General features: G+C 37.8%; 3 protein-coding genes, 1 long non-coding RNA gene and 1 pseudogene across 6 annotated transcripts; 3 read left to right on the plus strand and 2 right to left on the minus strand.

The window, feature by feature from the left end:
- Window positions 1-10,127: 10,127 nt before the first annotated feature.
- Window positions 10,128-11,968, minus strand: LOC131006463 (uncharacterized). The gene is made up of 2 exons (XR_009095533.1): window positions 10,648-11,968; window positions 10,128-10,365 (listed from the first exon to the last, which is right to left on the minus strand). It is a non-coding gene; the product is annotated as an uncharacterized LOC131006463 (long non-coding RNA).
- Window positions 11,969-13,160: 1,192 nt separating this feature from the next.
- LOC131012158 (pleiotropic drug resistance protein 1-like) lies at window positions 13,161-19,937 on the plus strand (annotated as a pseudogene).
- A 251-nt stretch (window positions 19,938-20,188) lies between these two features.
- On the minus strand, window positions 20,189-24,740 carry LOC131006464 (protein AE7-like). Of its 2 annotated transcripts, XM_057933620.1 has the most exons (7): window positions 24,137-24,740; window positions 23,306-23,854; window positions 22,798-22,931; window positions 21,962-22,066; window positions 21,272-21,371; window positions 20,946-20,991; window positions 20,189-20,631 (listed from the first exon to the last, which is right to left on the minus strand). In XM_057933620.1, the coding sequence occupies exons 3-7, from the start codon at window positions 22,920-22,922 to the stop codon at window positions 20,531-20,533; spliced, it is 477 nt and encodes a 158-aa protein (XP_057789603.1). In that variant the 5' UTR covers window positions 22,923-22,931; window positions 23,306-23,854; window positions 24,137-24,740; the 3' UTR covers window positions 20,189-20,530. The 2 variants fall into 2 exon arrangements, with proteins under 2 accessions (XP_057789603.1, XP_057789604.1); XM_057933621.1 differs by having other exon boundaries at window positions 23,306-24,707.
- Window positions 24,741-31,442: 6,702 nt separating this feature from the next.
- LOC131006465 (SAC3 family protein C) lies at window positions 31,443-43,511 on the plus strand. Of its 2 annotated transcripts, none has more exons than XM_057933622.1 (9): window positions 31,443-31,870; window positions 31,962-32,062; window positions 32,933-33,154; window positions 34,771-34,986; window positions 35,094-35,179; window positions 35,302-35,398; window positions 36,283-36,375; window positions 37,287-37,441; window positions 42,997-43,511. In XM_057933622.1, the coding sequence occupies exons 1-9, from the start codon at window positions 31,606-31,608 to the stop codon at window positions 43,022-43,024; spliced, it is 1,263 nt and encodes a 420-aa protein (XP_057789605.1). In that variant the 5' UTR covers window positions 31,443-31,605; the 3' UTR covers window positions 43,025-43,511. The 2 variants fall into 2 exon arrangements, with proteins under 2 accessions (XP_057789605.1, XP_057789606.1); XM_057933623.1 differs by lacking the exon at window positions 42,997-43,511 and adding an exon at window positions 40,845-41,249 and having other exon boundaries at window positions 31,501-31,870.
- A 12,314-nt stretch (window positions 43,512-55,825) lies between these two features.
- Window positions 55,826-58,787, plus strand: LOC131012254 (uncharacterized). The gene is made up of 4 exons (XM_057940194.1): window positions 55,826-55,863; window positions 56,829-57,051; window positions 57,570-57,615; window positions 58,537-58,787. The coding sequence occupies exons 1-4, from the start codon at window positions 55,826-55,828 to the stop codon at window positions 58,785-58,787; spliced, it is 558 nt and encodes a 185-aa protein (XP_057796177.1).
- The last annotated feature ends 13,302 nt before the right edge of the window (window positions 58,788-72,089 follow it).

Here is a 72,089-nt window from a genome sequence, read left to right on the forward strand (position 1 = left end):
AAATTCCCACTGTTCCTCAGTCATTGTGCGCCTCACAGACTCCCACCAGAAGTCGGCTTCGTCTACCAGTTGGTAGGCTACGCAAGTTACTTTGTCTTCGTCATCGCAACGGATGTAGCTGAAAATTCGCTCCACTGCACTAACCCATTTCTCGACGTCCGTGGGATCGCCCAGACCATCAAACATTGGAGGCTTTTCTTTACGAAACGTTTCCTCAGCAGTACGCTCTGGTGCTACTTGAGGGATAGGCTGTTCAGGGATGAATCCCCTGCCGCGTCCGCGACCACGTCCTCGTCCCCTACCACGTCCTCTTGGCGCATCTTCCATTCTGATTTACGGACGATATCAACACAAAAGTGAGACTCATTCCGCATGCATACATACATCTATACATGCATAGATATACACAAGGTATATCGCTTCTATAGTGTAACCCTGTGAAAGGTTAACTCTATGTGGAAACTGATCTAACTTAGTGGAATACTCAAGTGAATCCTTAATCTCATCTCATTGTTTCTACGTTATAACATATCTATGTTTAACGTCTCTATCTTACCAGTCCTTACTCAAATCGATCAAGCGGAGCTATCACGACTAACATTCCCAAGGTATTCTTGGGTAGTACTCAAACAGTTGGTAAGAGGACCCATCATTCTGATCGTATAGGCAGTGAACCTAAAACGATAACATAAACTTTCATTCATTCATTCATTTGTTTCTTTTGAAACCTTTAAAACACGTGGACCATAAATGTCCCATTGCTTAAAAACTTTGCTTTTGCCGGAAAGATTCAAGGAATCTAACTCGACCATTCATCATTAGTTCGTTAAGGGCTCGATAGTCCCAAACACGACATTAGCTCATCTTATCGTTAAGGGTTCGGGTTGTTCCAAACACGATACTTACTTATCTTATCGTTAAGGGCTCGAGTTGTCCCAAACACGATATTAGCTCATCTTATCGTTAAGGGCTCGGGTTGTCCCAAACACGATACTTACTTGGTTATATGAGTCGGAGACTCAAAATAACAATACGAAAGTGATTAGCAATTCATAACTTATAGCATATGGAAAGCGGTAAGCAATTCACATAACATCATTTATTTAAAGCGTGCATTTCTTGAAAACTCTCAAACATTTAATATCTTTGAAACTTTTAAATCAAACCCTTTTGTTGCGGCAGTGTGACGGCGAGCTGAGGTTCAACAACTTTCTTAGAAGTCTAGAGGCACTAATCTAGACTCAACATTAGAAGCTTTTGGTTATCAGAAACATGAAAGAAAACTTATGCTCTGATACCACTCTGTCACACCCCAATTCTTGAAACAACAACTATAACTGGGGTACGACTCATCATTTAAAATGAACAAGGGAAAAACCTTGTGGAATCCGAATAAAAGGGATAACAATCGGGCTTAGCCCCTTTTGATGAAGAAAGACAGGTATTCAAGTGATACGAATCAATCAACAAACATAATAACTTCAGGATCACAAGTTTAGTTTCATACTTCAGATAACCAAAATTTAGAGAATGAAATACTTGCAAATTAATAGTCTCGACTCAACAAAAGATGTCGTTTAGAGTCGTAGCATAAAGGTCTTAAGTTAAGGAAATAAAAAGACAGATACAGGCTAGTTCTACAGCGGAAGTCAAAACACGGAGTTGAACCCTAGCCTCAGCTCGCCCCGTCAGCACCAGCCATTAACCTGAAAAACATTTGAAAATATTTGGGCTAAGTACTAATGTACTTAGTGGGCTGCAACTTTTGAAACATTTCATAATCTTAAGAGCAGTTTATCCAATCATACTGACATGACATAGAAGGTTTTAAAGAGAAATAACTTCTAAGCATGTTAAAATAATTTCTTTCATTTGTGCGCACATGTCACACTCCCTTTCTGTTACTCGCTGTGATCTCGGACCTTTTAGCCACCGACGGATCCATTTTCCCCATTTACTTGAACTGAGGACGCAACCCAGACAAGTTTACTTTGACCTCGGGACGCTACCCAGACAGGCCCTTACTTTACATACTTCGGAACACATCCAGCAAGCACCCTTATAATGCCTCTTAGTTAGTGCCCGATGGAGATCAGCCCACCGAGTCAGCTAACGAGTGTGCACAATTCTCAAATAACGTGTTAGGCCATAAGAGAACCTCAATTGATTCGTTGTGGCGAGCCTTTAAACAGAGCAGAGTGCACATAAATATTTTATTGGATAAACAGTTTGCATTTTATTGAATAAACAATTTGCATTTCATTGAAACATTTAGAGCTTAATAACTAAATCATACATTTGGAAAATAAGCCCACCTGTTTAGGCAAAGCCTGTCGTTTAACCTTATCTCTGAATCGGAATAGCAGTGCTAATCCTCCTGATGTTCAAGGCCTACAAGAAATCTATTCTTAATAGGTCTCTTAAATCTAAACTCAAATTACGGTGAAGTGCTTAACATTCTATCATTCACTTAGCCGGGTTTTCAAAATTTAATGAATAAATAATTGAAAACAATTCTCTTGAGTTAAGAACACCAACAATATTCTTACTCGTCTTTCTTTTGTAATTGGAATTATAAATAACCAATTAAATCATGATGCAATGCATGACTCATTTCAAAACTCAAGCATATAAGTGTTTACTTAATATATGCACAAGCCCAAAATAATAATAAAGGCAGCCCACGGCAAGATTGTCGCCTCCACCCTTTCTTTGTTATGCTCTACTATATTCTGCTCTGCTCTCTAGCTCTGGTCTCTTAGCTCTGCTATCCCAGCTCTGGTCTCTCAGCTCTGGTCTCCAGCTCTGCTATCCCAGCTCTGGTCTCCAGCTCTGGCCTCCCAGCTCTGCTATCCAGCTCTGGTCTCCCAGCTCTGGCTTCCCAACTCTGCTATCTAGCTCTGGTCTCCCAACTCTGGCCTCCCAGCTCTGGTTTCCAGCTCTGCTATCCAGCTCTGGCCTCCCAGCTCTGCTATCCAGCTCTGGTCTCCCAGCTCTGGTCATTCAGCTCTGCTCTGCCCCTCTCTACTCTGCTCTGCCCCTCTCGCTCTGCTCTGCCCACTGGTACACCTCACACCGATCACCTCCTTGGCAACGGCGAAGCGCCGTCACCTCCCTCTGTTTATCCGGCGACCGCAGCAAGCCACGGCCGCTACCCTCACTAGGGCTGAGCAAAACCAAACCGGAACCGCCAAACCAAACCGAACCGAACCGAACCAAACTGGGCGGTTTGGTTTGGTTTTTGTAGTGAAAACGGTGCGGTTTGGTTTGAAAATTTTCAAACCGCCAGTTTTCGGTTCGATTTGGAAAAAATGGTGCGGTTTATAAACCGAACCGAATCGAAATTTTTAATATATTATTATAATATATTATATATTTTATAAATAATTAATATTAATAATATTAGAATTTTCAAACCCTATTCTCATTTTTAAATTCTAATCCAGCCCTAGCCGCCTCTGACCTTTCCCTCCATTGCAATTCAAGTTTCAATTTCTAGGGCTCCCTCCCACTTCCCGCCGGGCCGCCGCAGCACCACCGCCACCCCACCCCATTCTGGCAGAAGCCGACTACCATCCCCACCAACAATCGCCGACCCAAGATCCCTGTCGGCGCCGCCTCTTCGTCCAGTAGAGTTCCCCGCTACGCCCGCCCAGGTCCCAGCAGTCGCGACTCGCGAGACTCACGACGTCGCCCAACCGTCCCGCGATGCCGTCGCCTAGGCCTGACCGAGCCTCGCCGCCCCACGCCGTCGCCCAAGCCTGCCTCGCCGTCGGCCCGTCGTCCCTGCCTTGGAACGGTTTTAGGCCAAACCGAACCGAAAATTTATGGTTCGGTTTTTTCAAGTAAAACGGTTTGGTTCGGTTTGAAATTTTAGTTGGCGGTTTGGGTTCGGGTTGGTCAAAACGGTTCGGTTTCAACCCAACCCGCCCGAATGCTCACCCCTAACCATCACTCTCCTCTCCTCCAGATCTGACGGAAACGCAACCTACAGGCCACGCCTCCGCTGAGCCTTAGATCCCCAATTCAGTCACGATTCAACACCAGCCCTCTCCCTTAACTCCGACGACCGCACTGGATCCACGGCCGCCGCCCTCAACTCTCATCCACTCTCGACTGACCCACACAGCCAAAACTCCACAAAACAAACACGCTCAAGGCTCGACTTTAAAGCAACACAGTTCAAGACTCTTCATTTTTCTTTTCTTTTAAAAGTTATGCTGCTAAAATTATACATATACACAGATACATGAACATGAAGTTTGTAAATGTCATTTTGTTCGATCATGATATATGAACTGGACTTGGAATGAAATGGAGAAATCTCAAAGTTGAGAAGAACTTACCTACGGTTGTTGCGTTTCACCTCAGGGACGAAAAAGTTGAGAAGAATTTGGCTGAATTGTTGAAGAAGGGAAGATAGTTGGCTTCTTAAGGGAGTACAAAAGGTATATGAGACGTGGATGCACCCTCTCCACTCTTCCTTAATCACCATGATATTTTGCTAATTGAAATTAGCAAAATATCTAGAGAATTAGTCATTTGTTTGGGCTCAATGAATTTGGGCTCAAATGGGTTTGATTTGTGGGCTGAATGGGCTTTCACCAACAATACTAAATATATGTAGAATATTACTCATACTTAAATTAATATGCAATGCACAATAATTTGAATAAATAAATTTACAAATACTCCTTTTTGTAAATCATCTTTGTTGGAATTAAAACAAATTTTATTTTTCTCAATCCGGTGTGAATCATCTTAAATCTAAGTTCAACGGGGTATTACATCTCGTCCTCGAAAGACGCTATCTTGTTTTTGTGCATGTGATCATCTTGGAGTTTGATCAACATTTTAGTTCGCAAGTTTGGACTCAAAGGCAATTGCGGCGTGTCCTGGAGGCGGACCTAAGGTCTCACCGGAGGTGGACTAGGCCTAGGGTTGGGGGAGGCGACTGGTCTGGGGTGAGGGAGGCATCGCGACTTGTGTGATGCGAGAAGTAAATGATATATCAGAAATTAGGGTTAGGAAAATTAAAAAAATATTATATATATATATATATATATATATATTTGGTCGATTTTCTACCGACCAAATTCAGGAAAACCTAACTGATCAAAAACCGATTAGTTAGGCCTATTTTCGGTCGGCTCTGTTTTTGCACAGTCATATCCTCTGTCAAGAAGTTGGCATACCCCAATGTTGTGTGGTAGAACAATATCTTTTGACGACAACTCTCAAAATTGATCCATAGAACTTTGCTAGCTTGTCGGCAGCTGGAGTCGCCCTTGGGAGGTGCATCGATGCCGACATCACTCCATTCCTGGAGCTACCAGCTTCTCCAAAGTTGGTCCAATACATGCTGAACCTGAAGGCTCCAACAGTTGATCCATACATGGATTCAACAGTACCACTAGAAGTGGCACCCATAGTTAACCCAAATTAGGTCAATGTGGTTGAGTCGATGGTGGCAGACGTCGTGAATCCAATGATGGTAGTCATTATGGATCCGAGGTTGTAGCAATTGTGGAACTCATCGTGGCAGAGGTGTTGGTAGCAACGGTAGAAGAGTCGTTGGCAGGTGTAGTCGTCATCTCCAGTAGAGGTATTAGGTTTCGAAAATATAACTTCAATTTAAATGTTCAATGTCTCATCTGACAAGCACTATATCATCTTGCCACTATTGCAAATATATTGCTTGTGGGCATATTACAATGAAATAAGAAAGTAGAAGATGAGACAAACAACAAGCTAAACTAAATTGAACAGATTACAAAGTAAGGTAACCGTGGATGGAGTGCAGAAAGTCGAGTCGAGGAACCCCTCTATCTACAAGACGAGACGGTAGTACTCACGAACTAGAGTGTTGTTTCTAAATATGAAACGACTTTGTCTCATAGGTAGTAGCACCGTAGACCGACAAGCTCCGACGAACTAAAATGAGTCGTGAGCAGAGCTTCGACTATATGAAGTGAAGTGTGCAAGAAGTTCAGTTCGTTGGAATGCATGAGTGACTGTACTATGTATATGCATATATAGTTCAGTTATGAGGGGAGCTGGCAGGTGTTAGTACCCATTAGTACGTGCATGGAGCTTACTGACCAATACTGATAAACACTCATTTTACACAATATTTTGTTGATCTTATTTGCATATTTATTGAGATTATGCACTTGTGTGATATCTCTTGATTTGTTTTCATTACTAGGCAAAGATGTGTGGATATAATTTTATTAGTTTGGTTCAGTTTTTGAGTGTTTTGGAGCAACTAAAGTGTAATACCCCAAATTTTCATTAACAGGATTTTAGAATAATTATTGAGTTTAGAATCAAGTCGATTCGCACCCTGGAGAAAAAAAAAACTCCAATAAAGGATTTATTGAAAGTTTTAAAGCAAAAATCGAACTTTATGGTTTGCATAATTTCGATTATATTATATGAGTATGATTTAAGTTTTCATATGGATTATGTATATATCATTAGTTTTAAATGATGGATCTTCAAAATTTATTTATTTATTTTAGAGATGAGTTGCGCCTAATTGATTTTTAGGCTATTTAAAAGTATTCACGATCAGATTCTTCATAATACAATTTTGTTAGCCCATTATACAACTATCAAATTTCTGTTAGGGTGATTCTATTCGTAGCCTCCATTTTACTCCTCGTAGCCTCCAATCTAAAATAATAAAAATAAATATTTACGAATTTACTAATTCATCCTATAACTCATTGGCCATAGCCCCCAATTAATAAATTTACTAATCATCACACTGCTGCGGAAAGCCAACGCATCTCTGATCCTCAAAGACTCCGACATTATCCACTCCACCGGCAGACAGTTCACCCTCGGCTTCTTCACCCCCAACGCCACCACCTGCAGCCGTTACCTCGGCATCTGGTACTACCTCGGCCGCGACTACCCAGCTTGTTACGAGTTTGTTCTCGAATTTTGTGGTTAAGCTTGAAGGTGTTCTACTTCATAACTGGAGCACCTTTCGGAGAGCTCAGAAAATATTTGATCAGTCCACCGTTTTTTCCAGAATTCTTAGTAATTTTGGAATTTGCTAATGATGCTAACTCTGAACTCTCAAATGACATTTAATAAATCATAAATTGTAGATGACTTGATACTTGTTCTTGAAGTGAACTTTTTCCATTGCCCTTGGTTTTAGAGCAGCATTTAGGTCATTGAGTTAGAAATAAACATGTAAATTGATTTTGTGAAGATTGTGATAAAGCTGCATTGATCTCCTTGGTCAAGGTCTTGGAAGACTTATGTATTATTCCCGTACTGTACATTATTTCTTATTTCCTATGGCACATTTTTTTACTCTTTGTTTGGCTGCTGCAGTAATGAAAATGACATCACTAAGAGGCTAAAATACATCATCCAGGCTAATGCTAGTCTTCGCTCAGAAATGGTGGAAAAAGATTCTCAAAGCAACAGATTCATGGTATAATGTTGTTTTTGTCGTTTTTGTGATCTCTCTTTCGAGGAGTTGCTCATTTTGGCTTGTTTAAAAAAGTTAAAATATTTTCCTCCGGCAGCGGAATCATCATACTCCGATGGATTCGTTTCCGCCGACAATGAGGGTGACTTACAACCCCAACGGCGAAACAGGTCGAATTGAATTCATGGCAGGCCTATACGCCGTCGACATTCATCAGGTCTACATCTGAAAGGACGACGTCTGCATGTGGCGGAGCGAGCCGTGGAATGGCAGATTTTGACGATTACCGGAATGTATTCCAAGTACGTGGACAGGTTCAGCTTGGGAATGGAAGAAGACAGGAATTAAATCACTATGAATTTCCAACAAAGTTTTGTTTCTTGAAAGGATTCGTGGGAAGAAGATGTGATTTGTTTCGAGGAATTTCTTGAAAGGATTCGTGAAGAGAATATGCGACGCCTCATGGTTTCCTACCATAGCATCCTCATCGTCTCATGGATCCTGCGATAATTCGTGAAGTTTTGTAGCATAAATTCAACCATAAATGATAGAGTATTTAATTTGAGGGTCTATAGGGTATTTAATTTGGGGCTATGGGTTATAGGATAAATTAGTAAATTTATAAATACTTATTATTATTATTTTAGATTGGGGCTACGAGGAGTAAAATGGAGGCTATGAATAGAATCACCCTTTCTGTTATTTAACTTCCGAGATAAGTATTTCTTTTCACTCCAGCCCACTTACAAATCCTCTAGAGTTTTGTACAACCACTAGTGTATCACCCGTCGAAATTCGACGGGAAATTATTTTAATTTATTATTTTAAATTTATTTAATTTAAGGTAATATAGTTGAAAGTATATTAATTTGAATCATATTTCTCAATTAAATGTTAACATTTTGTTAGAATAATAAATATTCTTTTTATGTAGATTTTTATTTAATAGTAATATTTTGAAAAATGTATCGATATTGAAAATTTTATTTCATCTGAGCATCATCTCGTCTGAACCTTGTAGGTCATATCATAATCTAAATTTCGGAAGACGACAACTAACGTTTGAACATCAGACTTTTGAGTATCATCTCGTCTAGACCTTAAAATACAAAAAATGAATTTTTATGCGTCAAGTTTTTTTAACATCACTATCTGAAGCTTTAAAAATGAAAGTTGACTTGTGAGATTGTATGATTTGGAGCTTCTAACATCATAACTAACTTGTAAACATCATTTTGTATGGAACTTGAAAAAAATCTAGACAAACTTTTATGCATTATTAGTTCTAAATATTATAATTGGGTTCCAAGAATCATCTCGTTTGGTGTTTAAAAAATAAATTTAGCTTGTAAGTATCATCTCATTTAAACTTTGAATGACCACAATTAAGTTACAAGAATTATCTTGTGTGTAGCTTTAAAGATCATTATCATCTTTAGCTTGTAAGATCATAACTAACTTCTAAACATCATCTTGTATGCAGCTTGAAAAATCTTGACAATTTTTTGTGCATTATTTCATGTGGAGCTTGAAATATCATAATTGAGTTTCGAGCATCATTTCGTTTGAAATTTAAAAGAATAAAATGGACTCGTGAACATTAATTATCTTCAAATCTTGAGTTTCGAGCATCATTCCGTCTGAAAATTGAAAGAATAAAATTGACTCGTGAACATTATCTCGTTTGAAGTTTGAAAGACCATAACTAAGTTTTGAAAATCATCTCATGTGTAGCTTAAGAAAGTTGACGCGAGATTCAAATTGTATTAATTTATTTAGTAATTTAATTGATAGATTTTCATAAAAAATCTATGTTGATTCCAAATTTTATTTTTAAAATTTTATACAAAATATATTATTTTTTAATCAAATTAAATTGAAGAAATAATTTACTTTATCAAACCAATTTATTTTTTCAAATTAAATTAAATTAAATATATTATTATTATTATTATTATTATTATTATTATTATTATTATTATTATTATTATTATTATTATTGGACGAACATAAACAAATAAAGTTTGCAGAAATGAAGAATATATTTTTATTTCCTGTATAAATAAAATGTATGGATTTATTTTATAAAAAATAAAAATAAAATTTTAATTATTTTGATAGACATAAAATAAGATTTTGTTTTAATATAATCAGTTTATAGAATTTGTGCCTTATTATGCAAACATGTAAATCAATGAGCAGACCCGTTTATAATTTACATATACGTGCATGTCTCAATTCAAACTTAATTTAAAATTAATTTTATTGAAAATTAAGAATATAAAAATTATATATATATATATTCATACAAATTATATTGCAACATATACATATAATATGTACGCTATTGAGAAATATATAACAAATATACATCTAATCACTAACATTCAATTAAAATAATTTATCGTATATAGATTATAATTTTTTTTCTTATCAGACATGTAAATCTAATTTTTATCTAGAAAAAATAAATAATAAAATTTATTAATTTATATTATATGTAATGTTAATATTATTATATATATACATTTATTATTAATTATATTTATTATAATTAATGAATCTTTATATGGAATGTAATAGTTAATTAATTAATAAATGATGAAGATTATATATGGTAAATTTTGAAATGGTGAGATTTTAGATATGCCACATAGGTTAAGGCTTAATCCTATTATATAATAGATGTAATTCTTATAACCATTTAAGAATTTCCTTTTCAAGCAAACAAGCTACAGTTCATGAGTAAAAATTTATATGAATGGGGCACTTCCACGTCGCCCTATAAAACCACCATAGTCTATCCGAGTTCTTCGCCCCTCGGTCAGTAAGAAAATCTCCTCACACTTAGTACAGAGAACTTCTTACACTTAAAATTCTTCCTCAACCACTCTCCAGAATCATCTGCATTTCTGTTCAGAAACAACAACTCCAAAACTTAATCAACAGTTCATCTGCAACCCATTCTTAGCTATACTTTCGAGAAACCAAAATCTATTTTCACAAGAGGTAAACCAACTCACATATACACTCAAAAATCAGTCATTCATTTTATAAAGAAGACCAACACCGATGACATGTTCATATACAGAATCAACACTAACTACACTAACTAGGACTGCACAATTCACAGAGGATACGCACACATATTATATATACACACAATTATATGTCACAGAAATCAGCATGCATACCTTGTTATTTTCTGAAAAATGAGTTCCATAAAATGTTCTTCCTTCTACATTTAGAATTAGCACAAATTGGATTAAAGAAAAGAAAAGGAAGGTGTATCTATGCACTGTGTGTGTGTGTGGGCGTGAGTTCTGAGATGTTGTTGCTGTTGTGAGTCAGGACGGATTGGAGTCGAGGTAGAAAGGAGGGAGGACCGGAGGTGGTGGCGGGCTGGTAGCTCCTGTTGCCCGTCGATAGAGAGAGAGGAGAGGCGGCTGGACAGCGGAGCTGTTCGGCGGAGCGAGCAATGGCGGTCTCTGCCTTTGAGGTCGATCGGTGGTCCAGAGATGGGAGATCGACGACGGTGGTGGCCGATGGCTGCTGCTGTTCGTCTGTCAAGGAGAGGGGCGGAGGCGATCTCAGAGAGGATGAGGGAGGCGGTGATGGCGGTGGTCCGGCTGACCGTGGCTGTCGATCAGAAGAGCGAGAGGGGAAGGAGGCGGTGGTTCCGGCGGTAATCTCGCCGGAAATCGTAGGGGGGAGAAGCTAGGGTTTCTGATTTGGGGATTTTGGTGAGGGATGGTATGAGGGGGATGAACGAGAGAGTGAGAAAGATAGAGAGATTGATGAGTTGGGTTGGGCTCCAGTTATTGGGCCTCTAATTAAATAAAGTGGACTGCATTTTTATAACTTGGGCTATTGATTATATTTTTGGGCTGCGTTTTTGCACGAAGATGGCCTCTTATTAAATTACTAATTGGGCCATGAATTTACTTATTTATTAATTGATTTGTTTAAATTAATTAATTAGACTCTTAATTGAGTTTAATTAATTATTTAAATATGATTGCATATGCATATGTATTGGATGTAATTACTGAGATATGTGTTTTAAAGCATTAAAAGAATTTGCGTTATACATTTTACATAAAAGCAATTATGATTAAATTGAGTTTTAAAATAAAAGCTTGAGCAAGGGTATTATTGAAACCCTTAGCCAAGAAAAATGATTTTCAAGTTTTATGTTGAATTTTTGAAAACCCGGGTGTTGCGAATCTAGTTAGAAAATGATGACAAGTCATGAAGGTTAAACTTGATTTTAGGACTATGAGTTTAAGTTGAGAACTTATCTTGTAGGTCCTACAGAAGAGGATATTCAGGCTCTTGATCAGCTGAGTTAAATTGTTTGGATTGTCTCAAATCAGGTGAGGCTTTATTAACGAAATGTATGTTTGAGCTAATAAGCTCGTTTTTATGAAATGTTAAAGTTGATGGTTCATGATTAAAATATTTTTGCTCTTTATTGGTTATTGCTTATACTAGAACTTTGTTTGCTCCGCCAACGAGAACAGTGTTAGCTCTGCTAACCAGAATTGTGTACGTACACCAGAACCTGTTGTCTCGAGAGATTCGGTGACAACCAATTGTAGATAGCACGCCCAATAGATGGTCAGGAAAATATGAGCTCAGATTATTTTAGTATGCATGGAATGAGTAGTTTTAAAAACATTATGTGTTGTACTGTTTAAAGCATGAATTATCTTTTTCAGTAAATGATTTTTAAAATATTTTTAAATGGCTCAACCCACTGAGTACACTAGTACTTAGCCCTGCAATTGTTTTCAAAACCTTTTCCAGATTGAGCAGCTGGTGGTGACGTGCGAGACTGAGGAAGGGTTATTGCTACGGATTTTGAAGAAATGCTATGTTTACTTCCACTGAAATAAATTCACTTAGTGAATATTATCTGATGCCTAACTATGTTAATACTTTTATTCATATTTTTAATATGAATTTCACTCTCCATCACTTTCCTAGCGATTGTTTTCCGCATCTATTATATGCTTAGTATGAGACGTTGTCTTGGTCTCAGACCTTCGAACTTCCGATCTTCATAGGGAGAATAATTATGTTATAATGTCGTACTTGCTTTCATTTAAATACGGCATATCTTTCTATTAATGAGATGATGCCCAACCCTCAGGGCACATTACCCATTTTATTCAAGTAAAGCTTAGTAATCCCGTCACATAGTCCATTTCTTTTTCTCTTGGGAAATTAAGGCTGTTACATAATTTAAACACAATTTCTCTCAACTGCACGCCACGTCCACTCACATACCACTTACAACTGTTTTAATCCACACTTTAATAAAATATTGTCAATATTGTACGGACATGCGATCCGCATGAAAGATATCCTTTAACTTTTGAGTAATGCTAAACAGTCATATTGTGGCCATCCACAATTTATCTAAATATAAAAAAAATTCAATTTATTTAACTTATTTTTTAAAATAAAAATAAGATTCGGTTATTTTATCATATTCTCTACATTGTAGTTATTTTTTTTGCAATTTTTTAATAACTTTTTTATTTTTATTAAAAATAAATTTAAAATAAAAAATGCAAAAAAATTTTAAAAAATAAGTACAATGTAGAGAATATAATAAAATAACTAAATCCTATTTTTATTAAAAAAAATAAATTAAATAAATCAAAATTTTCCTTATTATAGTAGTTTGTGGGTGGCCACAATGTGGCTGCATAGATTTATTGTTAACTTTTCTACTCCCTCCCCCTCAAAAAAAAAAAAACAAAAACAAAAAAAAAACTTATCCATTTTACCATTTTTGATCCATTCTCAAAAAATTATTCATTTAAGTCATCAATATTAGTATTGCTTATTGACAAAATTTGTTGTTAATGGATCCTCACTCAATCAACTAATCATTTGAATATTGTAATACAAGTGAATATCTTATTTTATCCACGATGAGATAACGACACTCTCAATCATTTTATTAAAATTGGTGTCGTTCTCAGATGAATAAGCTTTTATTAACACACACTCTTAATATGATTCATATCTTATTTTTTTCTAAAATTTCAATCAGAAATTGAATAATAGAATTAGAAATGAAAATTTGGATGGGCAAGTTAGTGGGCATGTGACATATAACGGACATGGAATGAAAGAATTTGTGGCTCAACGAAGTGCTGCATACATAAGCCAACATGATGTTCATTTAGGAGAAATGACTGTGAGAGAGACTTTGGCCTTTTCAGCTAGATGTCAAGGTGTAGGAAGCAATCTTGGTTAGTATTCATCTTCCAATCTCTGTCGTCTTTGAATCTTATATTTGGAATTTCAATTTTCATTGTGCGAATTCTACAGAAATGCTGGCTGAGTTGTCAAGAAGAGAAAAGGAGGCAAATATAAGACCTGATCCTGACGTCGACATTTATATGAAAATAAGTTTTGTTTACTATTTTGCACAAAAGAAAACCTCAAAGTTAGTAACACACGCTCTTAATATGATTTTGCAGCCTATTTGAAAGGTGATATTTGTTATGTAATATGACAAGTAATGATACTTGTTTAACCATGTAGGCAGCTTATTTGAAAGGTCAAGAAGTAAGTATTGTGACAGATTATATTCTCAAGGTAAAAAGATGTGTAGCTTTGGTGTTTAGAAGCAATGCAGAATGATAAAGAGATGATCCATGGATATAAACTTAACTATATTTCCCAGATACTAGGATTGGACATCTGTGCCGATACTGCTATAGGAGATGACACGACTACTGGGATATCGGGTGGCCAAAAAAGCGTGTTACATTAGATAATTAACTAGTTTTATCTTGGTTATATATGGAACTGCCATTCAAGTTTGTTTATGAAGATTTAGTGAAAAAAATACACAGGTGAGATGTTAGTTGGGCCAGCAAAAGCTTTTTTCATGGATGAGATAACAACTGGATTGGACAGTTCTACAGCTTACCAAGTGGTGAATTGTATTAGAGAATCGGCTCATATTCTGAAAGGGACAGTTGTTATGTCGCTCCTCCAGCCAGAGCCGGAGATGTATGAACTGTTTGACGACATTATGCTGATATCCGAAGGCCAGATTGTTTATCAAGGGCCTCGTGAGCATGTCATCGACTTGTTCAGATCAATGGGGTTCAGATGTCCTGAGAGGAAGGGGGTGGCTGACTTCTTGCAAGAAGTAGGCATTAAAATATAATATTAAGCTGACTTCTTACATGAAATGACCTGAACGATTCAGCAAACTCCCTGGCTGTAACAAACCTGTAAAGCTTGTCTTTATCTGCCCAATACTGCCATTGGTCGAAGAGAGACCAATGGCAGTATTGGGCAGATAAAGACAAGCTTTACAGGTTTGTTACAGCCAGGGAGTTTGCTGAATCGTTCAGGTCATTTCATGTAGGGCAGAGGCTAATGGCTGACCTTGCAATCCCATTCGACAAGACTAAAAGCCATCCGGCTGCTTTGACGACTAAGCACAATGGCGTGAGCAGAAAGGAAATCCTGAAAGCTTGTGCCTCGAGAGAACTCTTATTGATGAAGAGGAACAACTTTGTGTATATATTCAAGCTCTTTCAGGTCAGTGTTTGCATATGCTATTTTTTTTTTGTACTCAGTCATGTTTTGATGATCTCTTGAACGGGGCGTCAGCTTAGTTTCATGGCTGTTGTGACAATGACGCTCTTCTTTCGTACAAAAATTAGCCGGGACAACCTCATATATGGGAGGAAATTTTCTAGCGTGTTATTCTTTCTTCTCTCTAATATCATGTTTGGTGGACTGGCTGAGTTGGTGATGGGAATTCTGAGGCTGCCAGTTTTCTATAGGCAAAGGAATTCATTCTTTTATCCTGCGTGGGCATATGCTCTACCTCAGTGGATATTCTCTATTCCTGTTAATGTTGTTGACATAGCTGTGTTTACTCTTCTCACATACTATGAAATCGGATTTGATCAAAATTTTGGAAGGTAAAAGTACTATTATCTTTCTCTTGGCCATAACGGTTTAATACATGAGTACTAATATAGGACATTTTTGCCTCAGATTTATCAAGTATTACTTGCTGCTTTTGATTCTAATGCAAGTCGCCACTTCATTGTTTCGCTTGATTGGAGCGGTTGGTAGGGATATGATTGTTGCTTTTCTATATAGTTACTTCATATTACTTCTGGTTTTATCGCTGTGTGGCTTTGTCCTGCCTCGAGGTATTGAATGTGTTATAGACTCTTCCTCATTTATATTAACTCTCAAGCTGTTACTCTTTTCTTACTTTGGGACTTTCACAAATTCTTAATTTGCAGGGAACATCAAGAATTGGTGGATATGGGGCTACTATATTTCACCATTGATGTATGCAGAAAATGCAATCATGGTGAATGAATTCACAAGTCATAGTTGGAGACATGTAAGTTTAAATATCGATTGTTATTATATTGGTTGTATGTCAAAGCTGAATCGGGTTCTTATTGCATCTCAAAGGTCTCCCTAGGCACAAACGTATCGCTTGGAATTGACGTTTTGAAGTCTCAAGGTTTCTTCCCCGGCTCGTATTGGTATTGGATAGGAGTAGGGGCATTGATAGGGATGGCCATTCTATTCAACTCTTGTTACATTCTGGCTCTGACTTATCTTAATCGTGAGTGCTATAAACTTTTGTGCGTTTGTAGAATGATCCCACAAGCAATTATTAATATGGTGTCATGTTTTTGCAGCTATGGGAAGGCCTCAAGCCATAATACCTGAAGATGAGAATGATGTTTTAAGTGGTGAGTGATGGTTTAAAGAAGATTATTGTGAAGTTTGATCTTGACTACTAAATCTTTGACACTCTTTTCTTACATGTGAAATGAAATCTTGAAGTTTCTGTTGAGAGAAAAGACGAAAGAAAGAAGAGAGAAGTGGTCTTACCCTTTGAACCCGACTCCATAGCATTTGATGATGTGAAGTACTCAGTTCACATGCCACAAGTAACTGAAATCTCAATACCGGAGATGTTGAGAAAGTGCACAAATTTAGCTTTTACAGACATGAAACACACACTCGATACAATTTTCTTAAAGACGAAAGAAATAATCATTATTCAAATGACTCGCAGGAAATGAAACATCAAGGTGCAAGCGAAGATAGATTGGTGCTCCTGAAGGGTGTATGCGGCGTGTTTAGGCCGGGCGTCCTCACTGCTCTAATGGGGGTTAGCGGGGCTGGAAAAACCACGCTTATGGATGTTCTGGCTGGTCGGAAAACAGGTGGATATATCCAATGAAATATTATTGTCTCTGGCTATCCAAAGAAGCAGGAAACCTTTGCTCGGATTTCAGGATACTGTGAACAAAACGACATCCATTCCTCGTGTGTCACAGTGTATGAGTCTCTTCTTTTCCCGGCTTGGCTGCGTTTGCCCCCTCAAGTTAATTCTGCAACCAGAAAGGTATGTCAATTACATGACATTTTTATTTTCCACTTAAGTTGACATCCAACTTCTTTTTCTGCTTGTGTTTAAGCTGTTTGTGGAAAATGTGATGGAGCTCGTGGAACTGACTCCGATAAGAGATGGACTAGTCGGGTTACCTGGAGTGAGCGGACTGTCAACCGAGCAGCGCAAGAGGCTAACCATAGCGGTTGAGCTGGTGGCGAATCCTTCTATCATATTCATGGACGAGCCGACTTCAGGGCTGGACGCGAGAATAGCTGCCATTGTGATGAGAACAGTGAGGAACACTGTAGAAACTGGGAGGACTGTCGTCTGCACCATCCATCAACCTAGTATAGACATCTTTGAAGCTTTTGATGAGGCAAGATAATTGTCATTTCTGCATTTCTAATTATGGTTTGTTGGCTCATTCTTCCTTGTGCAACTATTTTTAATGAAGCGAGGGGGGCAGGAGATATATGTAGGGCCAGTGGGTCGACGTTCTTGCAATTTGATCCGCTACTTTGAGGTGAGCCAGCTTAATTTGTACATATTCTTACCATGAAATTCTTGTTAGTACTAAATTTAAATTGTAAGAAAGCAGGGAATACAAGTAGGGCTGGTAAACCGGTCGGTTCGGTTATAACCGAACCGATTTACCGGTTAACCGGAACCGATTAAGAGGAATTCCTCTAACCAAAAACCGAACCGGTTTTTCGACCGGTTAACCGATTAACCTGTCCGGTTAACCGGATCGGTTAATCGGTTAACCGGTCAAAACCGATTAATGCATTGGTTCAAAATATAACACATGCCAAGGATTCGACATGCTCATTTTGTGAGGCAATTCTAAGAGACAGTGGATTCAGGACTGGACTGTTTACCTCCCCACACTTAATTGACGTGAGAGAAAGATTTCGTCTAGATGGGTTAGCATTTTAAAATGCTTATACATCATTTATGTTTTCCTTAATAAGTAAAGGTTGCTTTAGATCCACATTCCAGCAACTGGGTTAAAAGGAGGGTAGTGAATAGTGATACAGAGAAAGGGTTTAAAATTTTCCATAAGCTCTCAACTGTTTTTGACTTATTGAAATTGAAATGAAGGAAAAGATGTCATATTTCTTGTGATACATGTATCTAGAAATCATTTCCGTAAAACATCAGTCAACTAGCAATATACATAACTCTCTCCAAAATCAATTTTCTTCAAAGTGTTAAGGAGAATAGAATGAATACACATACTTACATTAGAGACTATTGCCGGACGAGCTGCTGCCTGCTGCTATTGCCGGAGGAAAAAACCGGCGGAGGAGGCGAGCCTGGCTGAGGAGGCGAGAGGCAGCGGAGAAAGGGAGAGGCAGAGGTGTCGTCGTGTTTCACTGCTGCTGCTGCCTAATGGTGTCGCGCTGCACTGCTGCTGGTGCCTGCTGGCGGAGAAAGGAGGGAGGCGCCGGTGCCGGTGGGAGGCGGGGAGAGGAGGCCGAAACGGGGAGGGGTGGAGGCTGTGAAAGTAGAAACGGCTGGAAAGTGGAATGGATGGAATAGGACTACAGAAGGCTTACCCTAATCAATGTGGCCGAGTTCTTTAATAAATTAATTAAATTAAAAAAAAAACCGGTTAATCGGTTTAACCGGTTAACCGATCGGTTAAACCGATTAACCGATTAACAGTGAGAGTACTAACCGATAACCGAACCGAATCGGGAAAAACCGGTTTTCGGTTAACCGAAAACCGGTTTTTTCGATTCGGTTACGATTTTAACCGAAAAACCGGCACCGAATTACCACCCCTAAATACAAGGAACTAAGAAGATCAGGGATGACCATAATCCAGCAACTTGGATGTTGGAAGTGTCATCTTCAGCGCAAGAGCAGGTTTTGGGGATCGATTTTTCTGAGCTTTACAAAAACTCAGAACTGTATAGGTGCAATAAAGCTCTCGTGAATGAGCTAAGCACGCCCCGCTTTGGAACCATGGACCTGTATTTTCAGACTAAGTATTCTCAGCCTTTCTTGACTCAGTGCATAGCGTGCTTATGGAAGCAACACTGGTCGTACTGGCGGAACCCTATTTACTCTGCTGTGAGAATGGTGTACACCACCTTCCTAGCCCTCATGTTCGGCTCGCTCTTCTGGAACCTCGGCTCCAAACGGTAAGCAAGCAGAGAATAGACCTTTTATGGATGAGTTGTTGATGAGTTTTGTTTTAATGTAGTGAATTACCATGAATCATCAGGGACTCCTTCCAAGATGTTTTAAACGCTACGGGGTCCATGTATAGTTATATTTTCTTTCTAGGGGTTTAGATTGCTACTTCTGTGCAGCCTGTGGTGGTTGTAGAACGGACAGTCTTCTACCACGAGAGGGCTGCTGGCTTGTATTCCGCCTTACCATATGCGTTCAGACAGGTGATTTAGTCTTGATCTGTATACTTATTTGGAACACTATGTAAATGTGTGTTTTCAATTTTGTAGATGATCATGGAGATTCCATACTGTTTTGGGCAAGCTGCCATATATGGAGTGATTGTGTATGCAATGGTTGGTTTCGAGTGGACAGCAGCTAAGTTCTTGTGGTTCATATACTTCATGTTCTTCACCCTGCTATACTTTGTCATCTACGGCATGATGGTCGTCGCCATGACTCCTAACCATCACATCGCCAACATTGTATCCTACACCTTCTACGGGTTTTGGAACGTCTTCTCCGGCTTCATAGTTTCTAGACTAGTAAGTAGTAGCGCAACAGTCTAATAATGACGACTTGGTTAAAGACACGAATGAAATATGTTGGTTTTGTTTTGTTTAACGATAGCTGACGCCGGTTTGGTGGAGATGGTACCACTGGGCGAACCCCGTAGCTTGGACCCTGTATGGTCTAGTTACGTCTCAGTTCGGAGATGTGACGGATCGGTTCGCCACGGGACAGTCCGTTGGAGAATCGATGAGAAGTTACTTCGGATTCAGGCATGATTTCATCGGTGTTGCAGCAGTTGTTGTTGCTGCCTTTGGGCTTGTGTTTGCTATTACTTTTACTTTTGCTATCAAGACATTCAATTTCCAAAGGAGATAGTTACTTACTTGTGCCTCAACTATAGATGAATGGACATGGATAGGCCTTGCTAAATCCCATATTTTTATAATATGTACAGATCAGGCTTATATTATTTGTATTTGACGAATGTATAGAGATCGAATTTTTAAACATGTATAACATTGTTATTTGTAATACTATATGTTTGATTTGGTTGAGCACCAACCATTTGTTGCTCTCACTGATTATTTTATCATGAAAGAAATCGAGTAAATAGAAATGGAAGGCAATTCAATACGAAAACACCACAATATTTGAAACTATCAAGGCATAAAACGCCCGCCTCATGCAAATACTGTCAAAACTGAATCTAACCCCCTAACTACAAAAGGGCCTAATTCATGTTATAAAATCAATACATTTGACATGTACAGAAGGAAAAAAAAATGACAGTTTTGTACCTAATTCATGTTATAAAATCAATACATTTGACATGTACAGAAGAAAAAAAATGACAGAATCTCCCAGATACAAATGAAGTATTGCAAAAGTTACTATACTGAGAGGATTACAAGTTTATAACGTGGCCTGTCTCTTCATCCATATGAGGGTGCAAGGCATTTATCGACTCTTTATCCATATGAGGGTGCAAGGCATTCATCAACCATATCAACGAGGTTGGGATTTTCCAATGCTGCTGCCACGCGTTCTTTGTCATTCAGCTGTTTGTTTACTGCAGACGAGTAAATGATATTTAGATTAAAACAATTTTGAACAAATAACAAGGTCTAATTACAGTTCACAGTAAACTAGTTTTGAATGTCAACAACTGAGTAAATGGCACAAAAGTAAGATTAGTCAAAGAAGGATATCAGAATTGCAGTTCGTGCTCCTTGGAGAGAAAAGTAATAGTACATCTAATCATTTTCACTTCTAAATTAGTTCTAGAAACAGCTTAGAACGATCAAATCAGAGTGTACCAACAGTATCAAGATGTGTGCGTGCGTGTGTGTGTGTGTGTGTGAGAGAGAGAGAGAGAGAGAGAACCTGCAGCTTCAGAGGCATGAGAACCAGGTGCTACTCTAATATCCACCTGGAAACATGAAAATTGAAACACTATAATTGCATGGATAGAATGGTCCGAAATCATGATGTTGATTAGCAAATCATAACTAAACATCAAAGTTCTAGAAGCTGAAATTACAATAAGTAGAACAAGAGCATCATTTAGTAAATGAAACTTTATCCCTTTATTTTCAAAACTACCAATATGAAATAACAGGCATACTCTGAATGGAAATTGCTCAAACTACTAATTTTCATCAGTTTAGATTCCAAAATAGGCTTCACCAGGTGATTTTTGGGATGCTCACCTTGTAACGTAGTGGCAAAGAGCGCATGAGTTTGACCCGCAAGCATAGGCCAATTACTGTCGCCATGCTGCAATGCTCTACAGTCGGAGTAAATGTGACCCTGAAGCAGATCATTTCTAGTAAGTTGACATAAACTAGACATAGTCAACTGAATGAATACACACACAGGGCGAACTGCTAGTTTTCGGATACAAGATATCCATTCTAGTCATTATGGTTGTATTTGCCCAAATGACACATCGGAGAGAATCAAGGTTGGACTTGTTGGAATTTTTCAGACTAGAAATTTGAACCATAGACTATAGACTCCTTACTTGGGATTCATGAACGATTCTGCAATTTGAATTTCAAATTGTGTTTTCCTAATGTCAACATGCAACTTGAAGCAGAACTAAACAATTGATTTTTCAATTAAAAATGATTTCTCAATTTCAATTATAAGACATATAAGTATATGTAAACCCCATAACATAAATACAGATATCTATTATTTAGATTCGTAAGGAGTTATCATAGAATTATCCTACTTCATTTTATGCATGAATAGAGGCAGTCAATCAAAGACAGATTGATCTGAAATCTGTTTCAAATCCAATATAATACCTATGGAACATAAGAAATGTATTGACTTTTTACAAATCCAATTTTCTTCTTACGAATCGATCCAACCACAACTTTTTATTTTTATACCTTACGTAGCTACGCTTGTCATCGACCTCAATTGCATCTTCCGTTATGACTTTCAACTCTTCCAGCGAATAAGGGTGCTCTGGATCTTTTACATCTCTGATATGCTGTAATAACATTAAGGATACAAAAACCAAAAGGGTTCCCAAAAAACCCATTTATTGTTGTGTAAAACATAATAAGGATTTTCATAACTAAGACTACTCAATAGATACTTCTCACATATTTGAAAACATCCAAATACAGGAAAACCCTTTTAGTGATTTTCCCTCACTCCTTAGAGCATGTGTTTTTGCTTCATACATAGCTTGTTGGCAGATGACACTACCAAACCAAACATGAAACAGAAATACACATGGTAATGGAGTAAATTTAGCCTATGTCGGGAATCGATAAATGAAGGTTACGGCTCTCATCAACATACCCCCACCAAGGGATAGATTATCTGGCATAAGAAAGGAAAGAGATTATTGTAAATTTATACATGTGGTGTCAGTTCCCCATCTAATTTATAGTATTTTTTTGTTTTAAACATACCTAATAAGTATCAACCAACACATCATCTTCTCATGGGATACAGAGCTTTTCCCTTTCAACAAGAAAAACTTAATAAAGAAAAAAATAATTAAATCATTGTCTATCAAAGCAATAACCTTGTGGAGCTCTATGGAATGCAAATGGAGAGGATATTAAACAGGCAGCATACAGAAGTCTAAGCAAAGCTTTTGCCACCACCCATATGAATATGCAATGGAAAAGACCATGATGCCTGATGGTTGAAAAAACAACAGAAAGCATTTTACCATGAAAAACACTGATCTAACACATGCCAAAGGATATCAAAAATTTCAAGCTGGTCAATCGTCTCAATTGCATATTCATCCACATCACCTGGTGCACTTCGCGTTCGACGTTCCTTTTTTTCATACACAACAGGGTTTGCATTTATTAATCCGGAGACCATATTGCTAACCTGAATCACAGTTAAATTAGGTAAGGAATAAACAGTACAGAAATAACTTAATAGACCTAACATAACCCTTGAACAGGATACAAATTCTCCCAATAACAATCTGTTTTTAACTGCATCATTCAACCGAAAAATTAATCACCATGTTCGACCACACATGTTGATTCCTTACAACAGTTTAGGCTTAACTAAAGTCTCTAGTCATCATGAAAACAATATAAAGAAGCAAACTACGAAAATAATTCTAAAACAATCAAAACATTGAATAATTAGGGTTTACCATTTGATCGCCAATTACATCCTATACGCATTGATTTTTATTTATTTATTTAAAAAAAAACGAAGCAAAATATAGGAGTCCAGGACTCGATTATTACCGTACGGAAGATTGAACAGTGGCCGTTCGGTTTCTTGTGTAAAGAAACGAATATGCGAGGTTCGCGAACCTTTCAGTTATTCAAGGTTTCACCGAGGACAGGGGAGAGGGCGGTTGGTGGTGGGATGGATGAGGATACAGAGGTGGCGGCGGGGTGCCGGACTTATAGGCTGTGAAACGGCGAGGCCGCAAAAGGAGACGGAGGCCGCTGCGTGGTGGTGTTTCGTGAGAAAGGATGAATAAATTAGTCAATACAAATATCTTATTTAAGTATTTCTTTTCACTCCAGCCCACTTACAAATCCTCTAGAGTTTTGTACAACCATGTAATTCTTACAACCATTTAAGAATTTCCTTTTCAAGCAAGCAAGCTACAGTTCATGAGTAAAAATTTATATGAATGGGGCACTTCCACGTCGCCCTATAAAACCACCATAGTCTATCCGAGTTCTTCGCCCCTCGGTCAGTAAGAAAATCTCCTCACACTTAGTACAGAGAACTTCTTACACTTAAAATTCTTCCTCAACCACTCTCCAGAATCATCTGCATTTCTGTTCAGAAACAACAACTCCAAAACTTAATCAACAGTTCATCTGCAACCCATTCTTAGCTATACTTTCGAGAAACCAAAATCTATTTTCACAAGAGGTAAACCAACTCACATATACACTCAAAAATCAGTCATTCATTTTATAAAGAAGACCAACACCGATGACATGTTCATATACAGAATCAACACTAACTACACTAACTAGGACTGCACAATTCACAGAGGATACGCACACATATTATATATACACACAATTATATGTCACAGAAATCAGCATGCATACCTTGTTATTTTCTGAAAAATGAGTTCCATAAAATGTTCTTCCTTCTACATTTAGAATTAGCACAAATTGGATTAAAGAAAAGAAAAGGAAGGTGTATCTATGCACTGTGTGTGTGTGTGGGCGTGAGTTCTGAGATGTTGTTGCTGTTGTGAGTCAGGACGGATTGGAGTCGAGGTAGAAAGGAGGGAGGACCGGAGGTGGTGGCGGGCTGGTAGCTCCTGTTGCCCGTCGATAGAGAGAGAGGAGAGGCGGCTGGACAGCGGAGCTGTTCGGCGGAGCGAGCAATGGCGGTCTCTGCCTTTGAGGTCGATCGGTGGTCCAGAGATGGGAGATCGACGACGGTGGTGGCCGATGGCTGCCGCTGTTCGTCTGTCAAGGAGAGGGGCGGAGGCGATCTCAGAGAGGATGAGGGAGGCGGTGATGGCGGTGGTCCGGCTGACCGTGGCTGTCGATCAGAAGAGCGAGAGGGGAAGGAGGCGGTGGTTCCGGCGGTAATCTCGCCGGAAATCGTAGGGGGGAGAAGCTAGGGTTTCTGATTTGGGGATTTTGGTGAGGGATGGTATGAGGGGGATGAACGAGAGAGTGAGAAAGATAGAGAGATTGATGAGTTGGGTTGGGCTCCAGTTATTGGGCCTCTAATTAAATAAAGTGGACTGCATTTTTATAACTTGGGTTATTGATTATATTTTTGGGCTGCGTTTTTGCACGAAGATGGCCTCTTATTAAATTACTAATTGGGCCATGAATTTACTTATTTATTAATTGATTTGTTTAAATTAATTAATTAGACTCTTAATTGAGTTTAATTAATTATTTAAATATGACTGCATATGCATATGTATTGGATGTAATTACTGAGATATGTGTTTTAAAGCATTAAAAGAATTTGCGTTATACATTTTACATAAAAGCAATTATGATTAAATTGAGTTTTAAAATAAAAGCTTGAGCAAGGGTATTATTGAAACCCTTAGCCAAGAAAAATGATTTTCAAGTTTTATGTTGAATTTTTGAAAATCCGGGTGTTGCGAATCTAGTTAGAAAATGATGACAAGTCATGAAGGTTAAACTTGATTTTAGGACTATGAGTTTAAGTTGAGAACTTATCTTGTAGGTCCTACAGAAGAGGATATTCAGGCTCTTGATCAGCTGAGTTAAATTGTTTGGATTGTCTCAAATCAGGTGAGGCTTTATTAACGAAATGTATGTTTGAGCTAATAAGCTCGTTTTTATGAAATGTTAAAGTTGATGGTTCATGATTAAAATATTTTTGCTCTTTATTGGTTATTGCTTATACTAGAACTTTGTTTGCTCCGCCAACGAGAACATTGTTAGCTCTGCTAACCAGAATTGTGTACGTACACCAGAACCTGTTGTCTCGAGAGATTCGGTGACAACCAATTGTAGATAGCACGCCCAATAGATGGTCAGGAAAATATGAGCTCAGATTATTTTAGTATGCATGGAATGAGTAGTTTTAAAAACATTATGTGTTGTACTGTTTAAAGCATGAATTATCTTTTTCAGTAAATGATTTTTAAAATATTTTTAAATGGCTCAACCCACTGAGTACACTAGTACTTAGCCCTGCAATTGTTTTCAAAACCTTTTCCAGATTGAGCAGCTGGTGGTGACGTGCGAGACTGAGGAAGGGTTATTGCTACGGATTTTGAAGAAATGCTATGTTTACTTCCACTGAAATAAATTCACTTAGTGAATATTATCTGATGCCTAACTATGTTAATACTTTTATTCATATTTTTAATATGAATTTCACTCTCCATCACTTTCCTAGCGATTGTTTTCCGCATCTATTATATGCTTAGGGGGTGTATTCGTTGTGGAATTTGATGGATTTCTATGGATTTTAAAAGTATGGGTGTATTCGTTCAAGACTTTTAAAAGTCTATAGAAATCTGGGTGTATTCGTTCAAGACTTTTAAAAGTCCATATAAATCTGGGTGTATTCGTTCAAGACTTTTAAAAGTCCATATAAATCTAGGTGTATTCGTTCAAGACTTTTTAAAATCCATACAAATCTAGGTGTATTCGTTATTCCATTGACTTAAAATCCGAAATGACTTTCATGGATTTCATCCAAAAAATACACACGACGAAATCCGGCCAAGAACCACGAGAATTGAAATCCATGAAGTTTTAAGCGAGCGCTGAGTTCCAGCGCCTGCGGCCAAGAAGCCAGCGAGCGCTGGAACTCAGCAATCGTTCAATCAAACTTCAATCAATCACTGTAGTTGGATCTCATATTCCTCTCTCACACGGTTCGGCTCTTTCTCCCTCCATCTCTAACTCCGGCGAAGTCCAACGTCGCCGACGCCGCTTGGGCCGACGAGCGCCGCTGGAGCTGCTGCTCGCCCAAAGTAGAGATCGCTGCCGACTACCGCTGCTGTTTCGCTGGAGTCGCGGCCTGGAGCTGCCTGAGATCGACGGCCTTTCAGAGAAAGGTGTATTCGTTACTGAAGAAAGGTTGCAGAGAGATAAAAAAAGGGGAAAAGCTTCAATCAATCACTGTACTTGGATCTCATATTCCTCTCTCACACGGTTCGCCCCTTCTCACCTTTTTTTTTTTCAGAATTCTCGCCTCTCTCTCTCACTTTCTACCGACACTCATATTCCTCTCTCACACGGTTCGGCTTTTTCTCCCTCCATCTCTGACTCCGGCGAAGTCCAACCACTACAAAAAAATGTATCGGACAATGACGGAATTACCGACGGAAAATAATCCGTTGGTAATCACCGACGGAACAACGGCGGAATTCCGATGTAAATGTTTTCAAAATTTTACCGACGGAATAGCGACGGAATTATTAGCGACGAAAAATAATCCGTCGTTAAATATTATTTATTTTTTTTAAATTTATTTTTTAATTATTTTTTCCCAATTTACCGACGGAATAGCGACGGAAAATAATCCATCGTTAAATATTATTTATTATTTTTAGTTTATTTTTAATTTTTTTTAAATTTACCGACAGAATAGCGACGGAATATATTCCGTCGCTAAATATATATATTTTTTAATTTTTATTTTTTTTTAAATTTTTTTTATTTTTAATTAATAATCCGTCGGTTATTCCGTCGGTAAATATTATTAATTTTTTTCTTATTTATATATTTTTTAAAAAATTATTTTTATTATTTTTTAATTAATATTCTAATTTATTCTTATTTTTAAATTATTGAGAATATTTTAAATTTATTGTTATTTTCAACAGTAATATATATATATTTTTAATTAATTATAATATTATTTTTTTTTAATTTAAAATTCGATCGTATATTTACCGTCATTCTTTCGTTGGCACCACAAGTCTTAGATATGACTTCAGCATATTCTAAGACTATGAATAAATGATATTGTATATTGAAATAGAGTTTAAATAAATTAATAGGTGGTAGTTATATCAATAATACGCGTGTTCTGTACTGGTGACCACTCGAAAAGAATTTCAAGGTTAAGCGTGCTTAACTTAGAGCACAACTAAGATGGGTGACCAACTGGGAAGTTCGTCTTAACGTATGCAATTAAGTTCAAAATACATTAGAAATACCAAAATACTTGTAGAGAATAAAGCTAGATTGATATAAAAAAAAATTTTATTTTTATTATTTTTTTCATAAAAAAAATAGTAACGAAATTCATTTCCGTCGGTATTAGCGACGGTCATTTCCGTCGCTATTTCCGTCGCTATTTCAGACGACGTCGGCGTCGTCGTGTGCTTACCTACGGACGGTCCGTCGGTATTTTCGTCGGTAATTAGCGACGGATCGAAATTCCGTCGGTAATTTTTTTACCGACCACTTTTACAACGACACGCGGCGGCCGTCGTTGATCCGTCGGTATATCGATTTACCGACGGAATTTCGCACTTTACCGACGGAAAATTTCGTCGGTAATCGGCCAGATTCTTGTAGTGAACGTCGCCGCCGCCGCTTGGGCCGACGAGCGCCGCTGGAGCTCTGCTGCTCGCCCGGAGTAGAGATCGCCGCCGACTACCGCTGATGCTTCGCTGGAGTCGCGGCCTGGAGCTTGCCTGAGATCGACGGCCTGGAGTTGCTGCTGCTCGTCCGGTGGTCAGCAGCTCGCTGGAACCCAGCGGTCGCTGGGTCTTTTCTAGCGGGCGCTGGTTTCATGAAATTCAATTCCAAAATTATCCCGTAAAGTCTTCGAAATCAGTGAAAATCGGGGTGAAATCCAACCACGAATTCTTTGAAAGTCGTCTGGAATCTATGTGAATTCCATGGAATTTAAAATTCATGGACTTTTTAAAGTCTGTGGAAATCCACAACGAATACACCCCCATTAGTATGAGACTTGTCTTGGTCTCAGACCTTCGAACTTTCGATCTTGATAGGGAGAATAATTATGTTATAATGTCGTACTTGCTTTCATTTAAATACGGCATATCTTTCTATTAATGAGATGATGCCCAACCATCAGGGCACATTACCCATTTTATTCAAGTAAAGCTTAGTAATCCCGTCACATAGTCCATTTCTTTTTCTCTCGGGAAATTAAGGTTGTTACATAATTTAAACACAATTTCTCTCAACTGCACGCCACGTCCACTCACATACCACTTACAACTGTTTTATTACACACTTTAATAAAATATTGTCAATATTGTACGGACATGCGATCCGCATGAAAGATATCCTTTAACTTTTGAGTAATGCTAAACAGTCATATTGTGGTCATCCACAATTTATCTAAATATAAAAAAAATTTCAATTTATTTAACTTATTTTTTAAAATAAAAATAAGATTCGGTTATTTTATCATATTCTCTACATTGTAGTTATTTTTTTTGCAATTTTTTAATAACTTTTTTATTTTTATTAAAAATAAATTAAAAATAAAAAATGCAAAAAAATTTAAAAAAATAAGTACAATGTAGAGAATATAATAAAATAACTAAATCCGATTTTTATTAAAAAAATAAATTAAATAAATCAAAATTTTCCTTATTATAGTAGTTTGTGGGTGGCCACAATGTGGCTACATAGATTTATTGTTAACTTTTATACTCCCTCCCCCTCAAAAAAAAAAAAAAAAACTTATCCATTTTACCATTTTTGATCCATTCTCAAAAAATTATTCATTTAAGTCATCAATATTAGTATTGCTTATTTACAAAATTTGTTATTAATGGATCCTCACTCAATCAACTAATCATTTGAATATTGTAATACAAGTGAATATCTTATTTTATCCACGATGAGATAACGACACTCTCAATCATTTTATTAAAATTGGTGTCGTTCTCAGATGAGTAAGCTTTTATTAACACACACTCTTAATATGATTCATATCTTATTTTTTTCTAAAATTTCAATCAGAAATTGAATTATAGAATTAGAAATGAAAATTTGGATGGGCAAGTTAGTGGGCATGTGACATATAACGGACATGGAATGAAAGAATTTGTGGCTCAACGAAGTGCTGCATACATAAGCCAACATGATGTTCATTTAGGAGAAATGACTATGAGAGAGACTTTGGCCTTTTCCGCTAGATGTCAAGGTGTAGGAAGCAATCTTGGTCAGTATTCATCTTCCAATCTCTGTCGTCTTTGAATCTTATATTTGGAATTTCAATTTTCATTGAGCGAATTCTACAGAAATGCTGGCTGAGTTGTCAAGAAGAGAAAAGGAGGCAAATATAAGACCTGATTCTGACGTCGACATTTATATGAAAATAAGTTTTGTTTACTATTTTGCACAAAAGAAAACCTCAAAGTTAGTAACACACGCTCTTAATATGATTTTGCAGCCTATTTGAAAGGTGATATTTGTTATGTAATATGACAAGTAATGATACTTGTTTAACCATGTAGGCAGCTTATTTGAAAGGTCAAGAAGTAAGTATTGTGGCAGATTATATTCTCAAGGTAAAAAGATGTGTAGCTTTGGTGTTTAGAAGCAATGCAGAATGATAAAGAGATGATCCGTGGATATAAACTTAACTATATTTCCCAGATACTAGGATTGGACATCTGTGCCGATACTGCTGTAGGAGATGACACGACTAGGGGGATATCGGGTGGCCAAAAAAGCGTGTTACATTAGATAATTAACTAGTTTTATCTTGGTTATATATGGAACTGCCATTCAAGTTTGTTTATGAAGATTTAGTGAAAAAAATACACAGGTGAGATGTTAGTTGGGCCAGCAAAAGCTTTTTTCATGGATGAGATAACAACTGGATTGGACAGTTCTACAGCTTACCAAGTGGTGAATTGTATTAGAGAAGCGGCTCATATTCTGAAAGGGACAATTGTTATGTCGCTCCTCCAGCCAGAGCCGGAGATGTATGAACTGTTTGACGACATTATGCTGATATCCGAAGGCCAGATTGTTTATCAAGGGCCTCGTGAGCATGTCATCGACTTGTTCAGATCAATGGGGTTTAGATGTCCCGAGAGGAAGGGGGTTTAGGGTTTAAGGTCTAGTTTTCAGGGACTATGGTGTAAAAAATATAATAAATTATATTGAATGAAGATAAATACTTAAATTAACATAAGTATACATTGGTACTAAGAAATGTATATCTTATGCTAATTAAAAGTAATTTACTATCTTAATAAAAAGTAATTATTCATATGAAGAAATTGAATATTTCAATTTTTTTTTTCACGACAATTGTTATTTTTACTCACGAAACTTGTAATTTTAGTTATTTGGTCAAATAATTATTGTCGTAAGAAAAAAATAACAATTGATATGAATAAAGGTAATATTTTTAAAAATATTTCAATTTTTTTTTCACGACAATTGTTATTTTTACTCACGAAACTTGTAATTTTAGTTATTTGGTCAAATAATTATTGTCGTAAGAAAAAAATAACAATTGATATGAATAAAGGTAATATTTTTAAAAAATATTACATTTCTTTATGTTGATAATTACTTTTTATCATAATAACAATTACTTTGGAATAAATAAAATACCAAAAAAATATTATAAAAACAAGTAGAAAACAAAATAAAAAATAAAAAGAAACAGTAAAAAACACAAGAAAGAACAAACAAAAGAAAAAACTGAAAAAGAAACAAAAAAAAAAACGCAAGGAAAAAAGAACAAAAGAAAATACAAATTGAAAAACATTAAAATAAAATTGGGCAATAATGAGTTTCGAACCCATGACCTTCAAGATAAACAAAGAATTAAGGCACATGAAACAGCTACTGCCTACTGCATGATAGCTTTAATTTAACAATTAGATTTTTCAGAATTGTAATATACCGCTTTTTTATCCGGGTCGGGTCAAGACAGATCCGACCCGTCTCACCCATGAGGTTGCCCTCATCCAAGACCAATAAAGCTAATTGACTCAACTTGACTTGTTAAAGATTGCAGTTAAAGAAGAAGAAGAAGAAGAGCTCAAGGTTACCTCCGAATTGTTAATAAAAGAAGAAAAAAGAAGAAGAAGAGCTCAAGGTCTTCAACCATGGCGGACAGACGTCGTCAGCCCTACAAACCTAGAAGAAACGATTCTTCTTCATCCTATTCGTCACACTCCGATTCCATCCAATCCAATATTCCAAAAGCTTCTAATCAAATTCCCAACAGCTCCAGGATCAGCCCCTCCTATAAAAGCACCACCTCCAGTTCGAAAACTGATGATTTTAGCAACAGGCTTGACAGTAATCATTATGGTGATGACGATCGAGATCCCCCAAACCTAATCGGGGCTTGCCCTTTCATGTGCCCAGGCATTCCCATCATCCCCTTCTTCAATTTCTTTCAGTTAGGTATTTCATTTTACTACCAATTGAATTGATGAACTCATCAAGTTCGTTGCAGTGGAGGAGAGAGAAAGACGCGAGAGGTTGAGGGATTTAGCTGTGTTTGAAAGGCTCCATGGCAATCCTGCTAAAACTTCACCTACTCTAGCTGTGAAAAAGGTGCTACAAATGACTGGTTTATGTCCCTTAATAATGAAGCAAAAAGTTGTTGTGATTGTATATCTGTTTGAATGGAATGGTTTCATATGTAAACGGTTGGATTTTTGTCTTGATTAAGATTATGATCATCACATTGATAAATGAAGATTAGGTGAATTAGTGGTAATGAGATTGAAGGAAGGATGTTGCGCTTACAATGACATAATCTAGCAATTCAAATAACCTCCTTGATATTGCCATATATTTTGCTCAGTGCCAATATGTAAATAAAGCGAATTAGAATATGAGAGTGGTCATAAACACCTAATTAAAAAAAAAAACACTCATAAACGCTAAAACCTAAAGAAAATTTGGCAGAAGTCTCCCTCCATCTTGAAGATGAAGATGGAGATTGGGATGATTTGAGCTTCTTGGACATTTGATTATGGCTAATAATTATTATGCTCGAGTTTAAGATTTTAAAGACTTGTAATAAGTAGCTAGGAAGAACTTATGTTTTTTACGTGTTCTCATATATTTGCTATGTTTCTATGTGTTTTATTAAATTAGTTATAATTTTCACGTGTTTTAATGATTTAGGCCTTGGTCTTACGCCTCGAGGCCTCACGGGGCCATTGGCAAACGCCTTGAGGCTTAAAACACATTTCAAAACCTTGGGACTAAGCAGTATAAAGGTGTTAGTAATTAGTGTTTCAACAGCTGGAAAGAAATCAGAAATGATATGTTTTCCGACAGGACCAACGCTAAATCTTCTTACTCAAATCAATCACTAATTCTATTACATTAAATGTTGATATAAAAATCAATAAATTATAAATTGAAGCTGCACGGTTTAGTATTACAAGAATTTGAGCTTTCTTCTATGGTTAGTTCTGCAGAACTATAAGCTCGAAAGACATTAAAGCTTCTGATGTGCGGCCTGTACCGGTGTTGGAGGACACTCTAAATTATCTTCTCGACCTGCTGTGTTCCAGTGGTCGTCCTTTTGATGTGGTCCATGACTTCATTTTTGATAGGACGAGGTCCATCAGGCAAGATCTTAGCATGCAGAACATTGTCACTGACCAAGTGATATGCATGTACGAGAGAATGGTAGGCCTATTAATCAAGTGTATGATAGTTGTTACTGTTTATCTTACATAACAATCTAATATTTGGTTCCTTTTTAAAGTAATATAGTACTTTTTTTTATTATTATTATGGTGCATATTTATGCTTTGTTTAACTCACACAAAATTATGGATATGATACCATCAGCTCTCTTTTATGATGTTATAAGCTCTATTCATAGAAAAGAACTCACTCTATACTTGGAGGAAAATTAAACGTCTTGAGATTTACAATTTGTCAAACGAATTCTTTGTTGCACCCTTTTGTGACGATTTATTGTACTAGAGTCATCTCAATAGCTTCTGGCGATGTTTTGAGTTCTTTTGGTGGGTGCTTATGCTAGAGAGCTTTTACTACATTAGCTTTCTGATTCTTCAAGAATAACTTCAGTTCATTATTGATACTGACATACTGTCTTTTCCTTTGATGCCTGTTTTATTTTTTAAAATTCATGCTTGTTTCATTAATTGAAGTTGTAGTTTTATGCTTTATTTCCTCGCAATTTTGTATTCTTTGTGGCCATTATGCCGATCTGGATCAAAATATCTCAATCATGATATCTCTTTTGGAAATTCATGATGCACCTAATTTATCTTAATGGTTGTCATGGTATTTAATTATCTCATTGGATATTATTTATGGAGTAAGTTTCCTTGTCAGGGGTGCCTATTCTTTTTGTTGACTGGTGTGAGTAATAAGTTTCCTTCAGGCTGAAAGATTCTTGATACTGTTGAAAGTGCCCTTTTATTCTTTACTTACAATGGGTGAAGTGATGGTTTTCTTACAGATGAGCCCATGTCAAGTTTGAGATATAATTGCTATACATGAAACTAGCTGAGTGTTGGACTCTTTTTTTTGTTGATAAATTAACAATTAAACAAAGAGAGTTAAAGACTGCGCCACGGTGGACTTGAACCCAAGACCTTTGGACGTAGGCATTAACCAATCTACCGCTAGGCCATCACAGGCACACCTGAGTGTTGAACTCTTGAAAATAAAAATGATAGCTCAAGTGATGTTGGTAAATTATTCTTCGGATTTTAAAGGGTTGATGCACTTTTATATTTTATACCTTTGCATATGGTAGGAACTTCCAGAAATGTATGTCTAAGAATGACATGTAATAAACTTATCTTGATACATCTTGTATGTATGAACTTCTAGTGGAAAAACAGAGATATTTTACCTTTTACCACATACGAATATCTACTAGCATATGCATCTAGTTTAATAAGCTCAGCTTTCTTCTTGTGAAATGTTGCCATTGAGGTGAGGGCCTGCGACTTTTTGTTACTTTAAACATCTCTATATGGTAGCTTCTTGTAAATTCTGGAATTGCAGACCGGTTAGAGTATTTAGGTCCAAAGGGATGGCTCTAGAATAGTTACAGAGTTACAGATGTGAAGGTACTTTGATGGACTTTTACGTGCTAAATGTCACTGGCTTTTAATGAATTTGAAATTCAACTCATGTTTCAAAAGCTGCAAAGGGCTTCTTTCTCGGTGATACTTCCTTTAGTTTTCTCGTCATGACTTGTCTCATGATTGAACGGTTACCATGTCATTTGAGAAAATGGATGTTATGTTTCTTATGTGCAGGTCAAGTTTCACATTATATCATATCACCATCTTCACAGATCATCTCGGACTCCAAATACCGCTTCTATGTTCCACCTCAACCTGGAGCAGCTTATGAAAGTTATGACAACTTTATTTAGCTTGTACGATGTAAATCGAGCTGCACATTCCATGTCCCCAAATGAATCTGAATTTTTTTCATTATATCTTCTTCTCCATCTGGGTCCTGACAACCAAGTAATGCAGTCTTCTAGTTACTTTAAAATTTGTCGTTTAACTTGCAAGCCTTTTTGGGCTCATGAATCTTTACAGTTTCCTGCCCCCCCCCCCCCACCTATTTGCAGGTCGAACCTTTATCCCTGTGGTTTCGTCGCATTCCTTCACCAGTAATGGAGTCAAGAGCAATGCGTTTTGCCCGGAGAATATTAAGGTAACTAGAAGCCTGTTGTTCTTTATCAATTCTAAAATTCATTGAAGTTGCCAGTGAGTCCTGTATCCCGTATTTTCTTTTTAGGCTTTTTTTTTTCTTAATTCATTAAATGCTTCTTGCAGATATTACCGACTAGGGAATTACAAGCGATTCATTTGTACTACAGAAGAGGAAGCATCCTATCTCCAATATTGCATTATTGAACCTTATGTCAATGAGGTAGTCTCATCTATTCTCATTTTTCCATATAGAAGTGTGCACCTCTTGTATTATATCTGTAGCTCCTCTTTTTCTGCTGTAATAAACATGGTGGCTTATATTTATTATTTTACACCAATTGCTGGATATCTTTATTGGCATCTGGACCTGAAGTATCTTAAATTAACAGGGTGAGAAGAAGTATTTTCTGGTCTGATAATGCACTTGATATTGTGTGTGAAGACACATACCAGAGACTGTTTTTAATGAAATTTTGATGCCTCCTTGAAGGAAAAGAAGAAGTGATTGGAAAATCAAAGACGAAATAAGTAAATGGAGAAAGAGAGTTTGTGTGTGTGTGTGTGTGTGTGTGTGCGCGCGTGTGTGTTCATGGGAATCCACAGACACTACCTTCGGTGTGCACTGGCCACTGGGTGAGCCCAGATTTCTGTGCAATAGACGGGTAAGCCACACCTGGAAATCATATGGCTCAAACCTATAGAGGATTTAGTGGATTTGAATCTGTAACCTTTAGCCTCAGGAAACCCACTCAACCACTAGGCCATCCCAAAGGGGCAGGAGAAAGAGTATTAAATTTATGTAAAAAGAAAGAAATGAAAAAAATAATTAAAATTTTTCAAGAATTTCCGTTGTGTATATAGAACTGCTGAAATTATTAAGAGAGACTTTCTGATAAGTTAGTGCTGAAGTGTTGGCTTTTGGCATTCAGCAGTACATTCTCCGGGAAAAGGTTCCACACCAGATACATGGAATATGCTTTAACCTGTTTTGTGGGGTGTGCTTATTGAATAGATTAGATAGATATCCAGGTCTCTTTCTTAATTGTATTCCATATTTTTATCAGAGCTGATTCTGTGTGTTTCAATAAAATTGACTACACAAAGGTACGGATGTTGGCATTATGCTGCATCAGTTATGGAGGATACAAGCTGCAACCATACCCACTCCAACACTTATCAAAGCTTCTGATGATGAAGGTAAATCATTGCAATTCCTTTTTTGTTCGAAAAACTTGAGACTTCATTTTGCAGCACATTTCAGCTGATAGTTGTAAGAAAGTATACTGTAGGGGTGGGCAAAACTGAACCGAAACTGAATAACCGAGCCAAACTGTTGAATTGTGGTCGGTTCAGTTATAATTTGTAGGAAAACTGACTTTGTTCGGCTCAGTTCAGTTTCATGATAAAAAAATTTCTATTGAAACCGAACCAATCGAATTTCTAATATTTAATATATATATATATATATATATATATATATATATAGGGTCAAGTTAAACAGAGAATTATTATATATTTCATTTTGAACAAGTCTATACATGTTACGAACAAATCAACATAACAAACGAACAGACGTATTTAGTAAAAAAATAGAAAAACTCGCCACCAGCAGGATTCGAACCCGGGGCAAATTGCTGTGCATGCGGTACATTGATTTGTTCGTAAAAATTATAGATCTGTTCGTTTTTGTTTCACGAATTCTCTATTCTCTAAATATTTAGCATTTTCTGTTTAACCTTTCTCTCTCTCTCTATATATATATATATATTAAACATATTTCTTTAGTTCTAAATCTTAAAGGCTAAGATATTTAATATGTATATTAACAATTCTCTTATATTTCTTTGATTGATGTTGAATTTATTTTGATTTTATTATGATTTTTTTTTGGCTATTTTGCATAATAATTTTGATTATTAAAATGAAAATATTAAAAGGTTTGGTTATCTGAAAATTGAACCAAAACCGAAAATTCAGCCAGTTCGGTCGGCCATTTTAAAAACTTTGGTTAGTGCGGTTTTAGGACTTCGGTTCGGTTTTAGGACTTCGGTTCGGTTTTAGTATAGTAAGTATGTTTTCAGTTATCTTATGAGAGCTAGTCTTTTCAGGAGTCAGATGTTGAAGCCCTTTCTGTTGATTGTGCCCTTGAAACATCTAATGATGGAACTGGAAAAGGACTTGTATCCTCCAAGCAAGCTGTCATAAATAAAACCTCAAAAGAGCACCACAAGTACTATGAATTAGTTTCATCAAGAATAGAAAGGTAACTTTTCCTACCTATTTCCCCAGAAAATACTTATATAAAACTGAATGCAGCTCCTCGAAAAATATTAAACTAGCTAAGAAGGTTTACAGTTAATTGAACAATTTTGATATGTGAGCTCTTTACCATTTTAATTTTGATGTCATGTTATTCATGTGATAGTGGTGCAAGAAGGTGCCTGGAAGATGACTTTCTAAAAATGATTTTGTTTTATATGTTCTAGTTATAAATTATTAAAATATAATATTTTAGTTTGCTTAGTTATAAGGCACTGGCTAGAATAGTAAGAGAGCGTTTACTTTGCATGATTGATAAGATGCATGATTGAGTATTTTTTATCCTTAGGAGTAGGATTTCTCCAATCCCACCCTTTCAATGAGATATGAATCAAGCAAAATTAACTTAAATGATAGAAATAATCAAAGGCCTTGGGATATTCCAAAATTTCAATCCATTTAAGTAAATAAGAGATCAACCTTACTATTTTTTATCTATTAAGGCTAATCTTCAAAAGTAAACGTCCCCTGTTCATAATGAGGTTATTGGTACGGTGAAATAAGATAAGAATGAAATGGTCTTATGTTCATTCAATTCCTATGAATGTGATTAAGTGTTTTCTCGAAAAAAAATAAAAAAAAATTCCTATGGCTGAGTGTTGAAATTGGGAATCGCTATTCCTAATGATGAGGAAATAGTCATTCCTTCCAAGTCACATGGCCATTCCTTTCGAGCGAAACAATTAATATATCATATTTTTATATAATTATGTTTTTAATACTATTTTTAACATTTATAAAAAGTATATTAAATAACTATTTATTAATATTTTTAGTAATTAATTTTATTGAGAAAAATTGAAAGTTCCTAAAATAAATATAAAGTAAAAATATTCCTTTCAAAATTGTAAAATAATTATGTATTTATTAAATATTGCAAATTATTATAGAGTTTTTAACTAAACATTGCTATTTTTCCGTGACGACCCAACTTGCCTGGAGGCTGACATGTGGACTGTGGGTGCTTTGACTGAACTAGGTTAATTAGCGAAAATAATTAACCTCTCTAACTTTGCTAAACATTTGGTTAATTAGCGGAATTAATTAACCGATACTCAGATCAATTGTTCAAAATACTCGGTTTGACATGGAGTATGAGAACTCCGGTCAGATCTGGAAAGTTCGTAGAAAGGAAGTTGAGTGCCCGAGAGCAACTCAATTGTTCAATTTGTTAAGCAAATAACAATGTTCTTAAATGCCAAGCATGCCAAAAACTGAGTTTTTTTGAATAAAGTTCAGAGTGAAGGACTTTTCAAGGGTAACCTTGACTATATTGTACTGCACCTGACCAACACCACCTCCTGCCCTCCACTGCGATCGGCTCCTTTAATCTCCAAAAGATTTCAAAAATTTTGGGCCGAGTTCTAATGCGCTCAATTAAGTTAATGCCCTTTTTGCTTTAAAAGGATATTTTTAAAGAATTTTCTGCATGGTGAAACGCATGTATGCCAAAAGATATAGTAACACTTAAAGAAAACAGTCACTATAAATTCCAAAATACTGGTGAGCCGGAGCTTCTTTACCTTTGCATGTTTTTCTGGTTTGGTGTTATCTGCTGTGTGCGCTAGCTATGAAAAACAACAGCTTCGCTGTGGCAGACTTCTATCTGTGAACCTCATTTTTAAGGAGTTTATTTCAATTACAGTTCTTTGCTAATCGTGGTCCCGCAGGTCGAACCAATTGATAGAGTGATGTTAACACAATTAACAAACGAACAAAACGAAGTAAAGTAATCCTATAGAAAGTCATTGTTCTTTTCTTTCCGTAAATTGTCTTTATTTTATGATTTTGCCCCATCAAAGAAAGGGAAAGTGGGAAGGTTCTTCTAGAAGTTCAGTTTAAATTCCATATCATTCAGTTGTTTCGACGAGTTTCCACATTGTCAGGTGTTCTCCACTACATCTTTTGACCAATTTCTCAACCCATTGAATTAATTTATTAGGATGCGTTTACATAGGATTAGCCTAGATGGATAGAAACAGTATAGGTTAATCCACTGTTTATTAAGATGGAATAAAACTTTGGGATATACCACAGTCCTTGATGATATCTTATTTAAGCTAATTTTGCTTTACCCATATCCCATTGAAATGATAGGATTTGAGAAATCTTTGTCATAAGCATAAAAATACTCAAATATGTATCTTATCAATAATGAAAACTGATAGCCACCTTATAGGGAATTTTGTAAACTATATCAAACTCTTGGAAAGGTTACAATATGCAGCAAATATGTGAAGTAGCCTTATTATAACTATGCAGTATATATATTTCCCTCAAAAAAAAAAAAAAACTATGCAGTATATATATAAGATAGAAGCAGGTTCTGTATTTTCTTCTAAGAATGTGCTTTGAACCAAATAACATATTTATTTTTTAGTGTGCATGTATGTGTGGGTATCCTTATTCACTCCGAACATCACAATTTGTGACAAGATAAAAGACTTAAGTTGTTTCAAGTTGTGTTTGGTCAGTTAACTGGGTTGTTGATGAACATAGAAAGGGCATGCTGAATATGGGATGATATATAGCAATTTAATTCTATGAACCATGATAACTGTAAAACTAATGGTGCCTATACAATAAGGCTGTGTTTGATTTGTTGGTATAGTAATTGCAGTTTAGACAATCTTGGGGAAACGTAGCTGGGGTTGCATGGGTTAGGTTGCCTAAGCCCAGCGTTTGATAGCAAGTGATAAGAAGCGTGTTCCCAGTATGGAGGTGTTTGGTAGCTATGGTTCAAAGTGTGCTTAACAGATGAAATGACCAATATAACCCCTCGATTTTACTATCATATATTGTTTCAATATACTAGTATATTGTTTTAACCAACATATATTGTCTTATCCGCGCCGCTTCCTCAACCCCCTCCCTCCACCTAATGGCGTAGTGTCGCTTCCCTCCCTCTAGCGCTGCCCCGCCCCGCCCCACCGCAAAAAAATAAAAAATAAAAAAATTGGCGCAGCGCCGCCTTCTCAAAACAATTTCTTGCGGCGGTTGGTCAGCCTTCTTCCCTTCACCCGCTTCTATTCCCGCCGCCGGTTTCAAGACCCAGAGTTTTCACCCTATTTCAATTTTTCTTAACTTAATCAAAGAGTTACCCCGTCGAATTCATCCTTCTTTGTGTATTAATATCAATTTCAATGGAAACCCAAAATGTAACCCCTTCGAGGTTATATTCATGGAGCTGTCCCTTCCCTTCAAACCCACAAAACCCATGTATTCACAAAGTTGCCCAAGGCACTTTCTTCATTGCTCATTCCAATCAAATTATTCAATCACCAAGAGTAATTTCCGGTGTAGAAGCATTGTCGAGAAGATTGAATATAAAGGGGTTTTTGATGCAGAAGAAGATAAGCATAAAGCCAAAGTTAAGACGGAAAAATTTGGCGGTGTTCGTTTCCGGCGGAGGTTCCAATTTCAGGTCAATTTATGAGGCCAATTGATGAATTCATAGGGCAACAATATCACTGCAAAATAAAGGATGCTATAAATCTAGCAAATCAAGTAGAGCAAGTTGGGAGTGATTGAAGACAAATGTCAATCAAAGGATTTGATTGAAGCTGTCTTTAGAAGATTGCATCTTTCCTTTTATTTTGAAATATTGTATTTCCTTTTTCATGTTGAGTGCTACACATCTGTAAAGCCTATTTAAAGGCTGGAGAATTAAGGAGAAGGGCACGCAAGTTTGAAGCAAGAACATTCTTAGGGAGTTTCTGGAATTCTCAATAAAAACTTCCTACTTCTTGCTATACAAGTTTGCACACCTATATCTACCTCCCCATCCGCAATCATAGCTAAGTCATCTCACCCCCAATCATCCCTTCTCACGTTTGCAGGCCTGCGACATGATCTTGCACAAGAGCAGCCCGTATCATCAATTTATTAGGAAAAACCGAAAAACATGCATTTTCATGTTGTTTAGAAACCTTGAATGGGGAAAGCTCTCAGCTTTATTGCGATTGATTAACTTTGAAGATCAATTACAATTTTTCCCCCCCGCTTGTTCTTTAATAATGTTGATAGATTCAGCTTGAAGAGCTCAACCGTGACTAATGCTTTAATTTGATTTTGAGGGGCAAATTTGTGAGACATTCTTGAAACCAGACATACTGTGCTCTCAACCTTCCCTAACCGAGGGTCTCCCTTGGTTACAGATCCATGATGAAACAGTGTTTTAGGCCCGGGTCGGTCATCTAACTCGGGCTTCTCATGTTCAGTTGCTTAGCTATCAAACACAAATATAACGTCAGTTAACGAGCTAATATAGCTTTAACTAGGCTATCAAACTGGCCATAAGGGTGCGTTTACTTTGAGGTACAAGGGATAAACTCAATTTACAACTTTATACCTCGTTTGCTTTGACGTAATAAAAAAATTGGGCAGACCGTATAAAATTTTGGACAACACCTTTCCCTTGAGTGAATATATATATATATATATATATATATATATATATATATAAATTAACAGTATAAATTAAAAAAACATAAAGGCCGCGCCATAGAGACTCGATCCTAAGACATTTGGCCTTAGGCATTAACCCCTTGGGTGAATATTATACCTAAGGGAGAGTGTTATAATTTTATACCCCTTTATAAAGAGTGAGATAAATATATTACTCCATCTGTTCCACTTTTGCTTTGGGCACAGAGATTAAGAATAAAGGGTTAAGAGTATAAATTGGGTAGGGTCTACTTATTTTATGTGTAGAGAATGTATGGATCACGTATTATTTTTAGAAAGTGTCATTATAAATGAGACAAACTAAAAAAGAAAGTGTACCAAGGTAAGTGTGACATATGGAGTATTATTCAAAACAAACCAGACATAAAAAAGTGGTTCTCACTTTAATTGATGAATTTATACCTCATTATTTTATCCCTCTATTTAGAGGGACAAGCAGAAAGAATGTATGTTGTACGTATAATTAATGTTATTTTATTTGATAATCTATTATTTTAGAAAATCTATTAATCATTACTTTTATTAGATAATTTATTGAATGAATATATTTATAATAAGTCTTATTGAATATAAGCCTTATCAATAGCTATATATATATATATCACATAGATTAAGTGTAATATCTAATGAATTACTCCCTCCGTTCCACTCCAATAGGCTCACTTCTTTTGGACACGCAGATTAAGAAAATTTACTTTTTAGTAGAAAAGTGGTGTGGTCCACACCACTTAAGTACACTTTTTTTTACTTAAAATGGAAAACGAGCCCATTAGAGTGGGACATCCTAAAAAGGAAAACGAGCCTATTAGAATGGGACGGAGGGAGTAATATATTTTTATAAATATATAATATGTAAAATAATCTTGTAATAAAATATGTAACAGGGGTAAAATAGACAATTAGGATGCCTTAGGCTCTTTTTCTATTAGTATAGATGAAAAGCAAGCACACCCTTAGATTATAGAAGGAGATTATACAGTCAATCATCTAGTCATTCTTCATTCGGTTAATCAAGTCTTGTTTTGTTGATAGGATATGTGCGGAGGTGCCTGCTTTGTAACAATCGCAAGTATAATTGGCTTCCTCATTCGGATTCTTTGAATGGCGCCATTGAATCACTACTCACTAGCAACGAAGCTCTTTAGTCTTCTCAGGTTTCAAGATTGCAGCAAGCTAGCCATTTGCTCCTCAACGGTGGATAAAAGCCTCGATTGACATCCAATGGTACGAATGAAATAGAGCCTTGGAGGTTGGCTGTTTTTCTAGTATCTGCATCATGCAAAACCCTCTGTAGGAATAGCCATTTCCTGGACTGCTTTTCTGCAGGCTTGATCGTGTATTGCTGTTTGTTTTCTTAAATCAAAGTTTAGCTATTTGCTTAGAAATTAGAATGTAGGTGAAGCGAGTGGCTGGGATTAAGGGTGATCCAATCGAATAGAGTTGAATGTCATGATTTTGTATTTATATTTGTATTAGTACTAATCAAATTGAAACATTGTATTTGAATTCAAATGATATCAAAATTTGAAAACCAAATTGAATTTGAATTATCTGATTAATTTACAACTTTAATATGGTGTGTGGTTTTGGTGCTGGGGAGGGGATAAGGGCTTCTTCAATTTTGGGATTTTAGTCTTAGAAATTGTGAAATTTAATTACTTTTTAGATAGTGAGAATTTTCAATATGTGTAATTATCCGTAAAATCTAATAACTTCCTTTGTCACGAAATATCTTTTTATTTTTTAATTTTAGACTATGTTTATCAACAACCTAGCAACCCTACTTTTTAATAAAAAAGCATTTCTCACTCTTCTACATATACAATCTATAATTCTACAACTTTTATACTTTATCAATGACCCACTTTAACCAAAACATATTTTATCTTTTCATTAATTATTGTTGTATTTTTCAACAGGAAAGGCCTAGTGGCACTTTTTTATGTGATAAAGGTGGTTGTGTAGTGGGTTGGTCTACATCTTTTTTTAACAATAGGTTATTCCAACAAAATCATTTCATCTATTTTTGATTATTTAAATTCTTTGTCTTATATGATTATCGATTGTTTGGATAATGGATAAAGATAGTCTTCGTCCATCAACGGAACATATTCCTAGTTTATTTTTGAGAAAACTCCATTAACTACTCCCTCCGTCCCACCATTTGAGTCCCTTATTCCATTTTAAGATGTCCCAAAAAGATAGTCCACTTTTCTAATTAATACTATATAAAAATATTATTTTTACTAAATTAACCTTATTTAATGCTTCACTTAAATGTGAAAAGGATGTGTGAAAATAATAAATAAGGGTATAAAAGATAAAAATATAAAAATTAAATGCATTTTCTTAATATGTGTGAAAAGTGGGAGGGGACTAAAATGGTGGGACGGAGGGAGTATAACTTTACAATTTCTACATATTTACACACATTGCTATTAATGAACTCACCAATTTTGAAAATAATCTTATTAATTATCATCACTTATTCTGATTTGTAGGACAATTTTTCCATTCACCATACACAACTTGTTTAAAAAAAAAAAAAAAACTTGTGTCCACTCCTTTACGTAGATGTTTGGTGGATGGAGGGAGTACAATTTTTATGTATGAATAAAATATTAAAATCAAATTAATTTTTTTTATTAATTTTAGCTCTATAAATAGAACTTAATTTTGCTATATTCTCGCACACAAATTAAATCACTCTCTTCTTCACAATTTCACATTCTCTTTAATTTTTTTCTTCACATATTTGTTTTCACTTGAACTTATGGATCTGAATAATCTATATTTTATTTATCCAAATTCGCAAGATTATCCCAATTCTTAAGATTCTTGAAATTTTATATCATATCCGACTCCTAATTTTTTCCAAATTTCGAAGACCGATCAAATTCTCAATTTTATCAAACCAAATTTTCTCCAAATCTAAGTCAATTTCCTACATCTCCAAGAATTCTCACATTATAAAATATATACCACAATTTGTTCTGTGGTGTCTAATGCCCAAACAAAAATAAGAAGGGGCCGAAAAATATAACTTAGTGTGTGAAAAAAGATGTAGCCCTTATGTCATCTTGGATCTATGCTTGTGAAGATAGCATCCGAGAAAAAAATTAAAATGGTGAATCGCTTTGGACTCCTGTGTATAAATTGTATCACATAACTCAAGTAGAAAATCCTAATGAGCTGAATGAACGAACCACTGAATCAATGAAAGGTCGCCGGAAACGTCTTAATGAAAATGAAAACAAATGAGTTGCTTCTTGTAGGAAAGGAAACACTTGAAGAAGTGGAATGAGCGACAATGATGTTGAGAAAGAAGCTCATTCCATTTACGAAGCAGGTGGCATCAAGTTTCTAGACTTGATTGTATTTAATGAAGTTATGAGTAGACATCTCAAGTTACATCATCATGATACAACATACTCCCTCCGTCCGCGATATCGTTTCCATATTTGTCATTTCGGTCCGTCCGTGATATCGTTTCCACTTCCATTTATAGAAGTAGGGCCCACAAACTTCCACTCACAACAATAGTGGGACCCAAACTCCACTCCTACAATATCCACTAATATCTACTGCTATCCACCATTTTTCTTAAAACTTGCGCCGTCCACAATGTGGAAACGATATTGCGGATGGAGGGAGTATGTTTTTCCTCATCAAAGTGAAGATGTTGATGACCACTAATGTGGTGGCAGTTTGAAAAGACCAAAGATTTCAGAAGATGAAGGGTTTTCTATGCCTCCAATCTAGAAACTCCAATATATGAACCCTCAATTGCAACTGGTCTTACTGGTAGTGATAAGGCAAGAAGGAAAGAAAAAAAGGTAAGGCCTCACAATTTGAATATGCTAATGAATCTGTTGTTACTGTAGAAATTCGTCCAATTAGACTCAATCGAGATATTGAAGCTCAGATGCTGAAAAACTGTTGTTACTGTTGTGTTTGATTTTGAAAAACTGCCTTTAGGTGTATTCTCCCCCCCCATACACCTATTCTAGACCTTCCAGGACCCAACAATTGGTATCAGAGTAGGTTGTTCGCAAGAGCGATTTGCTTTGACCCGGTTCTACTGGACTATATCCTTTTTCAAAAAGAAGGTCTTAAAATCTTTTTCCTTTTAAAAGTGTTTCTTGCGTTCTTTGTTTGTATATCTTTCTTTTCTTGATCTATGGAAACTAACCACAACAGAGCTTCATCACTCCTGATGTTCAATATTGAAAATATGATATTTGGAGATTTTGGCTGGAGAGCTATCTCATTGCCAAACACTGCCGAATGTGGGAAGTAATCACGAAAGGGCCAATCATCATTACAGAGACAGTCAAGAGAACTCCTCTTGATCCTATCAGAGATCCTTACGACGAACAAATGATCAAAGAGTAGGCCGACTTCACCACCGAAGAAAGAAAGCAAGATGAATTGGATTATTTTTGCTAAGAGCATCATCTCCGGAACAGTCCCGGATAAATATGTCACTCCAAGACTTTGAACCCGACACAGTGCAATTATACCACTACTGAGAAAGAACTCTTGGCAGTTGTCTTCGCCACAGAAAAATTTCGTTATTATCTTTTGGGAATGAAAGTAATTGTCTATACGGACCATGTTTCTTTGAAATATTTGATGGTCAAAAAGGAGTCGAAACCTCGGCTTATCAGGTGGATCTTGCTGCTACAAGAGTTTAACATTGAGATAAGAGACAAGAAGAGAGCTGCCAATTTGGTGGCAGATCATTTGAGCCGATTGCAACTGGAAGAAGATAATGGTATACCCATTACCGATACCTTCCAGATGAGAAGTTGTATTCTGTATCCACCCATACAGAGGAGGAAAATTTATATGCCTTAGCTAACCAGGAACCCCTGTATGCAGATATAGCTAATTACTTAATTACAAAGAAGCTACCTTTAAGGTTCGAGCAGAGAAAGCTAATGGTACAAGCCCATTTTTACTATTGGGAAGATTCGTATCTATGGAAGATCGGAGCAGACCAAGTCATACGGAGATGTGTACCAGAGGATAGCATACCCAAATTTTGGATATGTGTCATGGAACAGCCTGCAGCGGGCATTTTGGAGGAAAACGCACAGCTCACAGGATTTTAGAGAGTGGATTTTAGTGGCCAACAATATTTGCGGATGCAAGGAAGTGATCGCTAATTTCTTAACAACAATAACTGCAACTAAACAGTGTAATTGTAGCACAGAAATAGCAAGTCAAGTATCGTATCCACAGGGATTATTATAACGAAATTACTCTATCTATTTCCTAAACAGACACTAACAATAGACAGGTAAAACAAAATAGGAAGGTGAATAAAAAACTGAAGTTGACAAAATAAATTCTAAATAGCAGAGAAACAATGATCACTAAATCAAATAGAAATAAAACTCTGACCCTAGGGATATACTTTTACTAATTAACTACATGCATTTAATATATTGATTCAATTACCAATTTAATCCAACCCTGATGAGAGATCACAGAACTATTCACAAGCTTCTCTAACGAACACCTATGAAAGTAGATTAATTTACCCCCCTTCACATTCAAGACTCCAAGGAATAAATTAACTCCCAAGCGTACATAAAGAATAGCTCCCTACAGTTTCACCTATCCCATTCAAGTGTTAAGGCTACTACTATAACATGCATTCCTGAATCGGCTGAACAATTATCGCATTCAAGACTCAAACTGAACAGCTAGATATGCAAAATTATTGGCCAAATAATTCACAAGAAAATAAGCACCAGAAATCACGAATCACAAGTTGGAGGGAAAATTGATATCAATAAATCATAAACATATAATCAATCAGCTATGTACAAACCCTAGGTTCAGATTAACGAACTAGCCAGACATCGTAAAATAAAACATAAACATAATTAAAAAGAACACAATTGAAAGAACTGAATTATATAAAAATAAGAACAATTGTAGCGGCTTGAATCTTCAATCTTGTGGAAATCCAATCCAAGCAGTAAAAACTAGAAAGCAATAAATTCTAAAGCTATGAAATTAAAAAAAATAAAGGTTGGGAACTGAAAAGGAACCCTAGATAGGTCAAAAGAAAACCTATTTAAAGTATCGGGGTAAAATACAGTGTTTGGAACCCAGAAGAACTCTAAAAATCGGAAAAACTCGCTAACCCGCCCAATTCGGCGGCCAAACTCGGCGGTCGCTGAGTTGACCGCCGTTTTTGTGCTGAAAAACGACCAAATTCGGTGCCCGCCGAATTTAGAACTCGCAGTGCAAAATTGAAACAGAGATTTCGGCGACCAACTCGGCGGTCGCCGTTTAGGTCGCCGAATTTCTTCTTCAAAATGCCCATTTTCGGCGGTCAAAGTAGTTGACCGCCGTTTTTGACTGCTGCGCGCGATGTTTTTGTTTCTGCTATAACTTTCTCGTTCGAACTCCGATAAATCTGAAAATTCTTTCAAATTTTGAGTAAGAATCATGTTTCACAAGATAAAGCAAATTAAGCACAAAACAATCATCCGACACTCAATTTCCTATAAAATTAACATCATATGAACATTAAAAACCATGGAAATATGAGTGTTATTAACTCCCCCAAACTTAAGCCATTGTTCGTCCTCGAATAATGAGAAGAACACAATCAATAACACGAATGGGTAAGAAATCTAGCTCATCAATGCCTCCGAATAATAAAGAATGATAGAATTCTCAAATCCTCAATAATTAAGCACAAAATTCACCAATAAACACAACCTATAGAAAAATCAACCTTGACATTCCAAACAATTAAATCTCACAAGGTATGTGCATCACTCAACTCTCAATTTGCTGGAATAGGACGTGTATGCTCTCATCGAATGCAATGCAATGCAGATCTCTTACCATAGGCTTGCCAATCGTCTACAATCTCCATCGCTAAAAGTGTGCCAAGACTAAGATCAAAAAGGTCTTTTTCTTTGGGTTATAATGTAGGGACATTGGTTAAGGTAGAGAAATATAGGCTAAGTGACTCAAAATCAATCAAGAACACCAACACCTTATAACTTCGCAAAACACGTATGGAATAAATTCCATCTTCCTCCGAACTATATCACCATAATCAACACAACTCAAGAAATTTAATCATCACAAAACAGAACTAAACACTCTTTTATGCTCTCCATTTATTCCAACAAACAAAGTCGATTCTCTAACAGATTTCTCAATAAACACTCGACTTCATATTTTTTTCTTATTCTTTTTCTTTTTTCTTTTTTTTTTCTTTTTTTTTTCTCAACAATTTTTTTTTTCTTTTTCTTCAACTATTTTTTTTTCTTTTTGTTGGGAACCTTGTGGAATATCCTAACCCTTGTTTTGATGATACCAAAATTCATAGGACTTATTTGTAATAGACTAGAATCGTTTTGAACTCAAGTGTTAGAGTTCGTTTCTAGTTTAGTTGCGGTGTCGAAAACAGAAGACTGAAGACTGAAGAACGAAGACTGAAGACTGCAGATACCAACTGAAGTATCAGTTGAAGAATCAGTTGAAGACTGATTATTTAATGCGCGCAATGGACTGATACTAAAGTCAAGTATCAGTTGAACATTCCTCCTAGGACTGATCTTCCAACGTTCAGAGGAATCCACGTACGCACAAGTATAGCCGCATTAAATGCAGAGATCTCAATATCTTATCTCTGCAGAGGTCATTCCTATCTGGTGGTTACTTTTCAGAGATGTCACATCTCCTGTCCATCAAAGAGAGCCGTTTCCACACAGACAAGGAACCTCGAAGATTGAAGCCTCAGCCCAAATTCGAATTGCTCTCCAACGGAAGAAATCTTGAGGACGATTTACGCCAACGGATCTATTCAAGAGTTCTCCTACAAATAGCGCTCGAGGATCACTTCAACCTTCACCGATTCAACGACATAAGCTGAAGCTCTGCCGAAATTGCTACTCAGCCTAAAGCTTAACCGCCCAAAGCTTGAATCGAAGAAGAGAATTTCAAAGCCAAAATCAGTCACTGCTGATTACATACATTCTCTTAGACCCTAGGCATATATCTGTTTACCCAGAAGCCAAAGGTCAAACTTGCTTCAAAGAACTTGTTCTTTGTAAGTATAGTTGGCACTCGTTTAAACCTCTCCCCCATAAGAGTGTTTGAGTGATTCGGAGTTCAGGAAGGTACTTTGAACTCTGAGTGAAAAGTCTGAGCACGAGGTGTGCTTAGCAGGGAAATCCTACGCGAGGTGTGTGGGTGCTGAAGAGGGGTTATCTTCAGTTTACGGTTGTGTGCACCAGGCAAGCACACGGGTACGGTTTGCAGTGCACCAGGCAAGCACTTGCGGAGTGGATTGTTGGTCTGATCAAACAGCCGTGGATGTAGGAAAGGGTTTTTCCGAACCACGTAAAAGTCTCTGTGTTATTTACAGCTTTCAGTTTTACATTCATACTTGTGCTATTTCAATTGATAAAACTGAACACTGACTAACAGCAAAGAGAAACCTTAATCCAACAACTTGCTCCACCGAGGCTATTACGAAACTAAGTTTAATTTCCGCTGCGTATGATATCAATCTGACTGAACTATCCTCTGATAGTAAGGAAGAGCGATATCATCTCTATCTTTGCAAACACGACTGAAGCCCTTATTTAAATCAGTTAAGTTCCAGTAACTTAACTGATAACTCATTACTGAAGAGCTTTCAGTATCAGTCGTCAACTCTGTTGGTCAAAACTGATTTCAGTAAAACAGGAGTCTTTGTTTGCGTGTAAAGTTTCGTTTTAATCTTTGACTGAGATCCCTCTGATTGAGGTCAGTAGATAGTCATAAAAATAGCCTATAGGTGTATTCCCCCCCCCCCCCTTACACCTATTCGAGACCCCCAGACCTGACACTTTTCTTTTCACAACTTTTCTAGAGCTTATAAGAGTAAATAGTAGCACAATATCATCCCTTCTTTTTCACAACCCACTATGAATATTCACCACACAAAGATTCCCATATACTTCATCACCCCCTATCATCCGGCTAAAGAATAAAAGCTAAATAGGCTCAAAGTGGATAACAAAGGATAATTTTTCGTTAAGGACAATGTTTGGGATAAAAAAATGTGGCTAACAAAAGATGGCCTAAAATCATCTCCTAATCTGGGCACAACAGCAACCTCGATACAGAAACCATGGCAAGTTCTAGAAGATCACCACATGCATGACAAAACTCACAACAAAGAATAAACTGTGTATGATAAATAATTATGGCTCAAAATCTCACAGGTTTATTCAACGTCTAAAAGTCAAGGTCAAAATCACTCTAGAATTATGCAAATTAGTTCCAATTATGCTTAAATCATCGAAGAAAATCAAATTCAATTTTTTTCACAAAAATCATCATTGGCATCTCACTAGAAATCTAATGGAGCAATAATCATCTCAAAAACAAAACAATCACACACCACCAACCAAGCAGGATAAAACAATAAAGCTAACAAAAAAAAAAAAAGTGATACACATATCTATTCTCACCCCCCTCCCCCAAACTTATTACAGAACATAAGTTCGAAAATAAGTTTGGAGGGATGATGATATGTGTGTCACTACTCACAGAAAACACATGCTCCACGGTGGTGATATGGACAAGTCGCTAGTTCCCGCATCTTCCAAGCTCAACACTGCACTAAAACCCCAAAACGAAGAAAACAAAGAAAACAAAAGGAAACAAAAAGAAACTAAACAAAAGGAAAACAAAACAACGAAAACGGTTGGGTTACCTCCCAACAAGTGCTTAATTTAACATCTAGAGCTCGACGATACCTCAAAAACTCATGGAGGTCGGAAACAACACTCTAACCATTGGAAAGCTTTTATACTCTTGGGTGCCCTCTCCACAAAAACATTTTTCTTGGCTCGGACATCCTCCACAAGCATTGCCCCCTTCTCATTCTTGTTCCGAAAAATCCAGAATTTCACTTTCTTCTTCTTGGGGGTATGGGTTTTCAATGACCCCCCATCATGCTCCAAAAACAAACACATCTCAAAATTCAGAACTTCTTTTGGCTTTGGAGTTTTTTTCTTGGCTTCATACTTGGGCAGCTCATTCTTCTCAACCTCTTCATCCTCCGAATTTGCTAGAAAACTGTCAGCCAAATTAATCACTTCATTCTGGGGAACTTCTTTTGGTGGAGGTTTCTTGAAAATCACAGTTTCCCCATAGGCTCCCAATGTCATCGTCCCCCTTTGTATATCTAGCTTTGCTCCACATGTGGCAAGGAAAGGCCTCCCTAACAGCAAAGGCATCTTTGGATCCTCCGGAATATCCAACACTACAAAGTCGACTGGGAAGAAAAAATCACTCACCTGCACAAGCACATCTTCCGCAGCTGAATTGTCTTGTTAGTTGGCTTCAAATCCCCCAGCTGCAACTTCCTATAAACTTTGAGAGGCATGACATTTATGCTTGCTCTGGTGTCACACATCACTTTCTCAAACAATGACTTTCCAATCTTCACAAGAATATTGAAGCTGCCCGGATCTTCTCTCTTTGGAGGCAACTGATACTCTTTCACTGCGAGCACCTCCTCAAATTCATTAAATGCACTCTTCTTTTCCATTACAACCTTCACAATTTGCACCTCATTTGGCTTGTTTCTCAAGATCTCCACGGAAGGAATATTCACACCCAACTTCTTAAATGTCTCCAAAAATTTGGAGCTTTGCTCATCTAATCTTGGCCTCGGAATGGAAGAGGGGGAGAAACAGAAATACCTTCATCCTCAACTGAATTGTCAACCACCCGGATGGAATGACATTGCTGATTTTGCTGAGGCTGTTGATGTTGGCTCTTCGGATTGAACTGAGTGTTGCTAGGAAATTGGCCTGGCTTGTGCTGTGCAGCTGCTTGGTTAGCCATCTGACCAACTTGAGACTATCTGCACCTGCTTAGACAATGCTGAAAATTTTTGCTCCATGTTGGAGATTTTGGTCCCCATGTTTGCCTCCATCCCGGTCATCTTCACCAACACTTGCTTCATCATCTCCTCTAATGAATCCTTCTTCGGCTCATTGATGACTCCGCCACTAGACACAGAAAATCCCGGTGGAGGTTGCAAAGCATTGTTGGGATTGCTATAGGCTAGATTTGGGTGTGGGCGCCCTCCTGGCTGATATTGCTGCTGAAACTGCTGCCCTCTGTTGTACATTCCTGGCTGTACCTTTTGAAAATTTCCATAGTTTTGGCCATTGACAAAATTTACGTCTTCTATGCATATGGGATCTCTCACAGCTTGCTCAGGATGTCCAACATTCAACTCACTGATCTTAGTAGTCAGCTCTGCCAGCTGCGTAGCAATCGCCGCCTGCTGTGTAACCATCGCTGCCATAGGATCAGAACTGGACGCAGCTGCAACCTTCTTCAATTGTATTCGCTCTGATGGCCATTGGTAGCTCGTAGAAGCCATACTGTACAATAATGCTCCATGCTTCAGAACTACTTTTCTGGAGTAGAGAGCCACCTGCAGCTGTATCCATGTGCATCCGTGTACGTTCCCCGCAGGCATTGTAGAACATTATCACGAGTGTGCCTTCATCGAATCCATAGCTTGCGCACTTTCTGAGCTTTTCCTGATACCGCTCCCAAGTTTCCGCTAGCTTTTCTCCTTCAAACTGTTGAAACTGCACGATGTCCATCTTCAATTTCAAAGTAAGGCCAGGCGGATGAAACTTGCGTAGGAACGCATGAGCTAAGTCCTCCCACATGGTATTATCTCCCAGCTGCAGCGTATGATACCACGACTTCGCCTTATCCCGCAGTGAGAAAGAAAAAAGATGAAGACGGATAATGTCATCGGGAACACCATTCATCTTCACCGTGCTACACAGCTCCAGAAAATACGCCAGATGCGCATTAGGGTCTTCGATCGCATGTCCACCATATTGGCTCTGTCGGACCATTGTAATCAAACCCGTTTTCAGCTCAAAATTATTAACGTTTACTCGTGGGGGCTCCTGGTACACATATTGTGGTATGAATGCCTCATTGATGGCGGGTTGCTTCTGAGCCTCTCCAGCCTCCTTGTCATCAATTAGCTTCTTCAATTGCTCTTGTAGAGCTCGAATTTGGATTTGCTCAGGAGTAGCCATCGTATTCGTCTCAACTTGATTCTTCTACTTCTTGAGATTGCGCAAAGTAGCGTTGATTTCAGGATCCAACTCAAAAAGAGGATTACCGTGAGATCTTGTGTTCATACGCAACCTACAAAACACACCACTTAAAAGTTAGAGCAGAAAGAAAAATAAAAAAAATAAAAATCTGTAGTACTATAAAGTCCTATCGAAAATATTAAAGCAACTTCTTAACAGTCCTCGGCAACGGCGCCAAAAAGTTGATCGCTAATTTCTTAACAACAATAACTGCAACTAAACAGTGTAATTGTAGCACAGAAATAGCAAGTCGAGTATCGTATCCACATGGACTATTATAACGAAATTACTCTATCTATTTCCTAAACAGACACTAACAGTAGACATGTAAAACAAAATAGAAAGGTGAATCAAAAACTGAAGTTGACAAAATAAATTCTAAATAGCAGAGAAACAATGATCACTAAATCAAATAGAAAGAAAACTCTGACCCTAGGGATGTACTTTTACTAATTAACTACATGCATTTAATATATTGATTCAATTACTAATTTAATCCAACCCTGATGAGAGATCACGGAACTATTCACAAGCTTCTCTAACGAACACCTATGAAAGTAGATTAATTTACCCCCTTTCACATTCAAGACTCCAAGGAATAAATTAACTCCCAAGCGTACACAAAGAATAGCTCCCTACAGTTTCACCTATCCCATTCAAGTGTCAAGGCTACTACTATAACATGCATTCCTGAATCGGCTGAACAATTATCGCATTCAAGACTCAAACTGAACAGCTAGATATGCAAAATTATTGGCCAAATAATTCACAAGAAAATAAGCACCAGAAATCACGAATCACAAGTTGGAGGGAAAATTGATATCAATAAATCATAAACATATAATCAATCAGCTATGTACAAACCCTAGGTTTAGATTAACGAACTAGCCAGACATCGTAAAATAAAACATAAACTTAATTAAAAAGAACACAATTGAAAGAACTGAATTATATAAAAATAAGAACAATTGTAGCGGCTTGAATCTTCAATCTTGTGGAAATCCAATCCAAGCAGTAAAAACTAGAAAGCAATAAATTCTAAAGCTATGAAATTAAAAAAATAAAGGTTGGGAACTGAAAAGGAACCCTAGATAGGTCAAAAGAAGACCTATTTAAAGTATCAGGGTAAAATACAGTGTTTGGAACCCAGAAGAACTCTAAAAGTCGGAAAAACTCGCTAACCCGCCCAATTCGGCGGTCAAACTCGGCGGTCGTTGAGTTGACCGCCGTTTTTGTGCTGAAAAACGACCAAATTCGGCGCCCGCCGAATTTAGAACTCGCAGTGCAAAACTGAAACAGAGATTTCGGTGACCAACTCAGCGGTTGCCGGTTAGGTCGCCGAATTTCTTCTTCAAAATGCCCATTTTCGGCGGTCAAAGTAGTTGACCGCCGTTTTTGACTGCTGCGCGCGACGTTTTTGTTTCTGCTATAACATTCTCGTCCAAACTCCGATTTATGATCCGTTTGCGCTCACGAACTCGTATCGAGACGATCTACAACTTCTATTTCAGAACATTGTTCCAAATTCGAACTCAATAAATCTGGAAATTCCTTCAAAGTTCGAGTAAGAATCATGTTTCACAATATAAAGCAAATTAAGCACAAAACAATCATCCAAGACTCAATTTCCTATAAAATTAACATCATATGAACATTAAAAACCGTGGAAATATGAGTGTTATCAGGAAATGGATACAGAGCTGCCCGAAGTGCCAGATGACTGGAGGTATTACCGCAAGGGATTAAATGACACAAGTTCCGATCATGCCAGTTGAAGTTTTTGATGTGTGGGGAATTGTCTTCATGGGACCCTTCCCAAAGTCAAAGAACTACGAATACATCTTAGTGGCAGTTTACTATGTGTCAAAGTGGGTCGAAGACAAGACAACTATAAGCAATGATGCTCAAACCGCGATAAATTTTTTGAAAGAGCAAGTGTTCGAGAGATTTGGTTTGCCCAAGATCTTGATCAGTGATGAAGGATCTCATTTCTGTAATATCACCATAAGGGCCCATTTGGTTTTCAGTATTGGATTAATCAGGATATAAATTATCCTGATAATTTAGTGTGGATTAGTCATGATATCTAATCTCATATGGGTGTTTGATATCATTGGTAATTAATCCCAAAAAGTGTTTGGTATCCATTGGAATAGGTTGGATTAACATATCAAATACCTAAATTATCCTCAAAAGACATTCGTGTCCTCAAATCTGAAAATAAGATGGAGGCATTGGTATCCTCACAGCATCGTTTGGTGTGAAAAGGGTATCAATTTTTGATTTTAACATCTCGGTATTAAATTTATCCCATGGGGAGGGTGGTATAATTAGTGTGGGTTAATCCCACAAAATAAGCTAGGGTCTTGGGATAAACCTGAAGTTGACCATATTAGTAGCACATAATACCAAACACTGCATAAATCCATATTAATTTAACTTATCCTGCTTTTAAACCCATATCAAACGGGCCCTAAGAGCTCTAACCAAAAGGATGGGAGTGAAACACAAGGTAACCACAGCCTATCATCCACAGGCGAATGGCCAAGCCGAAATTTCCAATAGAGAGATAAAGAGCATTCTGGAGAAGGTGGTGCACCCAAACCGCAAAGACTAGAGCAATCACTTGGGAGATGCGTTATGGGCATACCGGACTGCTTTTAAAACCCCTATTGGTATGTCTCATTTCAGGTTGCTCTATGGAAAAAGATGCCATCTACCGGTGGAGATCGAACACAAAGCGTACTGGGCAATCAAGCAGATCAACCTCAGTATGAGCTTAGCTGGAGAAGCACGAAAGTTGCAGATGAGTGAGCTAGAAGAGCTCTGGTTGGAGGCATATGACAATGCTGTACTCTATAAGGAGCGAACTAGAAGAATCCACGATGCTAGGATCAGGAAGAAGGAATTTTGGGTTGGACAAAAGTGAAGGAATATTAAATTTAATTAATACTCTATTTGCCCGAGGATCGTCTCTTGGATTATCTTAATTCACCATATATCGATTAAACCTAGCATGCTCCTATTAATTTAAGTGTTGCACCTTGGAGTTAGAATCACTTACTTGTGAATTGAACACATAGACTGTTGACGATTGAATCCCCAATTTTTCACTGAACGTGACCTCCAATCGTATTTTTTCCAGAAATACGACTTTTTCATTTTCGAAAGAGCTTTCCGTGACCGCCTGTTTCGCCTCAATTAGAGTTCTCTAGAGGAAGTTATGGCTATTTTTCGGAGACTGCCAAAACTTGGTTTCTTGCGAAAATCTGACTCCAGCTCAGATCTTCTGAACTGTATCCCATTCAATTCCCAACAATGGATGAACAACGAACTATGAGAACTCCCAAAGAGAATTCGACCACCTTGAAATCGGCGCCCCTACTGCTCTATACAAAACTCTGATTTTTGTGTGTCTCATTCTGAGAGCAGATAGCTGTATTTATAGACAAAACACAGTCCTGGGGCTCCAATAACTGTAGTGGACGAAAATTAACTCCTACTGGGCTCAGGAGACTTTGGGCCAGTCTAGGGATCAGATACAAGGAATAAAGATGAGCCTCTAATGAATTAATTCTTATGATCAGCCCAGATCATAATTAATTCATAAGTATTAATTCATTCCACTAGAGAATCAATACTGACTTACCCATTTATTATCGGTGATGAGTCGGGGCTTGTATTTAGACTTATTAAATCTCCGTATTTAAAATATCCGACATCCATTAATTAATTAAAGCTCTGACAGCTTATATTATTTAATCTCTTTGTAATCCTTAAGTAGTACCACTCAAATCTTATTATTGCGCTTGAACTTAATCAACCTGCAGGGTTTAACGCAATAAACCTTATTGAGCTCCTTAAGGGGATGTCATTATCCTATACCGGATATGGGTACTAATACAGATAACCAAATATCATATATTAACCGCTATCACCCAAGATACAGAGTACTCAAGTTAATATATAACTCTCACCCATAGTAAATCAAAGTGATACACGAATCAACATATATATCTGAAATCTTATTAGTATTAAGATTTTATTAAGTCACCGAGATCTTGATTCTTCACTTATGTCAGATAGAAGAATACATCTCACTGTGATCCTATCAATACGTTATGACGTACCAGTATAGACAAATAGTCAAGACAAACTATTTCCATCTATAGTGCAGCCTAGACCAACGAATCGTCCTAGAGTCATCTCGGCTGTGATCTATTTATATCTCTTAAGTTTATTCCAATTATATGACCTTCTGTGATCCGTTAATCACCATATAACCAACTTATATAGAGATAAAGGACATACATATGCAATCATGAACACAATCAGATAGGAGATAAAATAGTGAACACATGAATCATTGTATACAAGCATAAAACGTTCTTGCTTTCAGTATACAAATCCAACAAAAAGGTCCTACTGTTCAATTCCCATTTCAAGATGATGGCTGGAAAACTTCGTTCAAAATGGTCTGGACCATTTGTGATTAAAGAGATCTTTTCAAATGGAAGCATTGAAGTGTATGATCACAATGGAGTTGACACATTTGTGGTGAATGAGCACCGTCTGAAGCCTTACCATGAATATGGTGAAGTGGAGAAAGGGAAAGATGAGTGTCACCTTCTCGACCTTGTTTATGAATGAAGGTTGAAATAAATGTCGAGCTCAAGATAAGAAACAAGAGCGGTTGCTGGGAGGCAACCCAGAGTTGTTTTTCGCTATGGCCTTTACCAAAGTTTCTTTTTGTTTAAGTTGTTTTGTTTTGTTTGGATGCACTAACCTGCAGGTATGATGGGCCGAAAAAATAAAAGGGAGGAGATCCAGTAGAGAATTCAAACCCACCCACTTTGCGATGCAAAGTGTGTAGGTCGAGGCTCGGGATTTTGAAAGCAGGAGAGGTCCAACCGAGCGGATGACGTCAGAAATGCGTCAGCAGCAGATTGCCATGATTTGACGGGAACGTTTGGATTTCTGAAGGAAATTTGAATTTCAAATTTGGGAATGATTATCTTCCCTTATTTTGAATATACTGCCATAACCGTCACTCCACTTCCCTTAAACACTCATCTCCACCTTTCCACAAACCCTCAATCTCCATAATCGCTACACACGATCTCCACCACTCCCCCCTCCTAATTTTTATAACCGCTGCCCACTTCCATAAAACCACCGTGTTCTCTTGTTTCCCATACGAAACCCTAAAATTCCAAACACTTTCTCACCTCTGCAAATTTTATTATGGAAAAAACCCAAAGAGGAGCTACTTCCGAGAGTACCCAACCTCTGGTAAAGAAGAAAACCATCAAACCGCCGCCTCCGACTAAGAGAACCACCAGACATACTGCCTCTGAGGAGACCTATACCAAGGTCACTGAAGACCCGATTTTGGCCATTCAGATGGAGGAAAAGGGGCGGGAGGATGTCCTTGCAATGGAAGAGCGAGAAGTCAAGAAAGAAGACTCGGAGGAGATGGTCGAGGCACCGGAAGGGCAAGTTGAAGAACAGCCGACACCTACCCCGCCGACAAAGAAGCCTAGAAAAGATTTGGGAAAATCAACTCCCGCTCAAACTACAGCCAAAGAGCGGGAAGTCACACCAGTGCTCCCTTCACCACGAGAGCCCGCACCATCCTTGCAGGAAGGAAAAATGGCGTCGGAGTCCGGAGAAGAAGAACAGGAGGAAGGGGAGGAAGCCGTCCAGACTGAAGAGATAGAGGTGGAGGCTCCAACACCTCAAAGCAAGAAGGTGAAGCCTGGAGTTAAGCGAAAGCTGGATGTCACGAAGCCCCCTGAGCCCGCAAAGGTCAAACCGGCGGCGGCCGGTAGTAAAACTAAAGTGAAGGAAGTTCACAGTAAGGTAAGGAAGGCAACCCCTGCGGAGAAAGAGAAAGCTAAGGAAATTGAGGAGGAACTAGAGAGGAGAGACACTAAGATCGTAGATAGCTTAAACTCGGATGATGTTTTGGCGCCAAGAAAGCCAATCTCCAGTACAGCCACTACCGCAAAGCCTAAGATTACCAAGCGCAAGGGCTTGGTGTGCCCCACTGCATTGGAGGTAGTCATACCGAGAGACATTTAGAGGTATGTCGTGCTCCAGAACAGAGAAATTACCCCCTGGTACTTCTTGGTGACAGACGTTTTGGAAGAGTTTGGTATAAAAGATAAAGTTGAAGGGTATTTGGATGGGATTGGTTGGAAGAAGGTGTTGGAATGGAACCAGTTGGCGTTCCGGAAGCTTACGGAGGAGTTTATTGGCACGGTGGAATTTAAGCCCAAGGGAAACTACACCATTGAGACCCCAGGTACTTTGTGATTTCAGTTAAGGGGAACAATTTTCCTTTTGTCCATCAATGAGCTGAACATCCACTTAGGGGTGATTGAGGCGAGAGAAGTTTATGACGAGGAGTATAAGCAAGCAGAAACCATAGCCCCACCAGAGTGGAGAAGTCAGATTGACCACTACCGGTTGTTGATGTCTACTGGGACCAAATATGTCAAGAACAGCAGCAAGTCAAACGAGATCCGTGACCCTGCCCTATAAATTTGTCATCGGTGGCTGGCCTACAATATCTATGGCCGATGGGAGGGTTCCAATGTGGTCACTCAATAGGAGGTATTCCTGTTGTGGTGCATGATGGAGAAGAGAAGGGTGAACTTCGGGTTCACCGTAGCACTACAATTCCAGTATGGGGTCACCCATACCAACAAGTACCTCTCTCTATGCCCACTAGTGACCATCATCGCAAAGAAGCTCACTGACTTCGACGAGGAGAACCCCGATGACACTGTTGTAGCCGATACCCGCTTCCTTTACCTCGATAGATTTGTGCGTTGGAGGGTAATTGAAGCTGATGAGAGTGGGGGCTACCGCCTGGTTTATCTAGAAGGAGCAACAGTCAGGCTAGAATTGAGGAGGGTCCAGGAGCAGGAGGTGCCTCGCCTTGTTAGTGGCGAGGGCGCTGCATTGATGGCGGAGCTGAAGTCGGTCAATGACGAGCTGCTGATGTTGAGTGCGGAGATAATAACACTGAGAGAGGCGATGGATGCTAAATTCAAGGCTATCATGGACCGGTTGGATGCGGAGGACGAGTTCTCCGACCAAAACAATTAACTTTTCTACCCCTGAATTTTTAGATTAGGTTTTGGTTTTATCTTTTGATTTTATATTTTAGTGTCTTTTGAGTCTGTGTTTGAGTCGAGTCTTTACTTGCACTGGTTGATGGAGATGAGAATATGCATGCTGATTTTGGTGTGTGGTTTGATTTGGTGGAGAGTATGAATTGCATGATAGTAGTAGTGAGCTTACAGATAGAAACCCCCTAGTGAGATCTTAGCCAAATAAAATTGCATGTTTTCTGGTGAGGCTGTGCTGTGCTAAGGATCTTTAAATTTGATTGTGAACTTCTACTGCAAGTAATAACTCGCATGATTAGGGAAGAATTCTTTGGCTAGGGCCCCAGAATTTGTCTTTGATGCTTAATATGATGAAACCCTTGCTAAGCCAATTTTAGCCAAACAATCATTTCTTTAGCCTTTTTGATTGATGAATTTACAATGAAAAGAGAGAATTGTTGTTGTGCATAAAATGATAAGCAAGGAATTGAGAAGGAAGAAAAGAAAATCTGGCACAAAAAAAATCATGATAAAATGCTGCCAAATTTATGATTACAGTGTTTAGGTTTATTTCCTGTTTCTGTGCGTAGCATGATTAAAGCCCTCGTGCGAGTCGATCCCTTAGGTCTTTTGGGTTGAGTCAGAAGCCAGGGATGTGTAGGATGGGGAGTATAAACAAACAGAGACCATAGCCCCACCAAAATGGAAGAGTCAGATTGACCATTACTGGTCGTTGATATCTATCGGAACCTAGTATGTGAAGAACAGCAGCAAGTCAAACGAGATCTACGATCCTGCCCTGCAAATTTGTCATCGATGGCTGGCCTACAACATTTATGGTTAGCTGGAGGGTTTTAATGTGGTCACTCAACATGAGGTATTCATGTTGTGGTCCATAATGGAGAAGAGAAGGGTGAACTTTGGGTTCACCGCGGCACTACAATTCCAGTATGGGGTCATACATACCAACAAGTTTCTCTCTCTATGCCCACTGGTGACCATCCTCGCAAAGAAGCTCACCGACTTCAATGAGGAAAACTGATGCGTCTTCGACTTTTGGGCCATTTGGCCCTATTTTTCTCCTTTATTTATGTCAGTTCAGGTCGTTCCGGGAGAAAACCAGGTCGTAATGGGGAAGCAGGCCAGTAGAGCGGAAACAGAGAAAATATGGTCGGAATGGGCATTATCAGTCCAGATTGTAATGTCATGTTTATCAGCATGGAGCCTAGGCGCAGTACCTCTCAAGTTTAACTTGGGGTATGGGAACCCGAAGCAACCCACCTGGTATGGATCAAACCGAAAGAAGTAATCCATTTGACCACTACAAGCAAAAGAAGCCAGCCGTTGCCAGAATGCATAGTGAATTGCAAGGATGAGAATGATGATCGTGGAAAGAATGAAGAAGGAGGTAGAAGGATCCAAAATGTGGAGGAGTTGACCTAATCTGCTCCGGAAGGAAAGAATCAACCGGATCTTCAGTCAAATCATTCATGATGATGTTGGATTTGTATACTGAAAGCAAGAACATTTTATGCTTGTATACAATGATTCTTGTGTTCACTATTTTATCTCCTATCTGATTGGGTTCATGATTTCATATGTATGTTCTTTATCTCTATATAAGTAGATTATATGGTGTGTTGTAGATCACAGAAGACCGTATAATTGGAATAACCTTAAGAGATATAATATAATCACAACCGAAATAACTCTAGGACAAGCTATTGGTTTAGGCTGCGGTATAGATGGAAGTAGTTTGTCTTGACTACTTATCTATACTGGTACGTGATCACTAATTTCTTAGCAACAAAAACTGCAACTAAACAGTGTAATCGTAGCACAGAAACAACAAGTCGAGTATCGTATCCACAGAGACTGTAAAACCGAAATTACTCTATCTATTTCCTAAACAGACACTCACAGTAGACAGGCAAAACAAATAGGGCGGTGAATCAAATACTAAACTTAATAAAATAAAATCTAAACAACAAAAACAATGATAAATAAATCAGATATAAAGAAAAGAAAACTCTGACCCTAGGGATGTACTTTTACTAATTAATTACATGCATTTAATCTATTGATTCAATTACCAATTTAATCCAACCCTGATGAGAGATCACAAAACTATTCACAAGCTTCTCTAACGAACACCTATGAAAGTAGATTAATTTATCCCCCTTCACATTCAAGACTCCAAGGAATAAATTAACTCCCAAGCGTACACAAAGAATAGCTCCCTATAGTTTCACCTATCCCATTCAAGTGTCAAGGCTACTACTATAACATGCATTCCTGAATCGGCTGAACAATTATCGCATTCAAGACTTAAACTGAACAGCTAGACATGTAAATTATTGGCCAAATAATTCACAAGAAATTAAGCACCAGAAATCACGAATCATAAGTTGGAAGGCAAATTGATATCAATAAATCATACACACATAATTAATCAGCTATGTACAAACCCTAGGTTCAGATTAAAGAACTAGCCAGACATCGCAAAAGAAAACATAAACATAATAAATAAGAAAGCAATTGTAAAAACTAAATTATATAAAACCGAAAGTAGAACTATTGTAGCAGCTTGAATCTTCAATCTTGTGAAAATCCAATCCAAGCAGTAAATACTGGAAAGAAATAAATTCTAAAGCTATAAAATTAAAAAATAAAAGTTGGGAACTGAAAAAGAGACCCAAAATAGGTCAAAAGAGGACCTATTTATAGTGTCAGGGGATAAATACAGTACAGAGCTCGAAAATACTGATAAAATCCGAAAATCCCGAAAATTCCCGAAAATTCGGAAATTCCCGTCGGGCACTATTCACTGCTGCGTGCGACTTTCTTGTTTCGGCCATATCTTCCTTGTCCGAACTCGGATTTACGAACCGTTTGCGCTCACGAACTCGTATCGAGACGATCTACAACTTCTATTTCAGATAATTTGAACTCAATATTTCTGTAAAAATCATCAAAGTACGACCATATAACATATTTCACAAGATAAAGCAATTTAAGCTCAAAACCATCATCCAACACTCAATTTCCTATAAAATTGACATCATATGAACAATAAAAACCATGGAAACATGAGTGTTATCAACTCCCCCAAACTTAAGCCATTGTTCGTCCTCGAATAATGGGAAGAATAAAATCAATAACACGAATGGGTAAAAAAATCTAGCTCATCAATGCCTCCGAAAAATAAAGGATAATTGAATTCTCAAATCTTCAATAATCAAGCACAAAATTCACCAATAAACACAACCTATAGCAAAATCAACCTTGACATTCCAAACAATTGAATATCACAAGGTATGTGTATCACTCAACTCTCAATTTGATGGAATATATAGGACGTGTATGCTCTCATCAAATTCAATGCAATATAGATCACTTACCATAGGCTTGCCAATCGTCTACAATCTCCATCGCTAAAAGTGTGCCAGGACTAAGATCAAAAAGGTCTTTTTCTTCGGGTTATAATGTAGGGACATTGGTTAAGGTAGGGAAATATAGGCTAAGTGACTCAAAATAATTTAAGAACACCAACTTTATAACTTCACTTATCAAGCATGGAATAAATTCCATCTTCCACCCAACTATGTCACCATAAACAACACAACTCAAGGGATTTAATCATCACCATACAAAACTAAACAGTCTTTTATGCTCTCCATTTATTTCCAACACACAAAGTCGATTTCAAATAAATATCTCAATATACACTCGACTTTATACTTTTTTCTCTTTCTTTTTCTTTTTTTTTTCTTTTCTTTTTCCACAACTTTTCTAGAGCTTATAAGAGTAAATAGTAACACAAAATCATCCTTTCTTTTTCACAACCCACTATGAATATTCACCACACAAAGATTTCCATATACTACATCACCCCCTATCATCCGGCTGAAGAATAAAAGCTAAATAGGCTCAAAGAGGATAACAAAGAATAATTTTTCGTTAAGGACAGTGTTTTGGAAAAATTGTTGCTAACAAAAGATGGCCTAAAATCATCTCCTAATCCTGGGCACAACAACAACCTCGACACAGACACCATGACAAGTTCTAGAAGATCACCACATGCATGACAAAACTCACAACAAAGAATAAACTGTATATGATAAACAGCTATGGTTCAAAATCTCACAGGTTTATTCAACGTCTAAAAGTCAAGGTCAAAATCACTCTAAATTATGCAAATTAGTTCCAATTATGCTTAAATCATCAAAGAAAATCAAATTCAATTTTTTGATTATGAGTGTTATCAGTACGTCATAACGTATTGATAGTACCACAGTGAGATGTATTCTTCTATCTGACTTAAGTGAAGAATCAAGATCTCGGTAACTTATAAGATCTTAATACTAATAAGATTTCAGATATATATGTTGATTCGCTTATCACTTTGACTTACTATGGGTGAGAGTTATATAGTAACTTGAGTACTCTGTATCTTGGGTGATAGCGGTTAATATATGATATTTTATTATCTGTATTAGTACTCGTATCCGATAGAGGTTAATGACATCCCCTTAAGGAGCTCAATAATGTTTATTGCGTTAAACCCTGCAGGTTGATTAAGTTCAGGCGCAATAATAAGGTTTGAGTGGTACTGCTTAAGGATTACAAAGAGATTAATTAATTAAGGCTGTCAGAGCTATAATTAATTAATGAATGTCGAATATTTTAAATACGAGGATTTAATAAGTCTAAATACAAGCCCCGACTCAACACCTGCAATAAAGGGGTAAGTCAATATCGGTTCTCTAGTGGAATGAACTGATATTTATAAATTAATTATGGTCTGGGCTGACCATAGATAAATTAATTTATTTGAGGCCCATCTTTATTCCTTGTATCTGGTCCCTGGACTGGCCCAATGTCTCCTAGCCCAAGAAGGGCTAGAAATCGTCCCTGCTCTATAACTGGCGCCCCCTCCCTTTGTTCTGTATTATAAATACAGCTGTCAGCTCTCAGGAAAGATACACTGATAATTATTAGGGTTTTTGAGAGCAAAGGAGGCGCAGGAAACGTAGGGTGATTTCTAGCTTGGGACTTTCATAGCTCGTTGTCCATCCAACGGTGAAAGCTGAGCGGGATACAGTCGAGAAGATCAGAACTGGAGTCTTTCGACATGATCATCAACGACCTCTGCATCCGCTTTACAAGTAAGTAATTCCTAACACCTATGTGCAGCTGTTAAATTCATAGGAGCATGTTTAAGATTAATCGTTGTATGATAAATTAATAATAACCAAGAAACGATCATCGGGCAAAGCGGAACGTTAATTCAATTTAATATTCCTTCAGATGAAGCCAAAAAATGAAAGGAGATCCTGTTGAAGATTTGAAGACTAGCGCAGCTAGGGTTAGCCCTCTACCAGATGACAATATAAAAAGAGAAGCAGCCCCAACTATCAAGAGCTTTTTTTTTTTTTTTTTTTTTTTTTAGAGTTCTTGGCCCATCAACTTTTGATTCTAGCTAGTCTTTAGTGCTTTAATCTTTTGGCCAACTTGTGGCAATCCAGAAACACTTTATATTTTCGTAGTTTAAATTCCGTACAAACAATCTACTACTTTTATTATTTACATTCGTGTGCACGAGACAAGATCGAACCATTTACCTTAGGTACCTTTATTTCAAGTATTTATCTTTTGCTAAATGATGTGTTTATGTTATTTTACATTTACGTTTTTCAATATGTGTGAGTAGTTCCCTTGGTAAGGTTAAGGGGTGGAAATAATTGTCGTCGATATGTAAAACTATTGTGAGGCATTTGTGCTCTCGGTTGAGTCTAGTAGTTCCGGGATCTGAGCAAAACCATGGATAGTAAAGACCTAACGGAAGAACTCCGCTCGGTACCATCCTGTCCATATCAAGCAAAGGTCAGATGCCCTGGGAGTGACAACCAGTAAGGCGCTGACCGAGTGGCTGAGCAATACCATCTCAAGGTGTTGTAGAGAAAATGATTGATGTGATACATTGTCCTCCCTCGATCTTGGGCTTTTCTAGCAACTACCCATCAACTGTGATGAGGTATAAAGCCATGGTTATCGAACAAGGAAAGCGCTTACTGTATCGTACGTATGACTATGACCGGTTGGTTGTGAGCCGAAAATGAAAATCCCGTGAGTCATATGTGCTAAGGGTGCAGTTTCGGGGACCTTGGGAGAGAAGGTTGATGAGAACCATACTTGTGGATAACGGCTACTATCTACGGAGAAGTGAAGTACAACCTTGTGACCGGGGAAAAACTGTGATCTTCGGACCAAGTGATTACAACAGACTCAACCATCCTAAGTGTTAAGTATGATCTCTTGAAATGCCCCAATATCTTTGGGCCACACCTTAAGGTTATATGGATCATGGCTGGATCATCAGTATGCCTATGACCAATGCAATATCGACAACAGTTATGACCTAACCGAAAACCTTACCCCATTTTATATTTGATCTTCATTTAGTCTATTTGTACAGGTTATACAGATTGAGACTTGTGACACCTCAATTTATCTTCAGAGAACAAAGTGGTTCCTCACTCCCTATGGGATTTGATCCTATACTTGCTGCTAAGATTGTTCTTTGGTTGCGAGCAATAGGAGTGTGTACTGTCCGTCTAGGGCATACACAAGTATTTTGATCGTACTGCACGACAGGTGCATATCAAAGACCCCGATGACACTGCTGTAGCCGATACCCGCTACCTTGACCTCGGCAGATTTGTACGTTGGAGGGTAATTGAAACTGATGAACGCAGGGGCTATCGCCTGGTTTATCTAGAAGGAGCATCGGTCAGGCCATAATCGAGGAGGGCCCAGGAGTAGGAGGCGCCTCGCCTTGTCAGTGGCGAGGGCGCCGCATTGATGGCGTAGCTGAAGGAAGTCAAGGATGAGCTGCTGATGCTAAGTGCAAAGATAACAACATTGAGAGAGGCGATGGATGTCGGATTCAAGGCTATTATGGACCAGTTAGGATGCGGAGGACGAACCCTCCGACCAAAACAATTAAGTTTTCTTCCCCTGAACTTGTAGATTAGGATTTTATTTTTACTTTTGCTTTTATGTTTTCTTTATTACGTTGTGTTGTCTGTGGAGTCCTAGTTTGAGTAGAGTCTTACTTGCACACGTTGATGGTGATGAGAATATGCATGCTGATTTTGGTGTGGTTTGATTTGGTGGAGAGTGTGAATTGCATGATAGCAGTACCGAGTTTACAGAGAGAAATCCACCAGTGAGATCATAGTCAAATTAAAAAAATGCATGTTTTCTAGTAAGGTTGTGTTGTACTAGGGATCTTGGAATTTGATTGTGAACTTATACTACTAGTATTAACTCGCATGATTAGGGTAAATTTCTTTGAATAGGGCCTCAGAATTTATCTTTGATGCTTAATATGATTAAACCCTTGCTAACCCAATTTGAGCCAACAATTCTTCCTTTAGCCTTTTCGATTGAACCAGGGCAATGATAAGCGCAAGCAGCTCAACTTCGAAGGCCCAACCCCAACCAGCAAAGAAATAAAAACAACCAAGAACCCCATTGAGCTCATTGCGTACAAAGCCCCCCGCGTGGATGGTTCCCAGAGAGCCACGCAAAGAGCTATCAATATTGATTTTCAGCCGGGCTGGAGGAGGAAGATGCCAAGTGACATAGATGAAGGAGTTGGGCGGACGAGGCGTACCAGAAATTCCCAGCGCATGAAGGATGAGCAGCTCATTGACCGAGTTGGCCATATAACCTAGGTTGAAGTTGGAAGCCTCCATGAGAGAGAGCTTCAACTTTATAATGTGGTGGAAACAGTGGTATCATCAAAGGTGGGAAGACGCCCCATAATGATACGCCAAACCACCAAAGAGCGACACACTGGAATAAAGGAGGACCATAGCCATTTGCCCCAGTCAACCACCGAAAGGAAGGGCAAATGTGATCAAACGCATGAGGAGCAGTGACCTCGCCAAAATGAGACTAAGAACGACCATCCCGACCCTGAGACATGGGACAGAGATAATGTCAAAAGCAATGTCCGAAAAGGCAAGCAAGAAGTCCTCCGTGAAATGCCAAACATTGTCAAAATAATAATCCGAGACCATCTCGTGAAGAGATGAGTGAATCGTGTTAAGGATTTTGAGCCGGTCTATAATCCTGTACCCCAGCCAATTGTCCAACCAAAAATAGATAGAGAAGCCCGCACCAATGGAGCAGAAAGAGTCTGCCACAAGGGAATAAATGGAGCCGCGAACACCAAGCCTATGGAAGAAAAGAACCAGGGAAAAATTGGGCAGTTGCAAGGACAGAGATAACGAGCGCAGAAGAGGCAGAAACCATAAGTATCTTCTTAATAATCTGCCACTCGAGCCTTAGCATGAAACTCTAGTTGATGTGATTGAAAGATTTAACACCCAGACCCTCTTAGGCTTTAGGGGCGCAGACTCTGTTCTAAGCAACTGCCATGGAGGGCTTGGAAGTGGTACTTCCCACCCAAATGAAAGAGTGACACACTCTATCCAAATCATGCAAGAGCTAGGCCGACCACTTGTATATCGACATACTGTGAACAACAATACTATGGATAACTGAGGAGACCAGGAAAATTCGACCAGCCATAGACGAAGAATACGATCTCTAATGCCCATCATTCTAGATGAATAAACTCTGCCCGCAAAGAGAGGGACACCCAAATAAGTGAAAGGCAGAGAAGCAGTACAAAACCCGATGACCCGCTTTAGACGACGACGCATATAAGTGGAAACCCCTTCACCCAAGAACACTGTGGACTTAGCCTTATTGCACACCTGCCCATAAACTAAAGCATAAATCTGGAGAATCGAATCAATCATCACACAACTCTTTCTATTGGTCTTGCAAAAAAGAAGCACGCCATTGGTGTAAAGCAGATGTGATGGAAAGTGAATAGAGCACGACATCTTCATGCGTGTGATATAGCCCATGTCTGCAGCCTCAAGAAGAAGACGACTCAGAACGTCTTCGGTTATTCCAAACAGAATCAGAGATAAGAGGTCGCCTTGGTGAACGCCCCTCGAGCATTGGAAATAGGGTAAAGAGCGTCATTAAACATGATGGAGATCCTAGCCGAACTGAAAATGGTACGAATCCATTGCCGAAAAATGAGAGGAAAGCTGAAGCCCTCGAGGATGATCTCCACGAAGTCCCATTAAAGGGTATCAAAAACCTTCTTGATGTCCAATTTGAGCGCTAGATTGTTCCCTCTGACCGACCGCTCTATGCAATTGACCCCCTCCGAGGCAAGAAGAATGCACTCCTAAATAGAGCGGCCCGAAATAAAATCGAATTGGTTTGGGGAGACAATGTCAGCTGCGATGAGATTGAGGCAGGAAGCAACGATCTTAGTAATAACTTTGAAGAAGAAATTTCCCAAAACAATGGTCTTGTAATCAGAGATATGAAGAGCGTCAGCTTTCTTGGGTAGCAGACTTAGAGGTTGGCATTGAGCCCGTTAGGAAGACAGTTATGAGTGAAAAAGTGTCGAACTGCCACAATAATGTCTGAGTCAATAATATCCCATGAAACTTGAAAAAATGTGTCGTTCAAGCCGTTTGGGCCTGGGGCACTATCTTTATCTATGGCAAAAACTATGCTTCTAATCTCTAGCCGAGTTGTGAATTATAGTTTTAAAACTCGGATTCACAACCAAGATAACTAGTTGTGAATTCGAGATTTAAAACTCAAATTCACAACCAAAACTACTGATCTGGCTATGAATTCATCGATCTCGTTATGACTCTATGAACATTAACAACACAAACTCACTTCCAACATAATTTTTTATTTTTTATTTTGTTTAAAACAAACACCCGAAGGGATAAGGGGTTAGGCAAACTCCTAACCTACAGATAAACCATCAACATGTATCTCATACATGACGCAACCCAAAAGTTACAACGCCCAATAAAAACAGAAAACAAATCGATCAAAAACATAAATAGATGTAAGTGGCTACATCTAGATGACAAAGGAAACAAAATCAAATAGGAAACATGCTAAAATAAACTAGCTATCAACATGAAAATTGAATCTAAAGTTAGGATAACCAAGCTGATTCATCCTAACCAGAGCAAGAAACTGCGGAGCAGCAAAAAAGCAATCGAAAGTAGTCAACGTCTAAGCCTGATGCCCTCTCATCGCCATAAAATTAGTAGGTCGGTATCCCTCACGATGGATGTGAGTGAAATGGACCCGCCGATGCTGAGTAAGCAGTCGGATCTAAGCAATAATATTACAGATACTAGCATGACCGTGATGCCCCTCAGACATGAGCAAAACGATCACCGCCGCATCCATCTCAATCCAGATATGAGTAGAGAAGGTGATAGCCAACCTAAGGCCCTCGAGCAGGGCAGTTACCTCAACATCGAAACTAGAAGTAGCATCACAAGGGTGTAGAATGCAACAAGGAGGGCTCCAGTATGATCACAAACCACTCATCCACCAGCACCTCGCTGCGTCTGTGAATCAAATGAACCATCTGTGTTCAGCTTCACCCATGGAGACTCCGGAGGGAGCTAGTGTACCAAAGTGGATCGAAGTGTCCGCCTTACGGGGAGAGTTGGGGGCATGAAATCAACAGGGGGCACAACATCGCCAATGAGAAACAGTGAGTTTTCCCGCCGCAACGAGAAGTCAAAGATGTTGAACAACTTGCCAAATCAGATGAGAAGCACGGAAAGGAATAACCCCGTGCTTACAACTATTCGTTTCCACCCAAAGAAACCACATAACCAAACAAGTACTAAAATGGAAATATATCTCTTGTTCTCCCTAAGAAAGGCGCGCTGCCAGTGACCTAGTCTACATG

Source organism: Salvia miltiorrhiza, chromosome 1 (assembly GCF_028751815.1).
Source record: "Salvia miltiorrhiza cultivar Shanhuang (shh) chromosome 1, IMPLAD_Smil_shh, whole genome shotgun sequence".
Lineage (NCBI taxonomy): Eukaryota > Viridiplantae > Streptophyta > Magnoliopsida > Lamiales > Lamiaceae > Salvia > Salvia miltiorrhiza.

Excerpts from the sequence above, each read along its gene's own strand:
- LOC131006464 (XM_057933620.1), bottom strand. The coding sequence starts at position 22,922 with ATGGTCTCCGGATTAATAAATGCAAACCCTGTTGTGTATGAAAAAAAG. Across the intron at positions 21,372-21,961 it reads GACAAGCGTAGCTACGTAAG|GGTCACATTTACTCCGACTG; the intron begins GTATAAAAATAA and ends GATCTGCTTCAG. Across the intron at positions 20,992-21,271 it reads CTTTGCCACTACGTTACAAG|GTGGATATTAGAGTAGCACC; the intron begins GTGAGCATCCCA and ends TCATGTTTCCAG.
- LOC131006465 (XM_057933622.1), top strand. The coding sequence starts at position 31,606 with ATGGCGGACAGACGTCGTCAGCCCTACAAACCTAGAAGAAACGATTCT. Across the intron at positions 33,155-34,770 it reads TATGCATGTACGAGAGAATG|GTCAAGTTTCACATTATATC; the intron begins GTAGGCCTATTA and ends TCTTATGTGCAG. Across the intron at positions 37,442-42,996 it reads GTTTCATCAAGAATAGAAAG|GATATGTGCGGAGGTGCCTG; the intron begins GTAACTTTTCCT and ends TTTTGTTGATAG.
- LOC131012254 (XM_057940194.1), top strand. The coding sequence starts at position 55,826 with ATGGATACAGAGCTGCCCGAAGTGCCAGATGACTGGAG. Across the intron at positions 55,864-56,828 it reads GAAGTGCCAGATGACTGGAG|GTTGCTCTATGGAAAAAGAT; the intron begins GTATTACCGCAA and ends GTCTCATTTCAG. Across the intron at positions 57,616-58,536 it reads GTCCTGGGGCTCCAATAACT|TATACAAATCCAACAAAAAG; the intron begins GTAGTGGACGAA and ends TCTTGCTTTCAG.